General features: G+C 43.0%; 1 protein-coding gene across 1 annotated transcript; it reads left to right on the top strand.

Annotated features, from left to right (window-relative positions):
- The first annotated feature begins 856 nt into the window (after positions 1 to 856).
- CAPN6 (calpain 6) lies at positions 857 to 58633 on the top strand. The gene is made up of 13 exons (XM_082322875.1): positions 857 to 898; positions 1764 to 1938; positions 34041 to 34172; positions 34646 to 34854; positions 35242 to 35434; positions 38774 to 38967; positions 40688 to 40765; positions 42005 to 42200; positions 45389 to 45511; positions 47196 to 47398; positions 48069 to 48190; positions 56472 to 56608; positions 58167 to 58633. Exons 2-13 carry the CDS (start codon positions 1774 to 1776, stop codon positions 58347 to 58349), a joined length of 1935 nt encoding a protein of 644 aa, XP_082179001.1. The 5' UTR covers positions 857 to 898; positions 1764 to 1773; the 3' UTR covers positions 58350 to 58633.
- Positions 58634 to 60948: the final 2315 nt, after the last annotated feature.

Raw genomic sequence — 60948 nt, 5'->3', positions numbered from 1 at the left:
CCCGGTTCCGGAAGGGGGAGCCTTGGCCTGGCTGAAGGTATAGGAATTTTTCCATTGATTCCAGCAGCATCGGGATTTGACTCAAAGTTGTTAACAGTCCTGATGTATGCAAAATTTATTCCTGGATTTTTGCCCTGAGAAAGGATGGAGAATGAGCTGGCATTTGAAGATTTGGCTGGTTGAAATATCAAGAATAAACTGGTTCTTTGTCACTTTGCTGTGTAAGATTCTGCTGGTAGAAATCAGGTGGTACTTACACTTATGGGTAGATTACTCTGTGGTTAGGAGGCTGTGGAATGGGTCCAAGAATGGCAACAAGGTAGAAGAGCACTCCTGAATACTCCCCTCATTCCCTGGAGTGAAGGCGTTAGAGCAGCATTTCTCATTCTTGAAGGACCATCTAATTTATTTTGGGGTGGGGAGGAGAGGAGTAAGGAGGAGGGGGGGAGACAGGGAGGGAGGGCATTAAAACCATCCATTTTTGGCCACAGTAGCTTTCACTTAGAAGAACAAAGACCATGATAAATTTGACATTTCCAAGTGTTCCTCATTACTCTTTTGTATTTCTCCCATTGTGCTCGCTTGCATGCCTGGAAAGGCTTGTGCTTAGCTTGGTTTAGTCTTCTGCAAAGTTGTGGAATCTCATCCAGTTCGTGCTGCAAGTGGCTCAAGACGCATGAGCAGAGATCGCTGCAACAGGACACAGCAAGTAGGGTGCTAGGACAATGTGATGCCATGCTCCATTGCGTGCATGTTGTTTAATTCTTGTGATCTGACATCAGGTCAACCTGCATTTGTTTTTATTGGTGTAGATAACTCAAGGAAGGGGAGATACATCTCTAACCCGTGGTGGGAAGGAAGAGGAGAGGAATTGACACCCAGGAGCGTTCCAAACAGAGTAAGTTCAGATACTCTCTCCACTCCCTCTCTTGAAATAGAGATAGCACCCCTCATGTCCCCCAGACTTCAAACCATCCTGAATGATTTCTGTAGTTGATTTCTGATTTGTAGAATGTTTTTAAGCAATTTATTTGAGCTCTGTGGCTGTGACTGTAATCTTTCAAGGTTAGATAGTCGCAATTCTGGGAACTAAGGCCTGAGAGCAAGTGGTTTGGGTTTTTTGTTGTTGTTGTGAGGGCGTTTTGGTTTTTTGTTTTTGGTTTGTTTTTTTTTTTTTTTTTAATTCTCATCAACTATTTGCAAATATTTGCTGCTTCTGGGAATTCAGTTCCCTGAAATATAACATAAAGTTCAAAGGCAATAATACCAGCCAAAGTATTGTCACTTTAAATTAAGATGGAGAACTGTGAAAATCTGGTTTTGGCTTTCTTTAGGCATAAGAGTTGGAGTAGATAATTAGAGTTTTAGTGGCCAGAAGAAGAATGTAGGATGGAAGATGGTCCAGCCGTTCACACGTGGTGCAAACTGAGAGCCAAGCCCCACTCTGTTGCTTTTCCAATCAGACAAAGCAAAACGCTGGTTTTGTGCCTTGTCTGGACTCTCTAATGTCTTTCCTGATATGAGTTCTGTTTAGCCAAAAACACCATCGTAATATGTAAGATCATCTTGGTTTTTATGGTTTTCTGGTCTACTACTTAACATAATCTAATTTATAGTCTGATTTTTTTTTTTTAACAGAAATCAGTAATTAATCTTGTTTAGAACAAGTTATGTGCTCTGTTGTTAAAGACCAATGAGAGGTATCATCTATGGACTTTAAAGATCCTTCATAATTTACACAAGCCAATATTCATCTTATCTAGAGAGCAAGATATGTCTTCATCAGTGCAACTCTTCAGAGATCAGAAGTACCACGAGCTGAAAGGGCAGTGTATCCAGCAGAGACGGCTCTTTGAAGATCCCGAGTTTCCAGCTTCAGATGAGTCCCTTTTCTATCAATCAGCGCCACCAAAGAAAGTTGAATGGAAGCGCCCAAAGGTAATTGATGCTCTCCTTGTGAGGAGGAGCTCTTTGTGTTGTTCCACACTTACTGTCTTCTCTGTGCTAAAACACAGTTACGTGAATATGTTCTCCCTCCCTTTTTCCGTTCATTTCCTGTCACTCTGTGATTCAGAGAGCAGCCCCTCTGTGTCACACTGCTATCCAAAATGAAAGTCATGCCTTACTGTAAAAAGACCAAAAGGAAGCATTCTGTGCAGCATAATCATGCTTTTTACTGTTGATGGCTCTCTGAGAACAAGCAGCAGTGTGAGGTGACTCCAGCCATAGTGATGTTTAAATCGGCCCTCTATTTAATTAAGAATACCACTTTACTTAAGAATACCAATGTCACTTCTGAGGGCCTGGTGTGTACTCACAGTAATTGCAATATACAATCTGAGCTTTAGCTATCCAATCTAGCACACCCCCCCGCCCCCCGCAAGTTGTCTGTCTGTCTCTCTCTCTCTCTGCTAGATATAACCATTGCAAAAAACATTATAGAAAAGTAGATTTTATTAACTGAATAGATAGCGTCTTCCTGCTTGGAATACTGGAAACAATTCAAATAATAATGTAGGATTATTGTTCATTAATATAGCTCTCTGCATGTTTTCAGAGTAACTTGTGCCTTATTAAAATGTATGGGGGAAGGAAATCTCACAGTAGCAAGGGGAGGTTTCTCCAATCTCAGCTGGCTAGTTCATTTATATGTATAAACACATTATTTGTATTTTTTCTTGGAGGAGAGAGTAGGAAAGGGAAGAGCCACGGTCTGCACAGAAGGGGGTCTATCTGAGGCAGCAAACAGCAAGGCACTATTGATGAAGTGGTCTTGTTACCCTAAAAAAATGCTTGGATATTTCTAACTGGCACCGATGGAATGAATTGAGAGCCCTCATTATCAGCACATACCCACTTTCTGGTCAAAGCAAATGGATTCATTTCTGTTCCATGGGGAACTAACTTGCGCTTCTAGAATCGGTTTGTTTGCTTTCTACATAGTGCGAAACATAAGAGGAAACCATGTGTGTGTAGTTGGCTGCCAAGTTACCTTTTGTATTAACTATACTGGAACTACAAAGCCCAGCTACGTATGGGTTTTAAGAGCTTTGAATGACTCCTGCAATATAAGGCAGGATGCTCACAAGCTACTCCCAGGGAATACTCAACTACACAGATGTGTAGCTGATGCAGAGGAGAGAAGGTGAGTTCCCAAGAGGTGTCTAAGCAAACCTTTGTTCTGTAGTGAACTCGATAGCCTCTTCCTTGGCTTTGTTTCAGAGAGGTTCTGGTGAAGTCTTAGCAGCAAGTTTCACCCAGAGAGAATGGAGAGTTTTCCTTTATTGACTGATATCGTCTCTGGTCTCTGCATGGCTATGCTGAAGTTACTGTGCATTTTGCCTTTGACTTCTATAAAACCTCAATTACACACCAGTGATTTCATATTCAAAATGAACAGCTATTGTCTATACACAAGCAATAATGCCTATGTCTATTTGCCACTTCTACTAGCATCTTAACAGGAAAACAAGTATGTTATTCGCTTCTAATCGTGACTAATGTACTAGACGTTTTAAACTGTTATTTATATTTGGGATCTGTTAATTGGTTTGCTCTGAGGTTTTATGCTTCACATATCTTGTATTTATAAAGTAGTTTACAGCCATAAGCAAATACTTCAGAAGAACACAAAATCATTCCCAGCTTTGACAATGTGGCTTTCCATCAGAAAGTGTAATCTGCTCTCATACTCTGACAAGCGAAGGGGACAGTGGAAGCCTCTAGCCAGATGCACACAGTGGTTTTACCTTTAAGCGTGATGAATTTGTCCTTTACTTCACCCATGTCCACTTTTGGGATTAGGGTTAATCTTCTGGAAGCACAAACTTGGGTGTGTTTTCTTAGGGAAAAATTATGCCAATGACAATGTGATCTACTTCATGTGCAGCTGGTACTATTCCCTGTCTTCTGTGATGGGGGTAACAGATGAGGCTGACCAAGGCTATGCTGTATTTGGCAGGATGGCATTAGACTGTTTTTTGTTGTTTGTTTTTTGGTTTTGTTTGTTTTTTTTTTTCCTGGTGGTGTTCATTTCTCACAGGAGCTACAATACTGAAATTTTAGTGAGCAGAGCAAGGGTTGCTTTCCTGCTTCTGACTTTATTTTTCCAAGTAAGACATGAAACTGAAGAAATGGGAGAATGAATTTGGAAAAAAATGTAGGCATTCCAAAGTCTTTGAGTTTATTTCTGTAGTGCTTTCCTGTTTATTGGAGTCTTTCATCCCCTCCTAAAAGGGGAAATACCATGCAGCCAGTCACAGCAAGGTCAGAGAAAGCCCTTGTGCTTCCGAAGAGAGGTGAAGCAAGAGCTAGACTCTAGACAAGGATGCCATTTTAGTCCATTCTTTTGTGTGTGTGTTCATTCAAGGTGGTGATCAGTGGTACAAAGTCCAGTTGAAGGCCAGTAACTAGCATTGTACCCCAGGGGTCAGTACTGAGTCCAGTCCTGTACATCATCTTTGTTAATGGTCTGGATGATGATGTAGGGGCATGGGACTAGATGACCTCCACAGGTCCCTTTCAACTGCAATCATTCTGTGATTCTGTGCACTATTCTAAAGCTGTGCTTTCCTTGCTCTCCTTCCTCGCTCCAAGATAGAGCAGCTCTTGGGGCCCATGTGGGGCTACTCCTACAGTTTTGAGGAGAATAGCTAGAGTATCCCAGTCTTGCCCTTCTTGGGTGGGAGAGGGAGTTGATGCCTAGGAGGTGGTGGAAGCTGCCTTTGTTCGCATGGTGAGCCCGTTAAAACATCTTGAGGGAGAGGGGCTTGTCTCTGTGCAGCAGAGCAGAGGTGAGGATCTACTTCTCAATGTTTGCTCATGGGTTATCCTTGCTCTGCCATACAGAACTATATTGTACTCTAAGTTAACTGGCTGAATGCTTTATTGTCCTTTTGGAGTGATGGGCTCTCCCGAGTGTCTTCTTTTTTGGAGAAGGAAATGGCCTTGCAATATGAGCGTAAGGTGAAGGCCAGAACTGTCATCTACTGAGACAGATTCTGAGCAGGCCCCTTAGTTGTCTTGCCTCACCAACTCACACAGAAACTACAGCTGTGTCTCCCCCAGCCACCCCCAGATATTTGTACAGCATCTTGAATGTGAAGGAACTAAATGGTGATGCCCTGTTTCCTGTCCTCCCACTATCTACGTAGGCAACGGATAGCCTGTCCGCATGCTGGTACTTGTATACTAGTACGAGCAAGCAGCTTTTTGACTTAGAAAGCCTGTGTATCTGTCTGAGCAGCTGGGGAGTGCTGCCCAGCACGCACAGAGCTGGGGGATGCCGCTGCAGTTGCTGATGCGGGTGTCCAAAGAAGTACATTTGGGATCTGTGAATCTAAAGCTTTTCTGAGGGGAGGTGAAAGTCGGTATTTTCATTTCAGCTCACAAATATGCTCATGCGTTTTTCAGTTACCCTAAATGGTTGGTGGTGGCCCTACAGAGCAAATGCTTAGGAAGAGTATCTGTGTAGTCAAAAGGGGTTTATTCTGCTCTAATGGAAAAAGGAGTATAAGTGAGAGAGAAAAAAGAGGAGGAGGGGTAAAGTGTTTCTTCCACTTTGTTTTTGTCCTTGGATCTGCACCTGCAATGTTAAGTATGTTCTGTTTGCTCATTCCAGTCAGACTCACAGCGATAGGTCATTAACAATCTGACATTAATCACTTGTTTTGTACTTTTAAAGTCTCTTTGGGAAAGAGAACAAAGACAGGGTAGTGTTACTTCTGTGGCACCCCAGTATTAAGAAACTGGCGAACACAAAAGGCACTGTGTAATTACCGTGCCGTCTCCCTAGGATGGCATCGCTTTCCAAGGAGAAATGTTGTTACAGAAAGATCATCCAACAAATAAGAGCACTGAGCACTGCTTATGTGCAGTACTGGGTCTGGGTTTCTTTGGGTGCAGTGGGCATGGTATGCAGTTGGCAGGCCAGGCTAGCGGGTTCTGGCTGTACACAGGAGCTTAGGTGCATGTTTGCTGATAATGCTGTATTTCAGTGCTGGGTAGTAAATTAACTCAAAGGTCTGACCCCACCTGGGGTATCTGATAGAGCTGGCTGAAATTGGCGAGTTGTAGCACTCCGAAATTCCATATTTTATTTTAAGCAGGAAAAAGAAAAGTCTGAATGTGCCAGAAGATTTGCCTGAAAATGAGCTTCAACCTTATTTTGCTTTGTTTCTATATCACCTTCCTTTGTGACACTCTCCACACCAGTGATGGGTTACGAAAAGTAAAAATAGTATAAAAATGCCAAATTGTTTTTCACTTCTGGGAAAAAAAATCTGGAAATGTTGGACTTGATTTCATAGAAAAAAATCGTATTTGTCAGAGTGACATTTTCTGACAAAATTGTTGACAGATGACACTGGTGTCAGACTGCTGGCTGTGATTTCCCCGGCAGTCGGTGTCTCTCCCCCTGCCCTTCTGGCCTGCTGTAGCCGCAGGGGAGGGAGGGCCTGTCCTGGCCAGCCCTTTGGTTGCTCAGCCCAAGGCAGTTTATGGGCGCTTTGGGCAGGACTTGCCCAAAGGTTAGATGCTCGTAATGGATGTCTGATATGGGGCAGTCACCACCAGCTCCCACTACAGGCAGTGGAGAGGAATGGGTGTATTCAGGGTGTGATTCAACTGACATACCTGAGACGTTGGCTTCAGGCTGAGATGAATCGCACCCCACAAGTGCCTGGCCTCTGCCGACCAGAAGTTCAGAGGCTGAATTCAGGTGTTGATGCCAACAACATGAATCCTTTGCTGGTGTTTCAGAACGTTGGGCTCTGCTAATCTCTCAGTTCCTCTGTCCACCTGTAAAATAATAACAGCTGAGCATGACCGTTTCAAAGGTGCAGCATCTTCCAGAGCCCTTCAGCGTGCAGGAAGCCTCCTTGCTGTAACGTGTCTTTATGAGGTACAGCTTATTCCCTCCTTTGCCCCTGACGCCACGCAGGGAGGTGCTCCCACTGCTGCTGTGCTGCTCCAGGCTGCCGCTGAGGGAGAGCGGGGTCAGCATATCCCCACCTTCCTATTGCAGCACCTGCACTTGACCGCCTCGCATCACGTCAGAATCGAGGTATGTCCTTCCCTATGTTTGCTCCACACCATCGCAGAGGGACAGCGTCTCTGCCTGTTGTGGGGGAAGTCATGCAGGGGCTGATCAGAACTGTCCTCAGACAGAAGGGCTCTGTCTGTGAGCAAGGATTTATAAATGGCTGATTTTGGACAGCCATTTTCAAGAAGCGCTTTTAGAACCTAATGCAGAGCTGAGGGACTCTCCTTTTTAGAACTAGCCCCCCACCATTTTGATCAAAAGCAATAATGTAAGACACACAACACCTGAAATTTTCTGTGGGGAAAAGCTGCTGGTTTGTTAGAAAAAGAGGAAGAAAGAATTCCCCACAGTGGTGGACGTTTTTTCTGCCCGTTGGTAATTGGCGTCAAAGCCCATCCTGCTCTTTTCCTGTGATTTCCCTGGAGTTTCCATCCCCTCTGCCCGGCTGAAGCGGGGCTGGGGACAGCTGTCTCCTGCCAAGAGGTAGGAGAAGCCTCTTGCCCCCCTGCTGTCTCTGCTGGCCCTGGGATGTCCTCGGCCACCTGTCCTGGTTAACCCCTTACTGAGGGCAAACACTGCCTCTGTGTGGTGGTCCTGGTCAGCATCGGCTTCTAGCAGCAAGCAGCTCTAGTGAAAATACCTGAGAACGACAGTTGCTTTGCTGAAAGGATATTTTGTCTGTCTTATTTTTAACTAAACCTCAGGTTTGTCTCATTTTTTTCACTGAGCACTGACCTTGCAAAAAGTGTTAAATCCCAAGGTCATCTTTGTCAGCGTTAAACAAATAGCAGTGATCACCCAAACAGAGCAGGCATCCATGTGGAGAAAGAGTGGATAAGCTTGTTTCAGAGATAAGCAATGTTCTTTAGTTATTCATAAATGAAAATAATAGTCTGATCCTACAGAATGAGAGTCTTATCATCTGCTTTCCTGGTTTCCCTGCTTGACCCTTTGTTTTATAAGCCCTGGTTTTGCTTTCATCTGCATCTTCTTGTTATGAAAGGATTGTACCCTTATGTTCTGGAAAGACAGAGCTGGTTCTTTTCAGTAAGATAGCACAGAAAGGCACTGTGTGACAGTACTGCTGAACTGCTTCCCAAGAAACCCCTCTTTGTGTCCCAGGCCACAGGAGGGACTGCTGCTGTGTTTGATTAAATCCCCGTTAACTCACTGGTGCCAAAGGTCATATATCTGACTGAAAATGGAGAATTGCATGCTCATAGCCCACTGCCTGCCCTGTGTTCCTAGAAACACTGCATGCCATGGGCCCAATTCTCCACTCTTCTCACCGATTTTCCTTTTAGGGGTGGTTATCGCCATGCAAGTGAAAAGGATCAGGAAATAAGGCACTGTGTTCTGGAATAACGCAGCAATGGGAATAAACAGAACAAGGGTTTCCCCAGTTCCCAAATTGGGGAGTGTGGGATGAGCAGGTTGGTGACTTACCCAGGGCAGTGTGAGGGACTGAGGTGCCAGAGAACTCGGGGACTCCAACTTCTGCGCCTGCATGTGTTTCTTGAAGGTGGCACCAGCTTTTGTTTGCTTCTAACTGGCGGAAAATGATCAGTCATCTCAGGAGCTAAAACATCTTTGTATTTGCAAGTGCTGATTTGAACCTTGGAAACCTCCCCACCTCTATACCTGTCTTAGAAGATTTTGCCCTCCTTTGGAAGGCAGAGGAGGCTCGGAGCATGCCTGCCTGGGCACTTAGTCTGGGTTAGCTTTATGTGTTTTGCATTAATGTCCTTTATTCCACATATGTTCTCGGTGACACAATTTGTGGTCACAGTAAGCAGTCCTCCAGAACGTTTAACAGTATCCCAGTCCTCAAAAATTTTGTGGAATGAGTGCCATGAAAGACTTGGCTGTCAGGTGTAAGCACACCTGGGTTAAATGCCCCTCAGAGATAATGCATGGCTTCATCGTTTGGTTCCTCTGTCTCTTCTGTAACTGCATTGCTGCAGTTTAACCCTGTTTTCCAGTTTGACTGTGAACAAGACCAGAGACATCTGCTCATGTTTGGGAGGCGTCAGAGTCCAGTAATGCATGCAGGAGAGGCACCGGAGAGGGAGGTATTCTGGGACTGCATCTGGATTTGAGCAGTCGCCCGACAGCGCGCTGCAAGAACAGTTTCGGGGCACGGAGCGGAGTGACAGCTCGTTGCACCCTGGGATATCTGCCAGGATGGGGCCTGGGGACAATCCAGAGCTGGAGGGGAGTGGAGATTAAAGGGGAATGCCATAAACTGGCATGACAAAGTGATGTGAACTCTTAGCAGTACAGTGTAGTTGCATTGCTGCCTTCTGAGTGACAAACTGATTTGACTGTAACAGCCCCTGCAAATAGTGACACTTCTCTAGTTTGCCAGATTCCCTCCCCACACCCCCAGCTCCCTTCTGGAGCGTAGCTCTTGATTTAGTGATCATTTTTTCAGATCTGAACATGCTTTTTTTCTCCCTTCAGCCTCTTCTTTCCAGTTAAAAATATGGGGCAACACCAGTGCTCTTGCTTAATCAGAATAGAGGTCCCTCCCCACCCCCCCTCCTCGCCCTGAAGCTTTGCAGGATCTGATTATTGTTCTTCTGTGAAAGTATGACTTATTCTGCACAGGCTGCTGGCATGTCCTGAAACAGCTGAAGTTTTGGGTTTTGTTTCCCTGTCTATGCCCAGAATTGTCCGCGTTTCTCTGTTCGTGGTGGTTATTGACTCTTGTTGAAGTGCAGATCCGATGAACACAAGTTGCAAAGCCCTGTGTGCTGTGACATTTGTGTTTGTATTTGAAATACTGGCATTTGTGGAATGTGCCTGAAGCCGAAAGGTGAGGAAGTGTGTTTCAAAGTGTGGTGGTGAGCCTCTGCTGAGCTTTGAGGGAGCTCACGAATCCTTTTGTGTGCCTCAGACATGTGGAGGCATTGATGGGAATGCAATGGTGGTTTCAGGTTGTAGGTTGTGTGAGCCACACACCAATGTCTTGCAGCTTTGCTTATTTGTTGTGCTTCTCTGGAATGTGTTTGTAGGAGAAAAGGACCGTGAAAGACTTGGCCTTGTACTAACATGAAATAAATCTTAACTGGCTTCTTTTTCCTTTTATGTCTCTCGCATCCTAGATCATACCACCATGGATGTTGTCCTCCACAGACAGACCCAGTGAGTCTGAGGTACCAACTGCAACCTTCAGTGGGTGACTTTCAGACATTGCACTCCATTACTGGTGCTGTATGGGGCTCCTAGAGGATTATAGGACTTCCTAGATTACACTATTTATCATTTTAACAGGCACTTTTGTATGCAGTAATTAGCTGTGATAACATATGAGTGCAGTAGCAGGGAGGCTATTTGCCATTGTTACAAATAGTTTTACTTGCCATTAAATGCAGATTTGGCTTGTGATCTTGAGCTCCAGCTTGTTCTCAGATATGGAAAAGATTAAGTCAGATGTTTCTTTGCTAAACATACATGTGTGCATATATAAAGGGAAGGGTTGGAGTGCACCAAAATTTTTATAGAAGCGCATAAGCCTTGCAGACTCAAAAGAGGTATAAAAGATCATAGGCAAAGTAGGCTCTGACCTAGGTTTACACCCTTCATCTTAAAGAAATAGGAAAGGAATTAGGAACTAAGCTCTGGGAAGCAGTCTTCCCTGGAAGATAATCCGAGAGGTTGATGGGAAGGTTTCTGTACACATTAATCATGCATATTTTCTAGGTTAAAATTGTGTAGCCGGAGAGAAGACCGTGTAGTCCTCTAGATAAGATGCAACCTTCTGTTGGCGGGGGGGGGCGGTAAGGGGACAACAACAGGCAGACGGGAAGCGACCAGAAGAAAATTTATTTTTAAATGATGGTACACGATCTTTTCTTTCCTCATTAGCTATATGCACGATGAACTGTGTACCCCATAACCTCCTGCAAATGAAGTCTAGCACTGCTGAACGTTTTATTTGATAAAGTGTTACAGCATCCTCAGTGCTTGATTATACTGAGCTTGGCTGCAGCCATCTGTCATTCTCATGCAGGTGTCGATCTGCAGAGGAGAAGTAGCTGCTTGCCAAGGGGCTGGCTGCCGTAGCCCCTGCACTGGAAGTAAGGACAGGCTGCTCCTGGGGAGGAAGGCGTTAAATCTATCCCAGCTGTGGGAGCTCAGATGTTGGCACAGCTCCCAAAGATGCATGTGGCAACACAAAAGCATGCTCTTCACACCCGTTGCCCTAGCAACTGCACATTCAGATGGCAGGGATTGGCAGTCGGATCCGGCAGAAGATGATGCAGTTGCAATTAAGTTGAATTGTCTTCAGGTTGTTAGATTTAATTTTGAGCTAGGGGGGAAGGGGTGGGGTGATGGGCAAACATTAGTGATATTAACAATGAACTGCCACTCATTTGAGATCCTGGTGTAGGCAGGACTCCATCATGCTGTGTGTTTCTTTAAGGGTAAAATTAGTGCTGGCGCTTGGCTTCTGAACCTTGTTTTTTTGTTGGAGAGACTAAAAAATCTGCCTCAAGAGCTTTATTTGTTTAGTGAGGGTAGATTGAGTGGCGTTAGCAATCTTCCGTACCTCTCAGCTATCGCTGTTCTTGCATCCTGGTGATCCGCAGACTGGAACAGGAGGGTTTACAAAGGCCCAGTGGAACTGGGCTACTAGAAGGAGGTGTCCAAAAGTGGAGGGCAAGGTCTTTCAAATCCAGGTCAAAGCAAGTCTTATCCTTACTGCATGGCTGTAATTCTGAATCAGCTGGATTCAGAATCTGCTTTTTTGTTGTCTTATTTGGTGAAATCAGTTGATTTGGATCATTTTCACCTGTAGTGGGCAATGTAATGTTGTAATGTTCAAGTGGGGTGGTTGCCACATGGTTTTGCCCTGGAGTGCTGAGACAGGTGGTCAACTATGATTTGGTGCATGAGAGGTACCTGTGAATCCACTGAAATTCAAAACATAAAGCACTTGGCAGCACCCTGGCATGTCTTCAGTATAATCAGACTCATGTCTTCCATGCTTTTAAAGCCCAGCAACACTTAATCAAAGGCAAGAACACTTAACCAGTCATTGCTTAAAATGGTTCATGCAACTGGTTACAAGGTCCTGACGTTGTCTCTAGTTGCGCTTCAGAAATGGTTTTCAAGCCAACTGAATGTTCATGACAAGTCTAGGCAGTAAAGCACTCTATTCATGGGACTTCAGTGATGTGAATGACCAGGTAAATGTGAGGTGCTGAAAACGTAAGAGAAATAGCATCAGGAAGTACTGTCCTGGATGTTTTTTCTGCTCCTGGAAAAAACCTAAATACTAAACCATCTGCCTGTATTTTGGAGGGGATATTGAAATCTAAATGTTATAGAAATATTAAGGATGGGGTGGATCAAGCTTTTAGCATTTGATTTAGATATTAAAAATTTCATTTACTGATTTGTACCTGAAGAGAATTTCAGTTTATGGATATGAGAAGAATATTTGTATGCTAAAATACAGGTACTTTGTGCACCCAAGCTAGACTCGGTGAAATGCTGTGAAGGGTATGCTGATGTGCTTCTGTGTATGCTTTCTTCCGTATGTGAGCACACCACATTTAGGTTGGTTGGCTTGGAGACTGAATACATGCAGTTGTAATGGTGGTTTCTGTTCTGATATGGAATGAAAAGGGACCTGTTGAAATTTTTAAAGGAAGAAAAAAAAGTGAGCACAAGCAGACAAGCAACTCTCTCCATTCCACCATAGCCCAGTGCTTTAAAATGTTGCATGGGATCTTACGGACCAGATCTTCTTCCTTTTGTTGCTTCTCATGCTTTTCACCAGCAAATTGAGCATTTATGGGAATTGTCTTGGTGCCTGGAATATTGGTTATAATGGGGTGGGAATATCTGGAATTTATGGCCATGAGTAATATAGATGACAGAAACTTTACTGCTGGAAATAATAGAAAAAAAACCTGCTCTGAGTTGTGTCTCTCTTTTGTTCCCACAACAATAAAGTTTTATCAAATTATGTTAACTAGCTCTAACTTTAAAAATGAGGCTTATGAGGTATTGGGATGAGTTGATGACTTTGAAAAATAGACTCTCTGAGTGATCAGACATTGGGAGCTTCAAATTTACTGCCATGGTTAGAGAGCATAGGGAAGATTTAATGAGAAATAAACTGATCTTGATATAATTTTATTTTATTATTTAGTGTATTTTTAAAAAGCCATTTAAATAAAATACCTCAAGGCTTATATAATTATGTTGTAGAATAATATAGACTGTTTCTTGCATGAGTGAAGAAAAAAGTGAGTTATTACTTTATAATTCACTTTCTTGTCCTCTTATATTGTCAATGGTAACAGTGACAATAACCTAAATACAGTGATAAACCTAAACAGCAGTGCTAATAACTTAAATACATGTATTATGTACTGATCTACAGAGATCAAAAAAGTAACTGGAATCCATTGGAACTGGAGTTCTTGTTCTAGCAACCAGGAACATAAGTTCTCATATAGAGGTTCATAATAGAATAACATTGTCATTATTACTGCTACACTAATATGATCCTGTAATAATTTTAAAATTAATAATAACTCTGGCTGTTCCAAGTAATTGGTCTTTCTGAGGAGCAAACACTTTTCAAAAAAAAAAAAAAAAAGAGGAGGGGAATAGAGTTTTTTTTAGGGGGAATATTCAGTTGAAGCAATTTTAATTTTTTTTTTAATGTTGCAACTTCCCCACAAACACACTAATAAAAATGAAATGTTTCTTGAAATTTTTTCTTGGAGGCAAGGAAACATTTTTCAGCTATAAAGGGACTTCCCCTGCTGATCTTCTAAGGTACTTGGAACGGCATGTTCTGATGGTGTTCGGCCAAGTAATTCCCTGAAAACATCGTGGGCTTTGTTTTGTTTCTTTCTTTCTCCCATTATTATTTTCTCCTAAGGTTTTGAGGCATTTTTTTCGACTGAACATGTTCTGAAAAGCAAATTACTTCTCCCTTTGCAAGGGAACTCACCTTCACGTGTTCCTTCTCTCCCTGTCTGCTCTCTATCGCTGCTCTTCTGCCTTCCTCCTCGTATGACATTTCTTTGCTCATGTTACTTGTAGAAATAAAGGAAGCAAACTGTCCCGGCAAATCGTCCAAAATGCTGCTGTTTGTGGTGGTGTAGCTGATGATCCAGACATTGAGGAGGGTCGTGCTGGGCTTTTCCAGCCCTTTTCTTCTAGTCTCTGTGCTTCAGGACCTATTTTTAGGACTTGATCAGTATAATTGCCTTGCACAATAAATAGCTCTGATGGGGTGAGGGTACCAGAGCGTGCATGTGTGTATGTGTGTGTTTCTAGCTCTTCTTATGGTGATTTGCTTTGAGTTTGAGGGAAAGGGGTGCTTCTCTGAGGAGGAAGGAGGTAAAGGACCAAATGAGTGTCATCTTCTTCAGGCCGAAGAGTGCTCAGACTGGGTGTTCATGACTTGCATCAAGATGCTGTTGCTTCTGTCTCTGGGATGGGCTGTGTCCTGCTGCCTCAGGAATTGGGCAGATGGAGCTGGTGGCCAAAGTGAGTTAAGAGCAGAAGGAAAGACCAGAACCAGTGTGATACCCTTTAGCAGCACCCTGGCAGATGAAGAGTGTTTCATACAGTCCATTGCCCTTACTTGGCCGAGAAATGGTAAAGGTGGGGTTTTGGGGGGGTGTGCTTGTGTGTTTCACAACTGATAACATCTGAAAGCAGCCTGTGGAAACAGGGAGACTCCAAAGGAGGTACCGAACGGCACACAATTTAGTCTCCTGTGTTTAAAATTAAAATTATTATTCATCTGTTCTTTTTAGCTAATCTCTTATGGAGTCAACTCCTGTAGAGCAAAGGGAAGGGCCTTTATTGCCAGAGTAGAAGAGACAGCTGCCACAAAATATCCCTCCTCAAGCACTTGAGGGCACATTATGTTGATCACAGTAAACAGGGAGTAGTCTGGATGGGAAACTGCGCCAGGTCGAAGTGCCCAGGCTGTGGCCACTGTGCTAGTTCGTGTTTAACATGACACTGATCCTGTCACAGTGGCTGTGACGTGCTCTGCTGCAAGTCCTGCCTCATCTTCCAGCACTCTAATTGGAGTTTATTGTTAGAGGTTTGGGTTAGAAAATGTGTGTTGACTTTGTCTGCAGGTTTGGTCTGTTATTATTCTAAAGTAACCTCTGTCACCAAAACATCAAAGTAATAATTAACAGGCTTGTCTCTGGAAGTTTGCTGTGCATTGAACCCTGCAAGAATCCTGTTAACAGCAATCATTTTGTATTTGATTGCACTTTGCTAGAGAGAGAATTTTAAAGGTGAAGCAATATAAACTTCATATACAACTATAAATTTCACCAATATAAACCTACAGCAACCTGAAATCTTGGTTCACTTGCAATAGGATTTCCACTTGTGACAACACCAGCTCAATTTCTAATATAAATATGGAGCCTATGTGATGAAGCTTTGTGTCTGGTCCCAGTGACTATCAATAACTGCGAGTGCTTCACGCTCACAGGTCCCCACTCAGAACAGGCAGGCATGGATGTACGTACATGGATGTATGTACATGGACATCTGACAGGGACTTGGGAAGCAGAATGGTGCAGTGGGAAGAAGGATGAAGCAGTGCTTTGGACTTGCGTGGTCACACCACGGCAAATCTGTGGCATTTTGAAGGCAGTCAGAGACCCAGAATCTGTGCTATAAAATTTGAGTAGTGTTAGCTTTATAAGGGGGATTTAAAAATGTTTTTTCTCATTGAGTCAGTATTTACATGTGCTAAGAGTAGTGATGGGAAAATAGTAATATTCCAGATGGGCAGTACAGCCATCTGCTTTTCTAGAAGATGGATCCAAGAAGCATGTAGAAGTTACTGGACAGAGCAATCACCAAATGCAAAGGGCTGTTGCAGATGTGTTGTTAAGTGCTTTCTTTCCCAAATGTTTTGTTCCTGTACTGAGGAAGCGAGCAGAGCTGTGTGCGGTGCCCTGAGGACTCCTCTCACATAGCCAAACAAACAAGTAGGGATCTCTTAACTGCCTTAATCTGTTCTGGCAGTTATTGCTGGCAGTGGCTGGGATTCAAGTCTCGGAGGGGTAGGTACAGCTGTGTGACCCTTGTCCGTGTCCCATTTTCCTAGACCGGAATCTGCAGCTCAGGTCAAGGCTGAGGTGTACTGGGGAGTTCAGCACGCTGTGGCTCAGCCATGCTACCAATAAGAAGCCTTGATAACTTTATGGTATTTCATTCAGATAGGCTCTGTTTCTGTGTTTGAGAAGGTTCATCAGAAATAGGAACAGGAACTCTTTGTTCTAGGTTTTTGTGTTTCTCCTCACCTTTCCGCGGCAGACCGGTGACACCTGACTCTGGCAGCATGTTTAGCCCTGAAGAGACCTTGATTGTGCTTCTGGGTGATAAGAAATTTGAAAAATGAAAACATGGGAGAACTTAGTGCTCCAGAACTTGGGAGGGAAGGTCCTCACTTTTTGAGATGGGTGTTTAATTTAAGAAGTGCTACTGGGACTAAACCAGAGTTTTATCATCCTAAGGATATTATTTTAGAAAGCATCCTTTTCTAAACAGTAGCAATTCATGAAGTTAGTTTAATTCACACTCATTCCCATCAGCGATATAAGGTGGTGCACCTCAATATTAATAACGTGGGTTTTGGGGTGAAACCCTGGCCCCTTTCAAAGCTTTGGGATTTTCGCTGTGGTCTGGGTTATCACCTTGCCTGTCCCCCGATGGGCTGAGTATGGGAGGCATTGTGAAAACATTGTTTGGCGTGTTTCCATCTTGCTTTCTGACTGGATAAACCATTCCTCCCAGAATATTTTGTCCCTAATGTTTTCATTTGGGGAAGTTGTGACATGTTTCTTCTGGAATTGCCAAAATGTTCCCAGAATAGAGCTGTTGCTCACCCTTATTTTGTTAATTCCGTAATTTTATTTTTATTTTGCCTGGAAAATTTTGTTAAGATGGAGCTTACCCAGAAAAAGAGATGAGCAAGGAACTAGAATGCCTTCAGCCGTCAGCAAATACCCCATGTCTAACCTCTCCATTACAGTCTGGTGACTGAGCCGACCCTATATGACGGGAACCTGATGGCTCAATCGCGTTTCTGGTGTCACTTCAGAAAATTCTTTGTTCTTAGTTGTGCCCTTCTGCGTTGGCTGCGTCATGACAGGAAGCAAAAAACACCGTGGCACCTTGCCAGTATCCCTGCCCTCCCTCCTCCAGAAAGCTTGCTGAAGAGCTGGGAGTTCAGTGCATGTCCTAATATGCAGCTGCATCCTTCCGCCCCCTTGTCTTCCAGGTACGCGGGCAGTGTGAGGCTGCAAAGGTTCCTCTCCTTTGTGGTGACATCCTCAGATACACTCACCCTTCAGTGAGCGTTGCATTTATTGAAATATGATGGAGAGGCAGTGTTTTGAAAGTGGCATCTCTCTCAGCAGTATTATTTGCCCAAGTCTTCCAGGGATATAATTATGAGCAAACATTTGTAAATGACATGCATGCTTGCCAAGCAGACAGCTCTCCAGATGCCAGTATTTTGTTATCTTCTCTCTTGGCAGTTTTTCCAGTTTATATTTCCCTCCTTCAGATTGGATGGAGGCTTTCTTCTGTTGTTGCGGTTGTTTCCTCTAAAGAAAAAATACTAAACGACCTCAATATAATTTCTAGAACATAAACAGTACAATTCCAAGGTTCTGAATGTTTCTTTAAAGTTTAAAATGTCAGGTTTTATTTAGTTGGTTCAATCGTCATTAGATGAAAATGGGTTTCTCAGAGAGTCAGCTTCTATTTTTCCTGAGGCAATGTGATGATGGCAAGAATGACATGGTAAAATTTACTTTGAGCCTGTAAAACAAAAAGCCCAAGGATCACATCCTTAGCTAGCATAAGTCTTCTTGCAGTAATTGTTAGTTCATTGATTTAGTCTTCCTAAAGAATTAAATGTCTGACTTATCTGAAGGAAAAATTATAGCCCGAATATGCCACGGTTGCAAAGGAAATTAAGGTACTGTTGTCAACACTCTTTCCCAAGAGTGGAAAGCATCCACATCCAAAAAATGCTCTTTGTATGTTAATAGCTTTATGCTTTTCTCATTTTATTTCCATATTTAAAAGGGTGTTTGGGATGAGTAAAGTCCTAGAATGTGAGGTTTTGTAAACCATTATGTCTTACAGTTGCAAAATAATTTATTTGAATTTCATGCTGTTTCCCTGTGATTTAAATGTACGTTTCCTTCAAGATTAATTCTGTTTAACAATTAAATAAAGTTGTATGTTTTCCTGGCTAAAAAGAAGCTTTTAAAAATCCTTCACAGCTGAAAGAACCTTTTAGAACTGCTGTCTTGCCGGTATGTGGCATTGTTTCTAACTTAATCATAAAGGCTAAAATATTTTGAATTTGCATCTTTTCAAGTTTGTAGGAAATAAAATGTTCTTTCTCAGGAGAATACACTGTCTTTGTTAAGAGCGGATGTTATCTTCCAGTTTTTATGCATGGGGTAGAATTTTGCCTTTGGATAGTTGAGCTTCAAGCTCAATTAGCTGAAACATGTCATAGTGTAGGAGTCAGGATCTGAACTTTGGCCAGTGTTGCAGATGTCAGAACCCATCTTGACCAACTCATGTGCATCAGGAAATGGAACCTCTGTCCTTGGAGATATTCAGAAGTCATCTGAGCAATGTCCTGGGCCGCCTGCTCTAGGTGACCCTGCCTGAGGAGGGGCGTTGGACAAGGTGACTTCCAGAGGTCCCTTCCAACCTCAGCCATTCTGTGATCAGGGGGAGGAGAGTTGGGCCATGGGGGATTTCAGTGCAGAGTCTAATGAGCGTGCAGTTAGTACGGGGTCTGGGACTCCCTTGTTGGGTTGGATAATGAGTGTCCATATGGTCCTCTTTCATCTCAGTCTTCTCATGCTGAGGCCAATTGATCTCATGTGTGTGCAGTCATCCACATGCATATATTTATATAATACACACATATATATATATACGTACATCTATACGTGCTCTTTGAGCTGGGAAGGCAGGCCCTACTTCTTATCTTCAGTCCTCAAATGTGGAATACGTTTAGCCTCTTTAGAGGCTCACAAAATCCTCAAAAATTCGCTCCCTAACTCCTATATCTATCTGTTTCACCAGAAATAATGAAACATACAGCTTTATGCAGATGCTTATTTGATTGGCTGCAACATTTTGAGTGGAAAACTGGCCCTGGAAAAGCGCAGAACTGGCCTCATTATCTAAAAAGGCCTTCAGGACTGGGCCTGTCTGATAGAGTGTCTATGCTGTATAAAGCACATTGAGGTCTGTTTTTTGCCTGCAGACAGTATTTTCTAGTCTGATACAGTGAATAAATAGTCAAAATATCTTTTTTTCCTAAGACTGTATCAAATCTTCAGTCCTGTGATGGTGAGCAAAAAATTAAATCTTATTTAGCAATGATCCAGCTGTGGGCTGAGCTCTGGGTCTGCAAGTTTAAAGTTTTATTGCTGCTTCAGCTTTACCATAGGTACAAGTACTTGTGGGACCGATGAAGAACGTGAATGCAGGGCTTTGCTCTCCCTTGGTCACTAGGATAACCCTACAGATAATTGGATCCATTTGCAAAGACTTTGTGCAAGAGCTCATCTTATTGTAGCTTTTGTGCATGATCACTGTTGTCTGTTTTCTCCTCCCTTCAGATAAAGGGCATTTAAGCCTTGGACATCTAGTTTTCCTCCCAAAATGGAGATGTGAATCTAGTACCATTCTGTGGCCTTTCCTCCCTTCTCTCTCACTCATTGACTCTGCTCTCCACAAATGAAAGTTCTCAGAAGTGATAGTTGTCTAAAAGCTGCTTTCACATTTGGGCACATGATCTAATTAGTAAAACAACAAATGTCTGGACTGTAAGAGGAATAATTCAAATTTAATCCAAACATTTAAAATGTAATCCAACCATGGCATTTCTCATTCCTGGTCTTAATGGGCTTTCTCTGTTCCTAAAAGCATGATGAATCTCTCGTGAGCAAAACCAAAGCAGTATCTGTTTATGGAGAGAAGTGGATCTAGGGGCCTTGCACCTCTGCTTGTATAAAGCAACATCACTCCCTTGGCTTAGCTAAAGTGATGATGATTTACAGCTGAGAATCTGGCCTGCATCTCTACGTTTGAATAGAGTGAAAACTATAGACACTAAGGGGGATGGTGTGCTTGGAAGAGACAGGGACACCACGCTAAGTTACTTCTGCAGACATTTCAAAATCTGCAAAAAATTAAAAATAAAAATCCCCTCTAGTGAACATAATGGCTGCACTGTAAATACTTAAATTGTAAGACAAGAAAAAAGCAACATTGGCAAACCTCAGCATTATTAGAAACAGGCCCTTTTCCTTGCCTTTGGGAGTTAAGATTTATTTCCTTAGGTTTTCTGCTAACTTCACTTTGACTATTAGACCCTGACTGAATAAAATAATTAATGGTGCTTGGTAGGGTGAGGGTGGGGTTAAAAGGTGACTCATGATTTTCTCTTGGAAGTGGTCTGTGTGTTGAGCACTAGCAGAAAGGTTACTGGAGACACAAATGAGCCAGAATGATTTCAGTGTCCCTGATGGGGTTTAGAGTTCCAGCTGGCTGAGATGGTTTTCCTGGTACATCATAAAGAAATCAAACCTGGCAGAAGGGGAGCAGTGCTGGAACTGGAGTGGTTCTCCACCACTTAGAGGTGGAGCACTGTGCTCTAAGACTAGCTGGGATGTGCTGTCTAGTTGAGCTCATGTTTGAGTTATCAACACCTCTCGAACTTCTCTTCCTGGGAGACAAGCAGACCGTTTCTCACAATGGAAGACCTTGGGAGGTTTCTGTCTTCTCAGATGATGAGGGGCTTGACGTTCTCACAGCAATCCCTAAATGTTCATAGAGAATCTCCATCTTTAAAGGAAATTTTATGGTGCTTTGAACACATTGTAATAGGAACGGGAGGTCTGGATCCCTTCTGTTTTACCCAGAATGTAACTTCAAATCGATAACTGCAAATCAAACAGCTTGTGCTGCCTGGAAAACTGTTGTGAGGCTGGCCACTGTGAATATTCCTATGGCTGGTAGTAGTCCTTGCAAAAGATAAGTGGGAGCTTATTGGGATTGCCAGGATTTCTAAACTGGTAAATCAGGAGGGTAATTTCTGAGTGATGGCACTGACTCATCTGTTTGCCGTCACTGACCTTTGTTCGATTCCTGCTAATTTGGTGATTTTCTAAATAGACAGTTCTACAGAGCCTGTTTTTCCTTATATATGTATATGATCCTCTTCTTGAAGATAAGGAATCCCATGTGATCCTTAATGAACTACCATCCATTCTGATACACGCCGTAATCTTTGTACTAACTTTATTTGAACTGATGAAGATGCAGGTCTGTTAGCAGTGAATTTTGTGATAAAATGATTCTGGGTCTTCTGTTTGCCTTATTGGCTTTCTCTGTTTTCTGACAGTTGAATAACATCTTTGTCTTAGGCTGGCATCAGGCAGAGGTAATGTTAGTGTTTAACAAAGGAATTTGTCTGAAATGAAGTAGTGAACTCAAATCAGTGTGTCTAGATCACATTGGGAAAACCAAAAATAAGCTTGATAAATGCAGTGAAAATACTATGTAAAGAAACAGCATGATAGAAATAACAAAAGAAGTTTCTCATTATGTCTTTCCAAGCAAGAGGTCTCTTAAGTGTCCAAACAATTTAAACACAGAGATGAAACTGACTGCGTTTCAACTGGGATAAAATCATGACCGAGTAAACATTCTGACTGTATGCTGGCAGGCTGACTCCTCCCAAGGAGCCAAAGGCTTTTGTCCATATATCTGTCTGACTTAATCTGCTCTAGGCTTTGTTTTGGGTTGAAACAGAAGAAAATCCTGGATTAGGATAGGGAAAACCTTGACAGTGATCATGAGGTTGGAGTCACTTGCATTTGACATCAAAGTAAGTAGAGGTACCTCCCAGACTGAACGAGGCGGGAGGAAAGGGTATCTCCAGCCTTGACATTAAGTAGCCAAGTAATTTTGGTCATATTTAGGGGATGCTCTGTGATCTGCAAGACTTGACTAGTGTCAATGGAGTACATTGAGCAGTTAGCAACTTGCCATCGGGCTCTTTGTTCCTTTTGGCCTTTTTCTCCCCCAGAGGAAGCACAACTATAGTTACATTGTCTCCAAATCTGTGTCTGTCTGTTCCCCTCTTCCCCCGACAATGCTTTACTATTGACCAGTTTCAACCCAGTTTGGTAAATGGGTAGATGTGTTGGTTGAAACTACACGTGCCATGAAAACATGTAGTTGAGTGGGAGTAGGATACCCTGGGAAAAGGCTTATCCTGTGTTAGATATCAGAGTGTCCACATGAGGGGGAGATAGCAGAAAGCAGATCCATGAAATATGGAAATAGTTTTCTTATTGATTCTTTCTGAAATGTGTTGAGTTGATGATAACAGAATGTGGGGAAGAAAAGCAAATGTGAGAACATAACGAAAGAGGCAGAACTAGAAAGGAGGGTGCCTGGTTAAAGTGTGCATTAAAGTGAATTCATGGGTGTAGTGGCAATACTGGCCATCCTTTGGCGTCATCAGATCAGCTGCAGAGATGGCATATTAGTCACACAATTACCCTTTAAAAGGTTATCCTTTAGCACCTAATGGTTCCTTGAATTTCAAAACCTTCCTGAAGTTTTGACATAATTAGAAGGAAAGGGGCTTATCCAAAAATGGTTTATTCATTTCACTCCTCAAACAGCAATCTGTCCTAGGCAAAATAAGAGCTAACCTATATGGAGGGAAAACCATGTGCTTGATTGCCTGGCAGGTATGACAACTGTGACTTTGCTTAAGTATCTGACTTTGGAAATCACTGTTGTGAGTTTTTCAGTTTCACCACTCAAAACTGAAGAAGCTTATCTCATGTGCTGATAACTTTATTGGTAAATGAACATCTTTCCAAGATAAGGTTTTAAAAGATGTTTTAGAAATAGAAGCTGCTGTTTATTTTCAAGATGTGTAAATAAAATTCTTTCTGGTAGTTTCTGTGAATTTATGAGAGATGATCTGCTGATTTGGCTGTTATAAAAGTGCTTTTAGCATTCAGAAGTAAAAAAAATGCTGCCGTGTCATTTTTGATGCAACATTTTTTATAGCTCAGAATTTGAACTCTTAGGCAAGCAGTGAGACTCCTTAAGATGGGAAGGTGGTTGGTTGTTCAGACTGTCTAACAGGCCTCACATATTTTGGGTTCTCTCTCTCTCCATTGATCAATTTGTTTTGTTCCTTAGCAATATTTTCTGTATTTATAGAATCATAGAATGGTTGGGGTTGGAAGGGACCTTAAATATCATCTGGTTCCAACCCCCCTGCCATGGGCAGGGACACCTTCCACTACATCAGGTTGCTCAAAGCCCCATCCAACCTGGCCTTGGACACTTCCAGGGATGGGGCATCCACAGCTTCTCTGGGCAACCTGTTCCAGTGCCTCACCACCCTCATAGGGAAGAATTTCTTCCTTATATCTAATCTAAATCTACCCTCTTTCAGTTCGTAGCCATTACCCCTTGTGCTATCACTACATGACCTTGTAAAAAGCCCCTCTCCAGCTTTCTTGTAGGCCCCCTTCAGGTACTGGAAGGCTGCTAGAAGGTCTCCCTGGAGCCTTTCTCTTTTCCAGGCTGAACAACCCCAACTCTCTCAGCCTGTCCTCACAGGAGGGGTGCTCCAGCCCTCTGAGCATTTTTGTGGCCCTCCTCTGGACTCGCTCCAACAGGTCCCAGTCCCTGCGTTTGCCTTCTGCAACTTGGGATGTGTGGCTTGAGCACTTGCCTGTGAAGACTGAGGCAAAAAAGTCGTTGAGTACTTCAGCCTTCTCCATATCCCAGGTAGCCAGGTATTGCTCCCTTTGGCTGCAGTTGGCAACATCGGTGACCTCTCTGACCACTCTGATGGGCGCTGGTGTTTATCCTCACTTCGTAACACTTCGCTGCCCTGACATTTGCTAGCACCTGGACTGCACTAGATGCTGGTGTCCCTCTCCTGGCTGCAGCTCACACCCAGTCTGGGCAATGAACGGAAGGAGTGAGCTGTACCAGAAGGCTCAAGGAACAGCCTGATGGGAAGGCTTTTTTCTAGAGCTTGTAGATGAGTGATCTGATAAAGTTCTGATGGCATGAAAGCACTATGGTTCTCTGCAAGGTATTGGGCATATCTCCATGTTACTAAAAGACAAATACTCTCTGTTTTACATGATCTTGGGCTGATCTTTGCTAGAAAGGATGTCCAGAGTAGGATTTAAAAGTGTGATCCATGTCCTGTTGGAACTGAGAGACTCCATTGACTCTGACTTATGCAGGCTCAGAAAAATTGTGCTGGCTAGTACAAAATTTCTATTTAAAAAAAAAAAAAAAAAATTCAAAATCCAGAATTTGATATATGTCAAGTCATCTAATAGTTTAAGAAGCTTGTGTCTCACGGTCAGGATTTTATACACAAGTTTACAGTTCAGCTTTTTATGTTATGAAGCAAATAAATATCTTGTCCAGAATGGTGTGGCATATATCACAATTCCAAAAGTGTATCTGGAAAGTTACAATGGCTACTCCATGCACTGTTATCTCAGGCATTAAAATTTTTTTGCTTTAAGCAAATAAGTGGGGGAAAATACCTCAGGATGCTCTCTGAAAAAGATGAGGAGACTGGGAGAAGAGGGTAAAGGATTTTTATCTTCAGGAAAGTGTCCGAGATAAATGCCACAATTAGTAGATACTGGAATCTAGGCTGAAACCAAACCCTGCTGGAAAAGGGATGGGGAAAGGAGGAACTTGTTGCTAAAGAGGTTTATGCTCTTTAATGTTGTGGTTTAGACTTATACTTTTTAACCTTTTAAGTCTGTGTATTGCCAAAGGAAGAAATATCTCCTTTCAAGTAAAACAAATCACCTCCAGCTTAATCTGAATTTTCACTCCAAACAGGGTTTCTTAGATGACCTGACTTTGTTTTTGCTACACAATGCCTGATGTAATAACAAAAAAACATCCACAATGTAATAACAAGAACAAAAAAAAAGGGGTGACTTTGCTGAAATCTACTTAATACTCTTTTGTAAACAGCATATTCCCTTCCTCATAAAAGGCAGTGATGAAGAATTCAGTCTGCATCAGTTACCAGCCCCTTGAGACACAGCATAAGGTCAGACTGGACAAGCCTAGAAAGGTCATGGCCACGGAGCCAAAATGATGCTTATTATCAGGCAAAGAAAATAGCTGCCTCCCCAGCCAGAGATGAACAGTCAGGCGTACAGACCTGGGAATTGTTTGTTCCACACTGGTCCAGTGCTGAATATTTCAGTGTTGTGAAAAATTGCGTGTGACGTCTTCCAGCCTCCTTTTCTTATTGTTTTTATTTCCCATCTTAGGAAACTGGTTCAAGAACTTGATTGAAAAACATGTTTTGAGGAAGCAATAAAAAAACATAGCTAAATGGTGGGTGGCCTTTTAGTCTGATGAACTGTGAGTGGACTTACAGCCCCTGTTTGACCTCAGCCACATTAATGATGTCGGGGAGTCGTTCTAAACTGACTGTCTCCGAACTTGGCCATCCCTCTGTTACTTGCAATTAATGCAGAGACATTTCCACTGCTTTGGTAGGTTGCTCTTTGCAGAAATAGAGTTAGGCTTGCTTATATCACCTGTTTCTCAAACAAACTATACATTCAATTTTTCTTGCAAATGCCCTCAATTTCTTTCCTTTCCATTGGAGAAAAAAGGCCACTTGGTCTGAGATGTCTGGACTGCTGGCACCCCTTTTGGAGCAGTTACCGCTTGCTAAGTAGCACTCCCAAATAAGCGGTTACAGCACACATGCAGACTAACTGCATAGCTCATGTGCGATGAGTCTGACTTGTCTGGGGCCCTTCCCCATATTCTGTGTATCCCCTTGCTCTCATACACATTCTAATCTCTAATAATGATTTTGAACTCATTTATGATTGATTTTATTAAATACTAAGGAACAGATTTGTAATGTCCTTATTCCTGCTGGTGGGCAGCTCATCCAACAAAAGCTCTTTTGATGTCTATGCTCACAGTAGTAAGTGTTGAATATCATCCAGCCTCAAGTAACATATCTACTATATCTACCTGTTTTTCATGGAGCATCAACATCTCAAAATCACAGTAAATTCTTGTAAAAGAATTTCACAAGAAAACTTTGGGTTAGTGGCCCCAAAATGGTGTCTTTTCTGATGGAAAAAAAAAATTACTTTTTTTCAAGAAATGGAAATATATAAATTTTTAGCCAATTAAAATGATGCTTTGGTTAAATTATTCTCCCCAAATTATGTCAAACTTGTAGTAGCTTTGGAATAGCAGAGAATGAAGTTCCGTAGAGGTTGGAATTGCTAATGAGTGAGACATGGAAGAAACAAGATATTCCAGAAAAAGTGGTAACATTAACCAACCAAAAGTGGCTTAAGGCTGCTCAGCATCTGTGTTTGCCACACCAATAATAATCTTTGGGACATTTTAACTTCAGATTACCAGTTAATACTTTTTTAAAAATTCAGGTAAAATAACCTCTTAAATAGTTATATTCTAGGTTTTAACCTGTGCTACTTTGGATGCATTTCCTATAACTAGCTGGGCCTGCTTTTGTGATATGTATTACTGGGTTTATTTGATGAGATCCTCATCAAAGACACAAAGGACAACATTTTGTGCAGAAACTGTTGAAAAGGTGTAGGCCTATTATGAATTATTACCTTGATTTGCATGATCAATAGAGAGGTAGGCCTCTCTCCAGTGTTATCACACTATGAGAGAGGTGGCAAGGTAATGACTGTAAATTGCCCTTGGAAAGAACGAGTGTTCTGGTTACAGGGGAGTTTAGGCACCTAGAGGAGAGAACATCACTGTTGCCTGAGGTGAATCCAGTCCTAAGAATTGGCATATCTGATTGCTGCTCATGAGGAAAAGTAACACAAATTGTAGTACTGAATTTAGAGAAGGGAATAGGTACCAGGGGAAAAAGGCAGGAGACAAAGGCTGTTGTCTGGTAAGTTCAGTGAGAAAAAAATGTTATCCTCAAACAAGGCAGCTTTTCTGTAAAAACAAAGTATTATGAATGTGCTGCAGTTCTGCAGAACGTTGATCTAAAGCATCACAAGCTACAATAGTGCTGCAAGAGGTGGTATGATATATTTCTAAGAGGGTCCTGGGAGAACAGAAAGTCTTTCATCATAGTCTTGAGTGATTTCGGGGGTGAAGCAGCAGAGGACTCTTAAGAGCTTCAGTAAACACTTTGTTACTGAGGTTCAGGAAAAGGTCAGCCCTACGGCACATCATTCGTACCCTTTCCAGCAACTGTCAGCATTCCGGATGAGAGCAGCTCTAGCGCTCCAAGGGTCAGGTGAAATCTAGAGGCGGCCAAGATACACACCATGCTGCCCAATGTTTGGGGTTTTTTCTTCCAAAACATTGATTCAGATCCTCCCCAAATACACGTGTCCCATAGGCAGGGCAAGGCTGAAACCCACGGCCTTCGCTGAGTATTAGTCACCACTAGCCCCGAACTGAAAACGGAAAAAAAGAACGCTATAAAAATGTCTGTGATGCATTTGGTTTTGTAACAGGATTTATTGGAGAGGGAGGAGGGGGAAGAAGCATTTCTCAATCCCCAAATAACCGAGTTTTCTTTTACACAAGGCTGGAGCAAACGGACATACTCTTCTTCATACAACTGTATGTACAGCTGGGTTTCTTTTTTAAGCAGTATTGGGCATTATCTTGCTCTCAGGAACTGCTGTTGCTGGACAATGGGCATGAAGTTTAGAGGGGAATTACAAATCCTGAGCTCAGGGTGTACAGACAGAAACCTGAGGGCTAAATCTTCCTTTTGTTGATTTACATGGCGTAACAACACTGATGATAAAGTCACTTCCCGATCTCAGCAAAGGCTGTTTCAGTCAGGGTCATATCTGACCCCAGTTTTCTTTTGATGGAGGTTTCTCTGAGAACTGTCCTCTGAGGGGTTAGAGATAGGCATTGTAACTTAAGACCTCTCTTTTTTCACTCCATAGGTGGAGGTTTTTTCAGGCATAACAAGGTTGCAAAAGGCTTTTTGCATGTATTGAAGTATCTAGTACAGCTGGACTCAGTTATTTTTCTTTTTAGGGCTAACTGCAATTGCCTTGGCAAACAGCCTGATCTGGAGAGGGTTTCTATAAACATGCCAGCACAGCTGGGATTTATTATAGGAAAGACAATCTCTTCTACCTCTTCAGCTACACAACCTCAAGTGCTGTCTTTGCTACCTTCCTTCAAATGAGGTTGGTTCATAGTTAGCTGTAGCCAAAGTCGAATTTTTGCAACCATATTCAGGAAGAATTGCCTTTCCCCTTGCTTCCCTACGCTGACCTCACTCTCTACAGGATTTTACTCAGTATGATACGAGGATGGGAGAAGAGAAGAAAATGGAAAGAATTCTCAGCTCTGACATAATTCAAACTGCTTTAAAAAAATGTAAGGGAATGGTGTACTGGGTTAAGTAGATCAGTCTGACAGAATCTAGGAAAGTGCCTGTCACTGTAGGTCTTGTGTGCAAGCAAAGGTAGATTATTTTTTTATGTTAGGGCTGGGTTCTTTAAAAGGTGCTGAAGAAAGTAAGCTCTAAATGCTACTGAATCCTTTGAAAATCTTAGTTGCAAACATGATTATTGCTTTATTTCTTCTTCCCTTTCCTTGAATCTCTGTTTTTATATCTGAGCCAGCTGACAGACCCTAATCCATTAAAAAATAATCTTTCCCTTTTCTCAGACATCAGAGATCTCTCATACTGTTTTACAGTGCAGCTTCAGTTAATGTCTGTGAAGACACATAGCTAATTAATTAACCCTTTGAATGTCTTTCTCCCTATTTATAACCAATATTGCATATTTTTTGGTTCATGGACATTGGTAATACTTATGACAAGAGATCCATCTTCAGAGCTAAGGGGAACTTTTTCCTTTAGCTAAATTATTCTAAGATTCAAAGTAGCCACAGCTACCTGAAGTTAACGCATATAGTTAATCAGTTATCTCCTGTACTTTTCTGTGGTGCTTCTGGTCTCAAATAAAACCCATCCTTCCCTCTTTCTCCCATAGTTCACATTGTTTTGAAATTTCCTAAGGAAGGTGTGTTGTAGCAAAGAAAAGTTAAGTTGCCATCTTTCATATTTGTACTACAGTCCAAACATTTTTGTATCTCAGTGAAATTCCTGACAGCAATTTATCAGACCTAAGCAGATGACTGTTAGTCTGATGGTATAGATTGTATTATAGAACGTATTGTGTCAGATACACTATTATATCAGCTTGATTTCTTTCCAGCATACAGTGGGACAGATCTTGTGGCTAAGAGAGGAGCAGTAGATCTGATATAGTTTGACTTTCATAAGACTTTGGCAATAGCTGGTATGTCTCTCCAAAGTATGAAAATTTGGATTAATTCAGACTTCTGTAATGGGGATGTATAGCCGATGAAATAAATGACTTGGAGCACTCTCAAGCTGGCGTTGTATCAATGGAGTCCTACAGAAATCTCCTTTAGTCTGGTACTCTTCAGTATTTTCATTATGACTTGGATGAGGGGCTAGAAAGGCATGTACGGGAATGCTGTAGGACACAGACTGGGATAGGATTGCAAGCCAGTTGACAGGGTTGAGAATTCAAACTTATCTTGATGTCTTGGGAAAACAGTGTGGAATAAATAGGATGGAATTCAGCATCACTTCATCAATGCAACCAAGTACAGTGCTTTGGCATTGACTTCATAGCTTGGTTTTGGGGAGAAAGAAGGACTAGGCAGCAAGTCCATAGAACACGATCAGAGGGTGGATCACAGTCTGAACACAAATATGTGGAGTTCAAGTGAAGAAGACAGAAAAATGGTACCCCAGCTTCAGTAAGCAAGAGCATCGAGCTCTGCTCAGCACTGCTAAAGCCTCATTTGGAGCATAGTGTCTGGATTTGGGCACCATACCTCACCAGTGATACAAAACATGAAGAACCAGTTATTAAGCCTAGAGAAGAGAGACTTGTTAGAGGTTTGTAGATCATATTAAGGGTTGCTGTAGAAAGGAAAGGTAACTGACTGTTCTCTCCATTCACAGAAGCCTTGGCCTTGTAGAACAGCTCAGCAATGCACTTTGCGGACCAGTGGAGGAAGCACGTGAACTTTCCCTCGTGGGCTGTGTTAAATGCAGGTTAGAGAAGCTTCAGTCACAGGTTAGGGATAGCCAACTGGGACACCAGGCAAGTGTTGGGACTAACTAATCTGTCAAGGTCTCTCCCACTGTTATCTCCTGTGATCCCACGCTAACTGAGTTTCTCATCTCCGGACTGCTCAGTGTTCTCCCAGTCTGCTCGTTAACCAGTTCATTTACTTGCTCCGTTACAAAGAGATGAACCAATTAACATCAGAAAAAGGGGTTTGTGAGCCACTTTATTTCTCATAGCATCAGTGGCTGAGTAACACTAAATGTCAGATATTTCAAGCCTATGCAGTGCAGCAAGGTGACACAAATAGACTTCTGTCATGCAAATGAAAGTCTGGTATGAAAATAAGAGCATCAGGGTTTTCAGCAGAACCATGAGCCTCTATAACCTCCTACCTCACTTTCAGACTCTGTCCAGCCTAATTATAGTTCTGCAGATGGTGTTTATTTTATTATGCACATGCATAAGGGGAAAACTGGGAAGAGCTCTGCATCTTGGATAGTGGAATGCTCCCTGTGGGCATAAATAATACAACAACTGCTTTTATTAGCGCTGTTGTATCAGAAATAGTGTGGCTATTACATGTTAATGATGTATAATAGGACCCAGTATCCTCCTTTAAACTTTTTCTTGAATGTGTAGAGATATTTCTGTTTTTTACAGCACAGATGATGCAGGCTGATCCTGAGAAAAGGGATTAGGGTTAAACCACTATGTTTGCAAAGGAGGTACTTCTAGGGGAACTCAGAACCCAAGTTCTTAGGTTGCAAGGCAGAGAAAGCATCGGGTCTCCTGAAATGCCTGGGCCACATCTTGCATCAGTGTCTCTTCCCTGTAGTTCCTCTGATGGTAGTTGGCTTGATCAACTATCCTAAATTATCACTGCTGGGACCATTATTGGAAAAGTTGGGTGGTTTGTTTTTTATTTTTTTATTTTTTTTTACATGCTTGGGGCAACCAAAAATACTTAAAGATCCTCACAAGGACTGCAGAATAATATATTTAAATAGCACATTTCTAACTGTGTTGGGGGAATTGTGGCTTAGATAGCTAATTCCATCTCAAAAGTATTCCTTAGAATTTGCTATACTACATGAGTGGTGAAAAGTGAAAAGCTCAGAAGAGAGCAAACAGCTGAAATTAGCTGTAGCTTGCACCTGAGTATTATTGTGCATCTCACCTGAGCCGCACAGTGACAGTCATCATAGAAGCTGTTATAATGGCTGTAATTAATGGCAAGAGAAACAGAGCTAATGTCATTTTCTTACACTGTTCTTTAGTCTCAGAAGTCCAGGGCTCCTAGGCAGTTTAATAAGAAAGGGTTTATCAAGCAGCATCCTGAAGAATTTAGCGACTGTGGTGGTAACAGGGAGGTGCTGTTTCTAAGTTCTGCTGTTCCATGTTTGCTTTGGACCCGAGTGGTCAGCAAATGCTAATCTCACCCATAAGTTTTGGCAGCTGACACATGCTGCTCTCTGTTTTTTCTCTGAGGACTGTGTGAGATGTGAGACACTCTTCAATTAAAAAATTACAGTTTAATGTGGTTATTTTTAGGAAAGCCAACCAAATAAGAGAAGATATTTGTAATACATGGTAGTGCTTAATTTCTTTCAGAACCAATGAAAGTTTTGGCTTCCTCTAGTGACAGAAAAGTTTGGACAATTTTAACCCTGAAAGCACAATTTATCCCTTGTTTATTACACTAACAAAATAACATTTTGAAAGGGAAAACAAATGAGAAATTATTATTGCCAGAGATGCATGGTAATGGGATATGAAACTTGAGTCTACCCAAGCTGGGTTTGGAATGTGTGCTACCACCATGAAGGCCAAGTAGTCAACTGATGTCAACTCCTGCAACAGGCAACTGGGTTGATGTACCTCAGCTGAAGTGCTAGCCTGAAGTTCCTGTTGCCATTCTATATCAGAGGATCCAGGCAGATTGAATGAATCCATCCATGATGCAGGTTAGTATCTTGCACATGTGCAATTTTCCTTGTAGGCACTATTTTGTTATTCAGAATTTTATTAAGGTCTGTTAATAAGCTTTGAAATTTCTCTAAGTGAAGACACATGTAAGAAATGCTGACAGAAGAACAGTGCCATATAATGATCAGTCTCTTGTTTCCCAAGAGGCATTTAAAATTTCTACCAATTGTTATTTAATGAGAAAGGTCTCATGCCAAAAATATCATTTTCTTAAAGAAAACAGCAGCAGCTCCATGCATTTGATACCGTGAGCTGACTTCAGGCTGCCATCTGCTAAACCAGCACGGGAAAACAGGCTTTCAGCTCAGCACTGAGGTGGTTCTTTTCTCTGAAAATAAGTTCAAGCTGGCACTGATTTGTCACAGTCCCATCAAAGGGAAGACTGAGAGGTTTTGACATGCCCGTGGTGTGCAGCCCCGCTTGGATTGCAGTTGTGGTACTTTGGGATCATCATCTATAATTATCAAAGGGCAGTGAGAATCCATGAGATAAGGAGCATAGCTCCTTATTCTGCTGCTGATAACAAACTGGAAAGACTGCAGTAAATTTGGAGTCTCCTGCCATTTTGAGGTGAGAGGGAGTTATTTATTCTGCATTTCTAATGCCTGGATATAAGGTAATTTCCTTCCCACAGTGTTGAAATTTAGGGTTATTCTTATACTGTGAAAGAGTGGAATTTCTGCTCTTCCATCCTCTCAACCAGTCAGGAAAAGCAATGATTCACACGAGAGTGTCATGAGCAATCACTGAGTTGAAACCAGTAGGTTCCATATCAATTATGGGACAGTCAGATTACCTGTTTTCTGAAGTGTTGCTTGGGAGGTTCTCTCTGGGACTGTGAGGCCACATATGTATCTGTTCAGTAGAACACCGTCTACCAAAGATTTCTCAGTAACAAATACAATACTTTGCAAAATGTACCCCTGTGGCTTTCCCATGTTCAATGATACTTAGAGGTGCTCCTTTTAGTGCCTTGATCTGCAGGCTATAAAGACACAGCAAGGGGCAAGCTAGTGAGGAGCAGGGAGACATCACAGAAAGAGCCAACTATGCTTTGGTGAGACTGCATGCAAATAGAGATGGAGCCAGGAAAGCAATGGGAGAGGAGGAACGAGCGGTTCTAATAAGAGCCAGATAAACAAGAAAGATGAGACCCAGAGAATGAGAGGCGTATTTCACAGACGTGTATTCTCTGTCTTCTTTGGTGCTGGGTGGCAGGGGTCATTGCAGTAACTCATGCTGTTGGTGGAGGAGGGTTTCCAGCACGTCAGCCAAGGGAGTGGCAATGAAAGAAGAGGGGCTGAGAGTTCTGGTGTCAGCAGCATCATTTCCTGCTGCTTTTCTTGATGGTTTTTTTTTTGGTCAAAGCCTTTCCCTGTAATGCTTCCTCCTTCTCTTTTCACTTACTTTCAGTTCATTAACTGCCCCAATGCCAAATAAGTCTTCCAAATGTTGAATTCATTCCAGTCCTCAAAGATCACCTTCAGCTGAGGGCAGAACTAGGAACTCTGGCAAAAAAAATTGGCAAATCTTGGTGTTTAGATAAGGCAACACAATCTACTTGTAAAAACTTAAATAATCCTGTATTCCCTGACTTTCAAATATACTCAGTGCCAGAGGGCTTTTGAACTTCCTGGTACAGAAACCACGCTTCAATGGGAACGTGATGCAGAACAAGCGTGGAGAGGAATAGCTGGAAGGATGCTGTGATCATTTCTGGAGCAGAGTCTCCAGTAATCCCTGGCTTGCTTTGTTAGGACCTCTGTGAAGACCCCCACCTGTTTGTGAATGGAATCAGCTCCCATGACTTACACCAAGGCATCCTGGGGAACTGCTGGTTTGTGGCTGCATGCTCCTGCTTGGCTCTGAGGAAGACCCTCTGGCAGCAGGTAGGTGATCAATGTGCTTGGTGCATGAAGTAAAGCTAATAAACCTTGGTTGTTTCCCTGCCTATCAGTCAATGTTTCTTCCTCCAGGACTAATGTGCCTCTGATGAGTGGTGAATTTTGGTGGATTCAAATCTTTCCTTGCCTTGGAAGTTCATTTTTCATGTTATGAGACCTCTCCACTCCACAGTCCCATTAAGAACCAAAGAAGAGAGATAGCAAAGCCAGAGTGCAATAGGTTCTGTTTGTCTTTCTCTGCAGATCAATTTGAATTTTACTTTCCTAAAAGATTCTTTGAAGTGGGACTATATTTAACTTTGTACCAAATTCACCCTCTTTCTTCACTGCTTTCTCTATTTGAGGTCAACTGCTCATGAAGCTGAATACCAGCATAGTGCCTGCTCCAGGGCAGTCTGCCCTCTGAATAAATCTTAACATAGTGCATTTGGTGAACTTTCCCTTGCATGGTTTCTCAGGTGATTCCAGACTTTAGCGAACAAGAATGGGACCCTAAAAACCCAGAGAAATATGCTGGGATTTTCCGTTTCCGTTTCTGGTGCTTTGGAGAATGGACAGAGGTTGTTGTTGATGATCTGCTGCCAGCAATCGACGGGAAGTTGATCTACTGCCATTCCAATGTGAAAAATGAATTCTGGAGCGCATTATTGGAGAAAGCTTATGCAAAGTATGAGCTTGTTCATTGTCCTTTTAGTCCTCAGTGCTATCCCTTCTATCCATCTGTTTGTTTTGTCTTTCGACTCTATCATACTTTCCATAAGTTTTAGGTTTGCTGCTAGTAGAGAACGTAAAAAAGATTGAAAACTCCTCCTTTAATCTGCATGGAGGAGGTGAATTATAAAACAATGCAAGGCACTCTACTTCAGCAGCCCAAAGCCTTAAGGATCATTACACTCCATTCCTAGAAACCCAGCAAAGGTTTATCTGCAATCTGCTGGTTTGTTCTGTTTTGTTTTTTCCTTGGTGAGACACAAATATATTACCTACATTGAAGCCAAATTAGAGCACTTCTAACATCCACTTGGTGACTGAGAATGTTCTGTGTTACCTCCAGGCTGGCTGGATCTTATGAAGCCCTAGATGGAGGCAGCGCTGCAGATGCAATTGTGGATTTCACTGGAGCGGTGGCAGAATCTGTTGATTTGGTACAGGGCAAATATGGTGAGATTATTTCTGAGCAGATGAAGCTGTTTGAAGACTTGCTGAAAGTGCATAAAAGAGGCGGGCTGATCAGCTGTTCCATTACGGTATGTATAGAGAGCTGGATTTAAGAGTTAATTTCAATGAAAAAAATCTGGAAAAAATACCATTATTAGTATAAGTATATTGAGTACGTCCTTCATTTGTATGCTTTGGAAAAGCTTCGTATAGAAAAAGCTAGCAAGTTGGCAGTGCTAATGTGAGGCAGCTAACTCAGATGCCTGCATTAGGAGGCCATGACCCTGAAGTTCCCTTAGTAGAGAGGTTATGGCTTTCCCAAGGGTGATGCAGGGTTGCCTTCTGGGAAAGCTTTACCTCTCTCCATTCATTTGAGGTGCTAGAAGGCAGTTGAGTAGCAGCTCCCAAAGGGTGCTATACGCTTCACAAACCACAGGCAGACAAGGGCCTTGCACAGCCCCTTGCCATAGGAGGGAAACCAATGACAACTAGGCTTAACTCACCTTCTATCAAAGTCTGCAATGCTAGGCCATGACTGGGTAGCACTGAAATTCTCACCTTGTCTGAAGGTGTTACCGCACGTGGAGGGCTAACAAACCATCATGGCACCTGAATATTTCCTAAAAGATGGCTTTTAAATCATTTTTGAAGTGCAGCCTGCGGAAAAGGAATCATTCTCTAGAAGTTGCAGGGTTGGCATCTAGGTGCACTTGAGCATCTTACTCCCATGCCCTCTGCTTCCAATTTAAGACCTTAGCTAAGGCCAATCTTATGTGGACTTAGTTAAATAACTTAAACACTTTGCTTTAATTTCCCTGTCTGTGAAACAAAGATCATATTACTGGAGCATTTAACTATTTCATACCTGTAGTGTAGACTGGTGGACCCCCAAGTGTTTGTTCATTCAGAAATTCTTGCGAGTATCATGGTAGTTGTGCAGTTGTCTAGAACAACAGAAAATCAGCCATGTTTGGAGATGCCTGAGAACATTATCTGTTTAGCTGGCCCTGGCCATGCACTGCCCTGCACCGGTGCCATGGTACCAAAGAGGAACATGTGGTGCCTTCTGGGAGATGAATTTGAACCTGAGAACTCAGCTGGGATAGAACAGGAGTCCTGAACTGTCCCTCCCAGCAACATCAGGCAACAGCTCAGAAGCAAATGCTTCAGGTCTTTGGTCTTTGTTTTACCTTTTTCACAAGGTCTGAATTTTTATTTAGAAAGAACTCCATCTGGTTTGCTCAGGCCAGGCTGGCAGAGCAGGCTTCCTGGTGTGAATTGTTGTTGTAAACATTGTTTCTGGGATGATAGGTTGCTCCCAAATGCTAAGGCAGTTCAGTTTCTTACTGTGGATCTGGTGACGAGATAGGCTAAGTACAGTGAGTTGTATTTTAAAAAGCAATTAATTAGAGAGTTGTAATGCCTTCACTTCTTGGCATTGTATTTCCGCCTGTCAAACACAGATGCTTCTAAACATTGATTACACAGGGGCTGTTCCTATTGGTTTGGCTTGACTCGTCTGCATTTATCACTTTTTGATAGATGTATTATACACACAGTGAAGCTTGTTAGGTATAGAATATTAAATACTCAAGTGGCTTCATTGCTGACTTACAAACATGTCATCATTTTTCTTGGATTACAAAATAGCCCTGAGCTTCACCATTTAGAAATTTGAACAGACAGTAGATGTTTAAATATCTCATTTAAATAAATAAATGACTTCAGAATGAGGTGGGAAAGGCAGCCCAGCAGTAAGAAAAGCCTAGGGGATACTAAAGGCAGCAGGAGAGGTTACAGACTCACATACTGTCAAGGACTCTTGTTTGCTTTTAGTTGTGAAAAATGCAGGGGAAGTGTTACATTGGAGAAAGCCCAGACCCATTGGAAATGTCAGCCAGTCTTGGTGTAACACATGAGCTGATTCTTTAGGAGCTGTTGCCGGTGAAAGGCAAAGAGGTCTTGGCAAGAGTCTCACAGTTGTCAGACCATCTGTCAGTTCCAATTTGATATAAATTTCTCTTTTCCTTTTTTTTTTTTCCTCCTGATTTCTTATCTTTGGGGACTGAACACTGTTGTATCAGTGCAACACCTGCCTTAGGAGAAGGACCCTGTCTGTCTAGACCAGAGAAATTTTGAAATGGGTAAAAACATCTGAGAAAGTACTATGTGCATTTCATGACTCTAATAAGTCCATCTCTCTCCACCAGAGAAAAGGCTTGCTTGATCATTGAGCTCTTAATTAGGTTATTACAAGTTTACACGCAAGGATCTGCACTGAGTCAAATCTTCCTTCCTCGCTGTCCAAGGGTGTGCGTGTCTTAAGGCCCAATGGGTTATAGCCCAGTACAGGTGAGAGACACTCTGGATATGGCTCAGTGCAGAGATTCCCATGCTGGCTCCAGCGAGGGTGTAATGAATCCAGAGGCATGACCATTTGGATTGTTTCTGGCTCAGAAGAAGGGTTATAGCACTGGCAGAGCTTTACTTTTTCCACTGTCCTGCCTGGTGTGTGTTGCTCAGCAGCAGCGTTGTACTGACTTTGTAAAGGGCCAGTCATTCAAAGCAACTCCAGCGTCTTTAGATGATACTGCTTTTCTGGTTTTAGATGTACTTAGATTTTGATCTGGATGCATTAAATGCAATTGTGGTCTTTTTCAGAGCTTGATAATTTTTACGTATTCTTCGATCAGCATCTGATCAGGCCTAGGTCATCCAGCAGGACAGTTTACTGCCTGATCACTGCTGGAAACTAGGCTTCTTATGTGAAGTCTATGAGGAGCAAACCCAGTTCCTAAGAAAGCCTGCAGATCTGCCAGTTGCCACGTAAGAGAGGCCTGCCAGGTCACGAGTGAGGTACAGGACAGGTTTGACAAATGGCTAGAAAGTTTTCTTGCCTGTGCCCTCTATTTTTACCCACTGCCAGTAGTTCTCCCTGGGTATCAAATTTACCCCAACACAGAAACAGGCATTGGACTCACCAGCTAAATCCTTAGGCCCTACAAAGTGTCCAGTTGAGGACACCACCAGACAGTACTATGTCTGAGCACAGTCATCAATATCCAGAAGACCCATTTTGTAAAGATGACAGGATTTTGGAAGGGCTGATAAAGGTTGTCCCTCAGCCCAGTCTTTACCTCTCTGAGGCCAGGAGGAGACAGAACGGCTGTAGCAGGCAGTATTCTCCTATGCTCTGGGCTTCTGTCTGCTAGGACTTGTCCGGCATTATCATGCAAAAGACCAGACTAGTGAGCCACTAGTTTTGAGCCCCAGTGCTGTTGTTTTCCTGCGTAGTCAAATCACTTGGGAAGGGAGCATACAGCTCTGAAAGAAAACAAGCCTTCCCTGTCCTGCCCCTTGAACACGTAGCTGTCAGACCCTTCAATGATGTGAGTTCTTTTTTTTAATTGTCATCCTCGGTGCTAAAGGCTTCCTCTGGCAGTACCAATGAAGTGGAGACAGAGACGGGTCTTGTCATCGGCCATGCCTATTCAGTGACTGCAATTCGGAAGCTGCGCCTCGGAGAAAGGCTCGTATTCTCTTTTAAGGCAGAAAAGCTGTTCATGATCAGGCTGAGGAATCCCTGGGGAAAAAGAGAGTGGAACGGTGCCTGGAGCGACAAGTAAGTGCTGCAAATCCAGCATCAAAGGAATGAAACTGTGATTAGGGCCACTGGACGTTAGATGCATGGTTAAACACTGTTGAGACACAACGTCAGTCTGCAATACTTAGCGATGCCTGAACTGTTGCACCATCTTTTCCCAGGTATAGCATTCTCTGAGCAAATGAACACATTTTGGAGGAGCCAGGAGGTTATGGCTTCCTGGACCTTAGTTTACTGTATACATCACTGTTCTGGCACACTGGAGCAGGAGTAGAGAAATAGCCTACAATTAAGGTGATGAGTCAAGAACATGAGGTTTGTTCCCAGCTTCGCCACTGAGTTTGTCTGTGACTCAGTTTCTCATCTGTAACTGCTAGCTGCTGGAGATGGTATATGTCTTTTATTCTTAGATAATTTAAGGGACTGGTGAAAAATGCTGTAAAATTGCCACATTTGTGATTTCTTGAATTATTTTCTTATGAATTTTAATGTGGACCATGAGCTTAGCAGGCACCCCAACAGAGACAGAAATGTTTGCTGGAGGGGATGTATTCCATCACTGGCAATTTACACATGAAAAACATTTAACTAGGATGTTACAGTTCAACACTGTGCTTACCAGCCACTGTTAGTATTTAATAATGCAATGTTCTTAGCAACAGCATATTGAGTTCTTAACTTCCTTACTTTAGCTAGCAAAAATCTATTACTTTCAAAGAGTTTGGTTCAGGTTAAATGCGAAGAATGTGCAGAAGAGCTACTGTGTCTTGCTTATCTTAAGCCTTTGTGGTTCCCTGCTAGCCCCTCTCTTGGCACAGCTGCCACTCATTCCAGTGGAAGCACTGAGGAGTCTGAGGCTGGCCCACAGTTTTTGGCCTAACAGAATTAAACTGAGAATTTCCAAATAAGTTAAGAAAATGTCTGTTATGGCCAGCAACCTCCCTTCCCTCCTGCCAACCACCTTCAACTTTATCCTCCAAGTACTTTCGGAAAGGGAGTGAGGAATTGTGGCTCTGTTTGCCTAATGTAACACATTAGGGAAGGGGCTCATACTGTCTTCTATCATGTTGTCTGATTTAAGCATCAGATTGCTTGCACTTAGTATCCTGTGCTCCCCTGCAGTCAGTGGAAAGAGGCAGGTGCCTCCAGGGGACAATGCAGAGCAATAAGTATATGGTAATGCAGGCAATGAAGTGTCTATGCAGTGTAGTGGGAAACTGGACACTAGGCTCGTGCTGCAACAGTTTCTTCTCAAAGGCTCTCTGGGGAAATCTCAGACCTCAGGCCTGTTTGATTTAAGGAGATTGAAAGACAAAGAGAATACGAAGTGAAGGGTTCAATAAGCTCCTGAGAGGGAAAATCAGGTTTCTTTTGAAGGGCCTTCAGGGAATGGAGTCAATCTCATATGACCTTCCAAACCAGCTGTTTAAGTGTCCTACGGGAGGGTGTGACAACGGAAATCAACAAGGTTCTGCTCTAGTTGTGCCAATTGCCCATTCATCTCTTTCTTTTTTCGTAGCTTTCAAATCAATTAATGTTTTAAAACTCCTCCTGTAAGCCCCACACTTTCTTCCTGAATGTCATCTGTCCTTTCAGTACTCCAATGTTACCCTTATAAGAAGGGACCATGAGAGAATTTTACTTGCAATTTTTTTCCAGGTTGAAAGTATTTAATTTAAGTTATTAATCATCTTTGTTGTTCTTTTTTCTGTCCTCTTTTTTTTTTTTTTAATTTTAGTTCTGAGGAGTGGAAGAAAGTCAGCAATTCAGAACGTAAGAGCTTGGGACTCACTCTCGAGAATGATGGAGAGTTCTGGTGAGTGGGAGTCATGTGAACGGTTTGGAGATACTAGGTGCACTGAGTAATCGTTATTAATTCTGCCATTTAACAGCTTCAAAAACAACTTCTCCAAATGGATAAGATTATCCAGTCCTGGCACAAGGTCTGTTTCTTTTAAACTCTCTAGGGATGACAGAGGAGAACAGAAAAAAAATTATTAAAAACTAGTAGAACAAAATTAGTAGCTCTTAGTAAATGTAAGTTTCAAACACCCTCAAAATCTATCATCTATATTTAGGACATTCACTCAGAATCCAAGACAACGCATGTGCCAGTTTACATGACAGAATGCTAAATACTGAACACACTGTCAATCTTGTTTACTGACTACTGTGCCTATCTGTAGGATTTCTAGGTCAACCATGGCTGAGGTATCTGTAAATACAATTGCAGCCAATGAATTTTGATATTTGCCGGTGTTTTCCAGCATGGGCACAAGTAGTGTTCGTTCTCTACAGAATCTCTAGAACTCTAATAATTTTAACTCTGCTTAAAGCTTAGATACCCAAGGCAGTCCAGCAGCTTCTTCAGTAGGTCATCAATATTGCATCAAGTGTCCTGGTAGGGCTTAGTATGAAGAGTCTTCTGTTTGCTTGGCTTTGCCAGAACTGGCAACTGGAAGCCAGCTGTAGGGTTTGGTGCTGGGCCATTAGTGAGCCAGGACATGGTGGTAGTTCAGAGATACCAAGCTGTCAGAGGAGATGAACGCCTTTTAACTGCTCTGCAATCCAGTCTGTCACTTTAGCAGGCACAGGTTATAAGACTGAGATAGTACTACATAAAAGCTACGTCCAGAGCACTGAGGTTTGAGTCATGCTCAGGGACAGTCGTAATAATAAGGACCGTAATAATGAGGAGTGGGTAGTGCTTTGGTTGCAGGTAATCTCTTTTGCCTTTGTAAAATATATGTTATCAAATCCAGCCTGGTAGATACAACCTATCCTTTAGGCTTAGGTGCTGCAATGGAACAAATCCAGAGCTGACCAAACACACTGAGGTGATATTTCTCTAAATTAAGTTCTAAGATAGTGTAATTGTGGCTTCACGAGTATTTTCACATGGAGAGCTTTCCAGTGAATCAGTTTGTCCTCTGGACAGCTGAGCAATGCCTCTTCTTAAATTACTGGAAGATTTCATGTGTTATTTTGGCTCTTTGTGTGAGTATCACTGTTTATTTTTAAATGAATATTACTTTCCTGATGTCCCATGGAATAGGATGACGTTTGAGGACTGGTGTAAGAATTTCACTGATGTGGACATCTGCCGGATTGTGAATACCTCCTACTTCAGTATCCACAAGACCTGGGAGAAGGAAATGATGCATGGGGCTTGGGCAAAGAATTCGGAGCCCCTGCTAAATCGCTCTGGTGGATGCTTTGATAACAAAGAGACCTTCCTTCAGAATCCCCAGGTGGGAACCCCTGTATTTTGTGAGGTATTGAAGTGTGTCCCCTTTAACTAGGGCTTCTGAAGTATCCACCCTATTTAGGAGTTGCCAGTGACTACTTGACAGAAATCTCATTGCCAGTGTCTGTCCTCTGGGAGTATGCTGGTTCACTGCAGGTTTCAGTGATTTCTGTGAAATCTCTCAGAAGAGTTTAGATATTTGTTTAGGACTGATCATGTTTGGGGCTGATGAGTCAGACACACCAGGATTAGTGAAGTCCTGCCTGGACTTCTTTCAGTTTCCCTGGTGTAGAAAGGCAGCAAGTCTGATTTTCTAATGACAGAACTCCATTCACTTAACACCCTTAAACAGCCTGAGGATTTGGTCCATGGTATTTAGTTAGTATCCCTTTGCATTAATCTAAGACTCTGAAAGTATCTAGTCCTTCCCCAAGCTCACCCTCTCATCAGCAGTACAGAATTTTCCTTGTCTCATCCTACCTGATAACTTGCAAGCTCTTCAGTTTATCTGTTCATCCATTCTTACTCCATTTCTCACCTTCTTTTCATCCCAGTGCATGCAAATTCAGGCATAAAACTTCCATTACTGTCAATGAGATCTGGGCAATTACTGCTTTAGTTATTACTTTGAAAATTGACCTTTCTGTTCTTTTGTAATTCACCACATACTTCAGATTAATTAAAGATGTTCTTGTGTCTGCTTCTCTGCACTTGTATGGGAGGTTTCTGTCTGCACCCCTCGGTTTTCATAGCAGGATATTGGAGAAGTGCAGCCTTTGCTGTTCAGACTAGGAGTGGATCTCAAACTCCCAGCTCATCCTGTCATATAGGTGTAGATGGAGAAGCAATTCTTCACTGCTCTGTCTTCTGTCAGTGCCTCATTTCCAGCAGGCAATTTTATTCAGTTATTACCCTTTATGATTCTGGACGTATTCCAAGTGCTTGTCTGGGTCTCATTTGTAAGTGTTTAGCTGCCACAGAGAACAAAATATACACGTTACGGTTGAGTGCAATGCCTGATGCAATGGAAGTTCTTTTTATTCCAGTGTTATCTCTAGGTTAGTTGATTAAAAGGCTCTTAATAGCAGTGCTGGAACACATTTGTGTTAGCTTAGGGCTGTTATAAATTACCGTGGCATATACAACCATAGTCCTGAGATAATCTCTGTCTGTTCTCCCTGAGTGAAATGTCTGACACTGAGGCCTCCTGTGAAGTTTATCTGTACGGAGAGAGATTGTGACACTTCCAGTCCCTTTAAAATGAGGGAATTTAAGCCAAGTATAAATGTATTCCTACAGCTACCTGCTGATTTCCAGATTATTATGCATTAGGACAGCTGAAATGTCATCAGATCATCAGAGTTGCATACCCCTCATCCGACCAAGAGATCAATCTTGCACTCTCACCGTTCCCCTTCCACACCTCCATTTGCCCTGGAACACTCTAGGCTATGTGACAAGGTAACACTGCACATGGTTCAACAGGGACAAGAGTTAAAAGATGCCTTACTGGGTGTTGCTGCATATTTATATCTCGCTTTGTAGATTCTCTCTGCAGAGGCTCTTTACAACCCCTAGGGCTCTCTTTAGGGTCCTGTGCTTTCCCTGCCACAATGTTGATATAGCACACAAGTAAGAGTACAAAGAAGCTTTGCATTTATACCAAAAAAAAGCCAGCCCAGACTAGCAAGCAGTAGTTCTGTAGGAGGCCAATCTGGACTGTAAATACCGTGAACAGCTAATGAAGCCCAGAGGCTTGGGAAGGTATTGATTTGCTTTCCAATACTGCTGTGCTTCAGCCAACTCTGCTAGAGGTTGGTGTTTGCTCCATGTGGGTGTGACACTGCCTGAGACAGTGAGGGCCAGGGGTGAGAAATGCGATGGTGCCTTATTCCACAGAGCTCTAACCGCAGCGGGGTGTGAAGTCATTACAGGGGATCGTTCCACAACAGTAACCAAGGCAATCTCAGTATCTACCTCAGAGCAAAGCTCAATGAAGATTTCCTTCCTAGCAGCTCTTGGAGGAGCAGGGAGGGGGGATTGAGCCACTGATGATATTCCTCTCCATGCTGTCAGAGAATTTCAGCTTAAATCAGAACGTGTGGTGCACATAGTACCCAGCTGTGCACCACTGCAGTTTTGTGCTTTTATTTGTTTGCTTCACATTTAAAGGTCTTTGAGGATGGAAGAATACAGCATCTGTCTAAACTTGGCATAAATAGTGTCCTCTTCCCCTCCACTGGTTGTGACAACTCAGATTTGCCCTCTGTATGCATGAAAAACAAAATTTAAAGGAGTCTCTAACAGTGAATGAATTTGAGTGTTTAATTCTTTGTTGCATAAAGAAGCACCTATCTGACCTTTTTTATGTACTGAAAGGGTACATACTTCCTTGTGCACTGGTAGTGACACTTAATAATGTAAGCAATTCAAGTCTGATTTATTGAGATGGGATCTGTTGCCTAAGCTTGAAATAATTTCCTTTGGTTGGTCTTAAACTCGAGTTGATTCAAGTTTACTTTAAACAGTTGGGATATGAGATTTGCATGTTAAAGATGCAGGAGTCCTTCTTAGCCCTTTTTACTGGGTATTCCTAAGACTTTCAGGAAAACTGATAAAGTCCAAAATTAGCATCCCTGTCATTCTTATACTAAATTGTAGGTGTGGAACAAAGTTGTGGGTTTTGGGGTTTTTTTACTAAGATTTGGAAGATTCCTTCATTTGCAGGTCCTATATAAAGATGTTTGAAATTTACAGGCCCTGTTTAGATATTCAGGTTAGAAGAAGAACCAAAAATTATCAGAGACCCCATCTGGAGTCTGTTGGTTTCATTTTTTATCTCACTCCTGATTTATATATATCTAAATAAAACTTAATCTTTTCTCTTCTGCTTTCAGAGGAGATGTTCTGTTCTGCTGCTTCAACAGTTGTTTTGTAATACTGTTGCACGCTCTTCTTTATGTGAATTACCTGTTTCAGTGTCTCTGATGCTTTTGGTTTAAAGATCCTTATTATTAGCATTAATTTTCAGCTGTGAATTGCTGGGAATGTCTGTTGCATGGAGAACTCTCCTCCCACACCCAAATGTATTTTCATTTGCCTCCTTCGTATGCACATATTTCCTTGGTGATGGCTTTATCCTCAGTATCCTAAGGCATTTCTAATAGCTTACCCTCTTCTCTCTTCTACTAGTACGTCTTTGATGTTAAGAAGACTGAGGACAAAGTGTTGGTCTCATTACAACAGGAAGATCGCCGCAAATACAAGAAAGAAGGGAAAGGAGACAGCATCCCAATTGGCTTTGAAATATTGAAGGTAGGCAGCCATCTGCACTCCTGGTTCAGAGTTTGTTCAGCGGTCCTGCTTCTTCCTGGCAACAACATCTTTGGCAGACAGAGGCATGGTTATCATGGTGGGGTCTGGCTCTCTTTTCAACACGAGCTTTGCTTGTGTACTGCACTCAGTCACCAGAGCTGACGTTAGACAGACTATCTGAACTAAATTGAATTTAGTTCAGTTCAAACTCTGTTTGAACTAAAGGAACATACGTAATTTTTCCCTATTCCAGAAGAATTTTAAGTACTTTTCCTACCCCAAGCTTTGAAGAGAAAGCCAAAAAAATATTGACACTTGAAACATGGAGGGTTTTTTTTCTCCTTCTCACCGGAGGCTCCTGCCTCCATTTCATCAGCAAATACAGCCAAGTGAATGAGTTTGAAAAGTCTGCAGTTTTTCTTTTGCCACTTAGAAAAAAGCATCAAGAGTGTTTTCAAAAGCTGGAGTAGTGAGTAGGAAATGAGCATATGTAAAAAGGAACCAAAGGGATCCCAAACAGTAATTTAATTGCACTCCCAGGGCAAATTGAGTAAAATGAAAACATACGAACTGAAAGAAGGAGGAAAGCAAGAGAAACAGTTATGCATCTGCTTTTCCACTGAGGATCAGGATTATCTTATCATCTGTTGCTATAGCTAGTGGGACTACACTGAGTCTATGGCCCTACCCTAAAAAATAGTCAGTTTTTAACAGTCAGTTAGAGCTGCTGACATCTGCATCACAACTATTCATTTGACAATCACCTGTTAGCCACATATATTGACAAGTGCCATTACAGAAAGTAGCATAATTTACCTTGCCTTGTTCATGCCTGTATATCTGATTTGGAAAGGCTCGGAAAAGAAAATCACACCTTCAGAAAAGTATCAGTGCTCGATCTTTACTTCTGTTCAATAATTTTTCTATTTCAGAAGTGTTCTAACCCACAAGGCTCATTATCATGACTAAAGGCCTTTGGAAGACCATGGCCTAAATTATCTGAAGACAAAAGAACCAGCAGAAAAGAATGTAGGGCTGTCTTTGCCCCCAGGAGCTGCTTAAGAAATAGGTTTATATTTTAACCGCACTGTGGCAAACATCAGTTCCCTGAAGAGGATGTTAATAGTTAAGCACAGCTTCAAGGCTTAGAACAAAACATAAATGGTTATTCTGTGGTTTTTGTATTCAGAAAAGGACAATGAAAATACAGCTGTGTGCATCTGTATGCTATGTAAGTCTCTCTACATGCTAGAGAAAGGAGGCAGATGAATCTCAGCCTCATCTAAGATGGCAGCATAGCTCAGCGGGTGGAGTCCTTGAAGTGTGCATGCCTGTCTGAAAGTATTCAAAACTCTGCAGTAGCGTTATGTCTCTGTTAGTGGATGCATATCTTTGCCAGCCCCGAACTTCCACTTCGGGGTATACATGTGTACACGGATGCAGTGAAGCGCAGAACAGCACTGCTTGGAAGCCTGTGTGGGCTAGCGCCTGGAGCACTGCGTTGCCTGTCAAGGCTATCTCTGCCACAGCTTCAGTGGGTGAAAAACCAGTTGCCAAACCATTTGCCTTTATTGCACATTTTCTTTTCTGCCCATGAAAGGCTGTGTGATGTGGAGGGAAAATCCTGCCTGTTAGCTCTGATACCCCTCCTTGCATTAATCCCTGTACTGCTCTGTGGCTGTAGGTGGAGGATAACAGAAGCTATCGACTACACAAGCTGACTGTGCAGGAGAGAGTGGCCACATCTCTGTACATCAACACACGCACTGTGTTCTTGAAGAGGATCCTTAAGCAAGGCCGCTACATCCTTATCCCAACTACATATCATCCTGGCATCACTACAAAGTTTATCCTGAGACTTTTCACAGATGTGCCATCAAAACTCAGGTAAGTTGCACTCACAGCTACAGTAGATCTTCCCTTGCCCACACTGACAGCTTCTCCTCGGAAATGGTCGCCTGGTTGCCCTCAAATATCCCTGAGTCACTAGCTCTTACCACTCCAGAACTAGGCCCTTGAGATGGTCAGGGTCACCTCCAAGAAGCTCCAGATTCACTGGGCTTTGTGCATGGTCAGGACATTTTTACTTTGGAACCTAGTGGACAGTTCAGTTTGGGTCTTTTGACCTTTTAGTTTGGCTTTTGTAGTTGCCTCCAGTTCTAGGTCAGAACGCTGAGCACTGGTGCTTGCAGTTACAGTTGATACTGTTTATTTCTTTGACCATCTCCTTTGCAACCAGTGGTTGTCTGCGAGGGCAAAACTAGTGTTTCATGAAATCAGGCCCACTGAATTTTTTTCTTGCTTTGGTACTATTTTCCATGATTTAAAGGGTTTTCTTCCACCACTTTTGCTGCCATGTAAAGGATGACACACATTTGGTTTACTTTACTTTGCTCTGTTTTTATTTCTTAAGTCTGTCATTTCTGTACCACAAACTTCCAAAACAGTAGATGAGGAAATAGTACAAATCTCATGTTCTGAAAATGCCAAATTTCCGCAACCATTGATTGTTTGCCTGACATTTGTTGCTTCAATTGCTTTTCCCATGTTTTTTCAGGGAGCTGAAGGCAGATAAGCCTAAAATGACATGTTGGAGTCTTCTTTGCGGCTATCCACGCAGAGTCACCCAAATCAAAATACACTCTGCAGAGGGTTTACAGAAGCAGGACAGATCAGGTGGTAAGTGTAAAGCGAGCCTAGAAGAGTGGAAGGGGCTTCTTCAGTTCTCTAAAGATGATCTGAGTTGATATGTAAGCAGTCAAAAGTTATTCAAATGAACTGAAGATTTATGGGATGTTTTTTTCAGCACATTGTAAAATCTGATCAAAAGGGGAGATCAGATTAATAAGATGATGCAAAACAGCAAGAGTTATGTGTCATCTGTGCTGGTCCAGATGGGCCAGACCCTTCTGAGAAGCTTTTTGTGGAGATTAGTAAGAAATTCACCTTTCAGGGTTATATGTTTTCTAAATGGAAAACATCCAGGGAGACAGCTGAATCGCACAGACTCATGTAGTGTATTACACTTACCTCAGCAGTGTCATTCATGGCCTTCAGAGCACTTTGTTCTCCATTACCACAAGCTTAATAGCACTTCATGGAGGAAATTATGGTTTTCAAACAACCATTTGCAGCTGGGTAAACTAGGGCGATGAGAAGTTAAATGACTTGTACAGGACTATGTATCTGCTTGACTAACATGATCTCCTTCTATGACAAGGTGACCCACTTAGTGGATGAAGGAAAGGCTGTGGATGTTGTCTACCCGGACTTTAGTAAAGCCTTTGACACCATTTCCCACAGCATTCTCCTGGAGACACTGGCTGCTCGTGGCTTGGATGGGCGTACTCTTTGCTGGGTAAAAAACTGGCTGGGTGGCCGGGCCCAAAGAGTGGTGGTGAATGGAGTTAAACCCAGTTGGCAGCCGGTCACAACTGGTGTTCCCCAGGGCTCAGTACTGGGGCCGGTTCTGTTTAATAGCTTTATCAATGATCTGGACGAGGGGATCGAGTGCACCCTCAGTAAGTTTGCAGATGACACCAAGTTGGGTGGGAGTGTTGATCTGCTGGAGGGCAGGAAGGCCCTACAGAGGGACCTGGACAGGCTGGATCGATGGGCCGAGGCCAACTGTGTGAGGTTCAACAAGGCTCAGGGCCGGGTCCTGCACTTAAGTCACAACAACCCCATGCAACGCTGCAGGCTTGGGGAAGAGTGGCTGGAGAGCTGCCTGGCGGAAAAGGACCTGGGGGTGTTGGTTGACAGCTGGCTGAATATGCGCCAGCTCAGGTAGCCAAGAAGGCCCACAGCATCCTGGCTTGTACCAGGAATAGTGTGGCCAGCAGGAGCAGGGCAGTGATCATCCCCCTGTACTTGGCACTAGTGAGGCCGCACCTCGAATACTGTGTTCACTCACTACAAGAAGGACATTGAGGTGCTGGAGCGTGTCCAGAGAAGGGCAACGAAGCTGGTGAAGGGTCTGGAGCACAAGTCTGGTGAGGAGCGGCTCAGGGAGCTGGGGCTGTTTAGCCTGGAGAAAAGGAGGCTGAGGGGAGACCTTATCGCTCTCTACAGCTACCTGAAAGGAGGCTGTAGCGAGGTGGGGGTCGGTCTCTTCTCCCCAGTAACAAGTGATAGGACGAGAGGAAACGGCCTCAAGCTGCGCCAGGGCAGGTTTAGGTTGGATATTAGGACAAACTTCTTCACCGAAAGGGTTGTCAGGCACTGGAACAGGCTGCCCAGGGAAGGGGTTGAGTCCCCATCCCTGGAGGTATTTAAAAGATGTGTAGATGTGGTGCTCGAGGACATGGTTTAGTGGTGGGCTTGGCAATGTTATGTCAATGGTTGGACTTGATCTGGCACCTGATATTGACAGTTAATTAGGAGACTTGACCAGTTTTCATTCACTTCCTCATTTTCTATTCCTACTCTCTGTCAGCCTTCATTTTCCATGAGCAGTGCAATAGAAAAAGGTAGACACATCCAGCACTAAGTGGTTGGTAGGGAGAAAGCAAAGGAGCAGAGATACTACAGTGAAATTGGAAGAGGAAACTAAAGAGGTTCCTGAAACATCTGCTGTGGTTGCTCCAGATAATGCTTCAGCTCTCTTTAGTTTAAGACGTGGAGCTCAGTTGCATTAACTTCTTGTGGTAGAGTAGGCATTAGACTTAGACCTGTAGTACAGTTTATCTTCAGTCTCACAAAGCGGCTGTAAAATTTCTCCCACCAGCTGGCTACAATTTTATTCCAGTCCCCTTTTCATAGTTATTCCTGGTACCCACTGAGTGGTGACTGAATGTACTTTTCACTGTGAAAGCCGCTTTCTGTTAACTCTGGTTGTCTCTTCAGGGGACAGGAATGCTGGAGGGAAGAGATACAGAAAATGATTCAGTTCATTTTTCTTGGTACTTTTCTTGAAAAACAGGAGCCACAAACACTTCAGTAAACAAGCGGTATGGCTGCACGTCCTCAGCAAGGCAGGATGGATGGGTGAGACTGAAGGGGCTATATGTGAGAAGAATAGCAGAGCAGTGCATTGAAAAGAGGGAGTATATTCTTGTTCTTGCCCTGTGAAGGACGCTTTCATTTTTAAGGGTGGGGTTTGTTTTGCTTTTACAATTCCTTAAACATTTTTCTCTAACATTCCCTGCAGTAAAGCAATAAAAGCCAATTCTCCACCCTTAGCATTTCACAATCCTTAGCACAATTATAGTCTTGACAAGATCATTAAAACCAATTGCCTGCAGCTGCCAAAGACCAGGCTTCAGCTCAGAAAGCATTGTGGGATTTGGTGCCTTGTGACACAGACCCTCAGGAATATACAAATAGGACTTACAACCAATGTGTAATAGATTTTCTAACTACAGCATAGCCCAAATACCCTTAGGACTCAGTACTACCACGCGTGGTCAGGTTGAGTCGAAGCATCTTCTTCCACTTTGATTTCAGCATCGAGTATTGGGCTGATGATTACCTGACAGAACTGAAAAGGTAACCTGTTGTGGGAAGAACTGTCTATAGGAAATGGACTCACAGATTTTCTGTTTAAACCTAAGCAAAACTTCTGCTTGATTATTTTATCTGCTGAAAAAATGCAGAACTGGGTCAAGTGATACTATTTGTGAATTAATATTGTATTCATCAAGTGGCTGAAAAAAATCAGTCTATCATTGTCAATTTTCTTCTGAAGTGTTTCCGTTTCCCTGTGTGAAACAACGTGCCATTTTTAAATTCATGAAAAACATAAGGGGCTTTGAACACAAAACCTAAATGAATCTTATTGTCTGACTTTGAATAAAATTTCACCAAAAAAGTTAAAATATTTTCCTTTTGTATCAACATAAGCTTTCAGTAAAAGCCTTTGTCTCTTTTCAGCCTGTCGTTCCAAATCCCATCCATTCAGGGGGCAGTGAAGGAGAGCTGAGTTACTTCACTTCAGTAGCTTCCCCATTATCTTGAATTCTGCTGTGAAATCCCTGAGTCTGTCTTTATTAGCCTTTTTTTCCCTATAAGTATCTCCAGCTCACAGAGTACATTCATAGATTGTCTTGCAGAATGCCACATCTTATAGCAGCATCCCTACAAATGAAGTAGAGAGAGCATATAAATAAAAAAAACCATGAAGCCAAATGTGCACGGCTGACATTTGTGCTACACAATAAAATCAAGCTGTGCAATGGCAAGGATAACGCCCATAACTGGCACTCTGCCTTCTAAGGACACCTTGCTGGGAAATTTGGCAAAGCTCCCAAATGATACTGGAGTCATTTTTGATAACATAAAAAGCTGGCTACAGTACATGTTTCTCACATTTGGAGGGGTTTTTTGGTAGATTAAAAGAGTGGATATAGAAATTCCCTGAAGCACACTGTCTGGCTGGATTGTAAATTTTACACTAGGAAGTCATGTGTCCAGGGACATTAAATATCCCATATTTTAAGATTGCTTCCTAATACTGCCACAAAAGAATGCAACTCCTTGTCATCTCTCGTCTCCTCTCTGGATCCACGCCTGGGCCCTCTCCCATGCTTATCTCAAGGAGAAGTAGCAGCCAGGCATTTGAAAAAGACCAGCTTTCTCAGAAGTGAGTTTAGACCTCAAAGTCACATGGGCAGTTACCGAAATACCAGCCTTACCTGCCGCTCCTGGAGCATTCCCTGATGTGAACTAGGCTTAAAAGTCAACAGCAGCCTCCTGTCTAATCAATACCGTGAGATATGAGGGAAGAGGCCACACAGCAATTGCCATTGGGAGTGACAAGCAGAGGTTTCCTTTCAGGTTAGGCACAGTCAATATGTTTATTCAAGTAGAAAATAGGTAGATTAAGTGGTTGTGTTTTCCTGCTGCTAGAGGACCTCACACAAAGGTTACTCACTTTCTGGTGCGAAGGTTGATGGCAACTTGTTTCTATGCAAGCTGCTGCGTCTGATTAACCTCCCTGCTTTTCACAGGGGTTTCCTGACTTCTCCTTCACCTTCTCATCTGCAGCACCTCAGCTCTCAAGCTGCTTCTTTTCTTATGCTCAGTCTCTGTCATCTGTCAGCTGTATTCCACCTTGTCCAGCCACCTGCCTGGTTTGTCACTATCACCCCTTAGCATAGAGAGAAGACAAAACTTGATGATAAAGGTGGAGGTTATGATTCATTCTGAAGCGTCTGAGAACTGACACACGGCGTTACATCTCTCTGACAAACTGTCCTGAAATCATCAGGATGTCTCTGTACTCTGGCACTGGGCTATGCAGTTGCGGAAAGTAAGAGCAGCCTGAACAGAGATACCTTTTTTTGATATAACTTGGATAGAGGGGTTTTAGACTTGAATGCACTGTTCTTCACATAAGCCCATCACTGTCATCTGAGAGCTGTGCTTAGCACAAATTTCTGAGCACCTACTTAAAACTGGAAGAGAATGAAGATTGCATAGCAAGCACACACCCGGCCTGGTTCACGAGCTGGTTGTCATCAGAACCCTGCTCCCTGCCAGAGGAAGGTTGTTTAATCTCTATTTTAAATGTTTACTGGAAAGCTCCTCCTTGCTGGTGTCTTTGATCCATTGCCCTGTCTGGAAAAAATAATGGATGATTTGCTGTTGTCAAGAATAGTGGATGAATCCAGCTGCCCAGACTCAATTCTGAATGCATACAGGCTGCTTCTCTTGGAATTACCTCTCTCCGAGTTAGCTTGTTCTGAAGTTGATCCAACTATCTGTGAGCCAAGTGCAGCGGCAGGTTTGCAAGAGGATGAGGAAGCACTGTGCGCTTGGAGATTTTCTGCCTCTCGTTCCCAAGTCTGTCTTAAAAATTGCTCTCGCTACTGTCTGTCACACTCTTTTTCCCAAGAGCTTATGTTTGAGAACAAATCACCTTTTGCATTTTTAAGTCTTCCCACTGAAATTCCAGGTTGAATTCGCATGTTTTATTGCCTTTCAGCGCTTCTTTTCTAAACCAGGTACTGTGATCCCCAGTACGTGACATACCTGGTAAGCAGAGTATCTAGTACCTTTAATGGCAGTTGCCTTGGCAGCAGTCTGAGAAATAGAAGGAAGGAGAAGGCAAAAAGCAGCTGGTAAATATCGAGTCAAAGCATGAGAAGGGAAGCAGAGAGAAAATGGAGCAGAGATGAAGGGACGATTTACTGATGCCAGTGGAAAGACTCCCTTTTATTATCTGTATTGCAGGAGAAGCCTAGAGGTATCACATGAGCAACACTCAACCGCAAAAGGCAAAGCAACCTGTTGTAATTCCCAAGGCAGTGCTTGTGTCTCAGCGCTGTGTCTGCTCTGTTTGGCCCATGCCTTTTTCCAATGACTGAGTTTGTCATAGCTCTCCGTGTACCAGTGGAGCATGAGTGGTCTAGCTGGAGAAGAGTGGGAATGTCTCTGAGAACTTCTTCTCAAGAACGTTTTCTAGAAAGCCTTTTGTGTTTGATAGAGTGCTGAAGGCTGTGGATGTTACATCCTTAGTCCAATTCTCAAAAAAAAAAAAAAAGTTAGCCTTAGACTACTGTGCATATATTACTTTAAGCCTTAGAAATGTTATTACTGTTCAAATGTTTCTGGCTTTTACAGTTTTCAGTTTTTTCCTTTGCGCTGTTCTTCCGTGTGACTTCCCAATTCAACAGCATGGCCATAGGACTGAGACGGAACAGTTGCTTATACACAGTACGGTGTTCAAGGCACAGCTTGAGTCATGTGTGTGCCAGAGAACCGAACCCAGCCCTCCTTCCGCTGCCAAAGCAGTTGCCAGAGTAGCAGCTCCAGTTGTTTTCATTCCCAGCTCATGGCTTTTCCATGTTCGTAGCCCTTTCTACGTTGTCTTTGTACTGTAAATAAACCAGGCCCAGAGCTGCAAAGAAGTGGGCCAGCTGTAGCTGAGAACGTCCCTTGTCTCATCCCACATGGGCAGCTCTCCCTTTCTTTCTTTTGTTCTGGAACTGGAGTCACTCCTAATATAACGGACCACTCGGCAATGGCATCCTGAGGTTGTGCTGTGCAGGTACCTTTCATGTTTCTCTTCTACCTCCCTCTTTTTTCCTAGCTCTTTCTGAGGATTTGAATCTGTTTCTTTCAAATGTTAGCTTTCCTTTTCCTTTCACTTAGCAAGTCCCTTCATTAACAGCTCCCTCTTCCAGCAGATATGCCTGTTACCTCTTTAAGCTCTGTGTCCTTTCGCCACCCCTTCTTATGCCCTTTATCTCTTAATTACTGTTAATGATCAGATGTTGCTTTGCTCTTTGCCTTTGGCTAAAGTAGTTGACACCATTTCATGCAAGACCCCATTTTATTCAGATCCATTTTCCAAATCTCTTTGCAAAGGGGGAGCTTTTCCATCACTGATTACACAGCGTGGTGCCGCCCCATGCCCCAGAGCAAAATCCGCACATTCAGTGACACAGAAAGTAATTGCCTATCAGAAAAGCCAATACGTTGCTACCTGCTATGTCGAAAGTGTGAGATGTTGTCAGGGTAACAGGCCTATCGCATGGCTGGCCAGGTGTAATCATAGTGCAGCATATGGAAAAATCCGTGTCTTTCTCATAAGTGGAAGCAGCTCCTTCTGTTTTGGATGTGGCTGTTAGGTGGTTTGTTTGCGTGAGATGTTGGTATCCGTTCTTGTAAATGAGTGATGCTTTTGAGGAAAATCATCCTGGGTATGAACTGTTAAAAAACGAAAGCTGCCTTAAAATTATGCTGCCTTATGGCTGTCATTCCAGTGGTGGCATTGTCAAGTAGATGGCGATGAAATGCATGCAAGAAGTGATCACGAGTCTGACTTGCACTTACATGCATTCAGTGGGTTTATTTAAAATCCATATCTAAAAAGTAGCAAGGTGTGGAAAAACAGATATGCTGTCATTAACAATAGGAATGGACAGAAATAGTTGTGTTGAGATACAAAAAAATGGTAGTGCCTGTGTTCAATTAAAAGTTAATTAGAAAGCAGAATGGTCCATTCTATTTAAGGATAAAGACAGGTGTTTCCTAATTGGTTCCTGCTCTCTACTGGAATGGAAAGAAAATATCAACATTTATAACAAAGTAAAAATGTTCAGTGTAAAAACAACAAAGCATTTCTAGAATGTTGAATAATCTCAATGGGTTACGTATGATTAAAGTGTAATTTAAAACATTAACTAGGACCTATAATAGCCACAAACATGTTGTGATAACATAAACTTTAAAATTACATTAATCCAAATGATAGAACTAAAGAAATTGTCTCAGCTTCATGGGAATGAAATGAGAACCTGGGGAGGATCTGCTTTGACAGTTTCCCACAGAAAACTTTGTTGAAACCAGTGCACACCTACAAAATGTTTTTGCATTTTGACAATATTTTCCTTTCTGGAAGAGAAACTGCTTCTTGAAAACTACCTCCTAACAGTAATACTCATATCAGAATACAGTAGACAGCACTTCAAGCTAGGCAGTCTAAAGGTGGGCACTGAGATGTGCATTCAGTGATCTAAAAGCAGTTCCGTGCAGTTCCTGTCCTTGCCCTCCATAGGAATTGTGGATGATGAACAGTTTTTATCTTCCATTTTGGCCCAGGTGCCCAGAACTACATGTCAGATTGCATCTGCGCAGATGCGTTTTGGCTCTCACATCTAGAGCAGTGTTGGGGAGCTTAGAGTGTCGCTTTGAAGACTTTCTGTTAGATGAGCCAGGAGGATGCACAGCAAGGGAGTGTGGAAAGATCGCAATCCCAGTCTAGGAGCAAGCTGGTTTCACAGCAAGTGGTGCTTGGTTTCCAGCTCTGAGCATCCAGTTGTTACACGAATGAGGTATTTCACCTCTGCTGGTGATGGGCAGCGAGCAGGGGATGTGACGTGCTCCAGTGCCCGGTTCCTGTGCGCAGTAGCAGTGGTGCTGGCAGGCACAGGAGGGGATTGCTTCTGCTGGGTTTCTGGGCCTGTCTCCACTGCCATTCTGTGTCCTAAGAGCTGTGCTGCTGGTTGTGTTTTAGGAGCAGATCCCTATGTGCTTATCAAGTGTGAGAACCAAAGCGTGCGTTCCCCCGTGCAACACGATACAACCAGTGCCATCTTCGACACGCAAGTGATTTTCTACAGAAAGAACATCGACAGTCCTATCATTGTCCAGGTGAGATAAGACACGCAGCGTGGGCTGCTAAAGGCAGGCAGGGGAGCACTACAGCATCACTGGGCTTGACCTGTGCTAACTCTTCCTTCATATGGCTGATATCCAGGATAGAAGTGTGAGAACCTCTGCTCCCCTTCCTGGGCTATGCCTGGAGCTATTCAGCTGTTCTGCTGATTCTCTAGTCTAGGTCTCTTCCATAAAACAGCACCTGGTGACACTTAGGGATCAGAAGGCATATTTCATTCCAAGGCTTTGAAGGAATTTACAGAATTATCTTTTGCCTCATTTGGTACCTGACGGAACAGAGATAAAGAAAAGCCAAGTGTTGTCCCGAGTCAGTCTTTGAAATAAAACCAAAGCTAAGGCTACTATTAAGAAGTTTTTTAGCTTGAATTCTAGTCCTGTGGGAATTAGACCACACTGTTTACCTCAGCAGAGCTGGAGAAACAGAGCTTGGTATTTAGATGAGGCAGTCCAGGAAAACTTTGGGAGAGTGGAACGGCATTTCAGTTTGATACGCAGAGTTGTTTAGTGTTAGACAAATACTAAGGACTATGTCTTCTTCATCAGTGTAGGGAGATCTTACAATGAATCTGTGAATCAATTCACTGTGGCACATAAGTGCCGGACATTGAAATAGCTTTATAGCACCGTGTTGCAGGAAGAGATACATTTCTGACTTTTCACTGCCTAATGCAGTACTGGTGCATAGTACTCCTGTGCCATAGTACTCCTCTGAACTAACAGGTCTATTCTACAAATATTATTAATAGAAGGAGGATGACAGCAGTGTCATCCCCCAAACCACAGACTGTAGTTATGGATTAGAGGGAACCAATACAATAGCTGATGGAACATGATCTGTGTTCTTGGCATGTGCAGGATTGCCTAATCCTTAGTGAAGATTTGATTTACACAAGGGACCTCGCCCCATCTCTGTAGAGCATGCAGCTCAAACACTTTGACTTTTCCAGGGTAACTGATAGTTAAATACTAATGAACTTCACAGACCAAACAAAGACTGGCATGTGAGACTAGCAGCCAAACCCACCATTAACACCATTTCAGTTGCTGCTTGCTATATGCCCAACCTCATCCTGAGTAGTGACAAAGGACATGTCCAAGGGCTCCAGAACGACTGCTGTCCCTTGCTCTAGCAGTGTGGACCTGGCTCTAACAGAGTCAGAGGAAAAGCACTGAAGACACTGCAGAGGTGAGCACGAGCAGGCAGAGTGGCACAGACAGGCTGATTGCATGTAGGTTTTTACTGCTCATGAGCTCAAACAGGTAATTTTTATTCCTCTTCTAGGCAGGCTGTGACCTAGAAAGCAAAAAACTGCATTGAGCTCCTTATTTGCATAGTGTATGTAAATGAGCATGCAAATTCAGAATCTCCCACATGCTTTCTAGACAATTAGCTAAATTTAGATGTACACCCCCTCCTCACTGCTTTTTCAAGGGGTTAATGGGGGTGACTCTCCTCCAGCACAAACCTTTCAGGTGGAGAGTGAGAGAAGCACTGCTTCAGCTGGGTTTATTTCTGCTCCCTTGTCTCTAGGTCTGGAACAGCAACATCTTGTGTGACGAGTTCCTCGGACAGGCAGTGCTGGCAGCTTCGCCCAGTGACCCCAGAGAACAGCAGACTCTGCAGCTCCGAGGGAGAGGCAGCCGAGAAGCAGCCGAGGTGCCAGGTCACATCACTGTCAAGGTTTTTTCCAGCGATGACCTCGTGGAGCTATGAATACCAAAGCCCCGCAGAGCCAGACAGAGCTGTCACCTCGCAGCAGGAGGGCTTGTCTGTGCTTTCTGTGTGAATGACTCGGGAGCAAAGGTTGCACATAATCATAATTGCTTTAAAAAGAAAAAGCCCTCTAACTCTCCCCATTATCATGGATAATGGGGAGAGAGGCTTTTAAAGAGGGGAAAAATACATGTTTATACACATATATCTTCATGATACAGCAAATACAGTAGAAGAGGGGCCAAACTAAACACTAGCAGATCAGCTCATTAAGATGTGACCATCCTCCCCAGCAGCATCTTTCAGGAGCTCTCGGCACAAAGCTGGAAGCAGACGTGACTGTTCTCACGGGTTCTCAGCACATCGGCATCCGTTCTCAGCAGTGGGAGTGGATGCAGGCAGGAACGGCTGCATCGCCATGGTCGCGTACCAGCAGGTTGGTGGGGTGGCAAGCACAAAGTGGATTCGCGTAGCTCAGTCCTTGTTCACTGCCAGGCTGTATTTGGGAGGGGGATCTTTTTAAGATTGGATTTATATTTTTCCCCATATAGGCATATAAAATTCTTGATGAATTTCATTGTTATTGCTACAGATCAGAAATTTCTGTTCCTTGGCGAAAATGTCATTACTCAAGGAGTTCAGTCATAGGTCATAGCCTTAAGGCCAGGCATGCCAGGGCAAGGTTAAAATAGAAGGGCCGGTCTTGCAGTGCCTATTTGAACACCACAGCAAATAAGAGTTTTGCCCCCATACAGGCTCTCAGATTGACTTTCTTATTCTTTTATTTTCCACCTCAAGCTGATGACTCATAAGTCGATATCTCTGGCCAAGAGAAGGGCACCTCACAATTCAGCTGTGGTTTTGCTCAGAGGACAAATTCAGTAATGGGAGCCTCCTTACTAAGGAGGCTTTGTTTAATCCACATGATGCTAAAAATGGAATAATGCTCCTTTTTCTTCATTAGATGTGATGGGTAGCACCAGAGTGAAAGAGGACAAAATTAGCTCATGACAAGGATGGGTTTGTAACACAAAGATGCTGTGCCCTGACCGGTATCAGCTTTCACTCTCGAAATTTTGCATCGGTTTATTGCTGACAGAGCTGACATCTTTGATGAAGTTTAACTTGGGTATAATGGAGGACAGGTATCGTTTCACATTTCCTTCAAAGCAGGGTTCCGGTACAAACTTTCTTTTAACTTTTGCATATAGCCCGACGGCAGGGTTTCCTCATAGCAGACATTTCTGTGTTGTCACGCTGTGCAGCGATTCTGGCAGTGTAAGAGGCTCACTGTGTTAGACCTCTCCGAAATGGATTTTACTTAGTTGCAAATTCTGGTCTTGAAAGTGAAGCTAAAGGATGATTATTCTGCCTTTTGTACAGCCAGGAAATTTGGATTTCTGCGTGCCTTGTAACCACTTCAGCCATTTTGTGCAATTTTTATAATTTATAAAATGGCCCTCAGTAGAGTTAATGTTTTCACAAAAGGTTTTGAAGTCTCCTCGGGGCTCCAAAAGGATCATTGCTGTGGTAGGAAAATGCTTTCTCTGGCATGTTGGAGATGGGATGTAAGGCCATGAATGATACTATACTGACATCAGCTTAGTTAGTACCTAAATCCAGGTCTCTTTTTAAATAGCTTGGACTTGAGCCATTTTGCATGCAGAGCATTTGTCAGATGTGAACTACCTGCGGTTGACAGCCCCACAAGCAAGTGTAATTCTTCTCTGTAAACTCATAGCTTCAGAGTTGCTTACTCTCAGGTATGTTTGTAAACTGCAATTTTTTTTAAAAAAGCATGAACTTTCTCATACAGACCAGAGCTCGGGCAAGCCACGCAGGGAACTGCAATTCAGTCTGGGCTGTCCTAGCCCTGCGCTATGACCTGTTTGCCTCGCTTTTCCTCACGCTATTGGATGCCGTGGTAGCTGCTTCTCAGCAGCGTGGCACGAGGGGCGACTGCAGCCCGTTGGCACAAACTTCACCGTACGGGTGGAGAGCACCACGCTGGCCTTCCAGCATGTGAAAGCCCCGCGCTGCATTTCGTAGGGCACCAAGGCGTGCAGGAGGGGACACTGAGGCAGAGCAGAATAGGTCGTGTCGTATAACCCCCTTTCCAGACAGACTTCTCCAGGGGCTGTTGTGTGTGAGATGGGTGCAGTAAGGAGGGGCTGCCTTGCCCAGCTGATTGATTTGGGTCAGTGTTTAGCCTGAAGAAGGCTCCTCTCAGAGAAAGCACCCAGCACCGCCAGGCTGCTTTCCCTTCTGCGAACTGAGGCAGCCGGCAAGAGACCGGAGGCTTATGCCTCCCTGCCCTGGTATTTGCCTGATCTGAGCTTGCCTGAGCCCATCGAGGGCACGAAGCCACCTTGCCTCCTAGATGGAGGGGAGCCCCTTGGCTGTTTCCTTTGAGCCCTGCAGCCCTGGCCTCCAGCTCCCAGCGCTGCCACCCCCTTTCAGCATCTGTGTAAGGGGAGGCGGAGGGAGCTTGACCAGCAATTCTGTGTCGTGTACAGCTTGACGACAAGGGAAGTCAGAGCAGTGTCTGTAAAGGTGTTTAGGCCTCGGTAATTATGTCAGCTCAAGACATTCCCACAGT

Source organism: Platalea leucorodia (assembly GCF_965183815.1).
Source record: "Platalea leucorodia genome assembly, chromosome: 10".
NCBI classification, from domain to species: domain Eukaryota; kingdom Metazoa; phylum Chordata; class Aves; order Pelecaniformes; family Threskiornithidae; genus Platalea; species Platalea leucorodia.
The sequence above is the reverse complement of the archived record's forward strand: the minus strand, read 5'-3'. Positions and strand labels throughout refer to the sequence as shown.

Excerpts from the sequence above, each read along its gene's own strand:
- CAPN6 (XM_082322875.1), top strand. The coding sequence starts at position 1,774 with ATGTCTTCATCAGTGCAACTCTTCAGAGATCAGAAGTACCACGAGCTG. Across the intron at positions 34,855-35,241 it reads TTGGAGAAAGCTTATGCAAA|GCTGGCTGGATCTTATGAAG; the intron begins GTATGAGCTTGT and ends TGTTACCTCCAG. Across the intron at positions 48,191-56,471 it reads GAAGCAGGACAGATCAGGTG|GAGCAGATCCCTATGTGCTT; the intron begins GTAAGTGTAAAG and ends GTTGTGTTTTAG.